This window comes from Spinacia oleracea, chromosome 3 (genome assembly GCF_020520425.1).
Source record: "Spinacia oleracea cultivar Varoflay chromosome 3, BTI_SOV_V1, whole genome shotgun sequence".
Taxonomy (NCBI): Eukaryota; Viridiplantae; Streptophyta; class Magnoliopsida; order Caryophyllales; family Amaranthaceae; genus Spinacia; species Spinacia oleracea.
Window position 1 is genome coordinate 99,169,775 of NC_079489.1, and position 72,089 is coordinate 99,241,863.

General features: G+C 38.7%; 4 protein-coding genes and 1 long non-coding RNA gene across 6 annotated transcripts; 1 reads left to right on the forward strand and 4 right to left on the reverse strand.

Moving 5' to 3' along the window:
* Nucleotides 1–5,880: 5,880 nt before the first annotated feature.
* Nucleotides 5,881–13,675, reverse strand: LOC110783462 (alpha-xylosidase 1). Its single transcript, XM_021987799.2, has 3 exons — nucleotides 13,342–13,675; nucleotides 11,355–12,037; nucleotides 5,881–7,996 (listed from the first exon to the last, which is right to left on the reverse strand). Exons 1-3 carry the CDS (start codon nucleotides 13,611–13,613, stop codon nucleotides 6,123–6,125), a joined length of 2,829 nt encoding a protein of 942 aa, XP_021843491.1. The 5' UTR covers nucleotides 13,614–13,675; the 3' UTR covers nucleotides 5,881–6,122.
* A 1,077-nt stretch (nucleotides 13,676–14,752) lies between these two features.
* LOC110783443 (uncharacterized) lies at nucleotides 14,753–16,228 on the forward strand. The gene is made up of 3 exons (XM_056839437.1): nucleotides 14,753–15,390; nucleotides 15,449–15,824; nucleotides 15,932–16,228. The coding sequence occupies exons 1-3, from the start codon at nucleotides 14,753–14,755 to the stop codon at nucleotides 16,226–16,228; spliced, it is 1,311 nt and encodes a 436-aa protein (XP_056695415.1).
* A 9,356-nt stretch (nucleotides 16,229–25,584) lies between these two features.
* On the reverse strand, nucleotides 25,585–27,099 carry LOC110783444 (uncharacterized). Its single transcript, XM_021987785.1, has one exon. It carries the CDS (start codon nucleotides 27,097–27,099, stop codon nucleotides 25,585–25,587), a length of 1,515 nt encoding a protein of 504 aa, XP_021843477.1.
* Nucleotides 27,100–27,724: 625 nt separating this feature from the next.
* Nucleotides 27,725–30,425, reverse strand: LOC130469206 (uncharacterized). 2 transcript variants are annotated; one of them, XR_008929607.1, is made up of 3 exons: nucleotides 30,142–30,425; nucleotides 29,747–29,924; nucleotides 27,725–28,019 (listed from the first exon to the last, which is right to left on the reverse strand). It is a non-coding gene; the product is annotated as an uncharacterized lncRNA (long non-coding RNA). The 2 variants fall into 2 exon arrangements; XR_008929608.1 differs by having other exon boundaries at nucleotides 29,747–29,929.
* Nucleotides 30,426–30,463: 38 nt separating this feature from the next.
* Nucleotides 30,464–31,560, reverse strand: LOC110783445 (uncharacterized). Its single transcript, XM_021987786.1, has 2 exons — nucleotides 31,272–31,560; nucleotides 30,464–31,182 (listed from the first exon to the last, which is right to left on the reverse strand). The coding sequence occupies exons 1-2, from the start codon at nucleotides 31,558–31,560 to the stop codon at nucleotides 30,464–30,466; spliced, it is 1,008 nt and encodes a 335-aa protein (XP_021843478.1).
* Nucleotides 31,561–72,089: the final 40,529 nt, after the last annotated feature.

Here is a 72,089-nt window from a genome sequence, read left to right on the forward strand (position 1 = left end):
CAATTAATTAACAATTACGAAAATTAATCACCCCTTTTAATTCTTGCAAATTTGTAATATTTAACCATGTTCATGCAATTTAGATTATGAAAATAATAAGAGGCTCGTGATACCACTGTTAGGTTATGATACATATGACAATTCATAAATCATGCGGAAACAACCATTAAGCCAGGAATACATATTATTTACACATAATCATTTAGCATAGTTTAGATGCATACTCTTTGTTGCGTGCCTTCCCTAGCTGCGCCCGAACCGAACAAGAACAAGTCTTTAGGACTCCAAGTGTCGTCCCTCCGTAGATAGTCCACAGCACGTCCGGATCCGCCTTAAGATTGACCAACTAGAATCGCCCCTAAGGTACTATAAATTTTCGGCACTTTTGAGCAAGATGTGTGACTGAATTTTTCTCTCAAAAACTCACTTTGAATACTTGAATAACTCTTTATAAATTGTGAACCCAGGCCACATATTTATAGGGGTATGGAAAGAGAATTGGAATCCTATTAGGATACGAATTAATTAAATTAGAATTATAATAAAACTCTTATTTAATTAATTTATCAAATAGAATTAGGAATTTAATCATTAAACGAATTCTGCACGTTTTAGGTTTCGTATGCGAACACAAACACTTACGCGAGCATGACCCGCAAGCGTGCAGGCCATGCCCGCGCACAGCCCACACGGCCGCACGGCCCACGCGAGCTGCAGCAATGCTCGCAGCCCACTGCTCGCAGCTGCGCGCGCTGTGCGCGCTGCCACAGCCTGCTGGGCTTGGCCTTGCGCTGGGCCTGGCGTGGCCTTGGCTGTTCCTGTGGCGCGCTTGGCTTGCTGGGCGATGGCCTGGCTTCGTGCTGGGCCCTCGTCCGGCAGGCCTCGTCCGATGCTTATTCGTACGATACGCTTCCGATTAAATTCCCGATTCCGGAATTTATTTCCGATACGAACAATATTTAATATTTTCGATTCCGGAATTAATTTTTGTTTCGAACAAATATTTAATATTTCCGTTTCCGGAATTATTTTCTGATTCCGATAATATTTCCGATTCTGACAATATTTCCGTTTCCGGCAATATTTCCGATTCCGGCAATATTTCCATTTCCGATAATATTTCCCGATACGTACCATGTTTCCGTTTCCGGCAACATCTACGACTTGGATAATATTTATATTTCCGATACGATCCATATTTTCGTTTCCGGCAATATCATCGTTTCCGGAGTATTCATTTCTTGCCTGTGACGATCTCAGCTCCCACTGAAACCAAGATCCGTCGATTCCGAATATCCATAGATGGAGTATTTAATGCCATTAAATACTTGATCCGTTTACGTACTATTTGTGTGACCCTACGGGTTCAGTCAAGAGTAAGCTGTGGATTAATATCATTAATTCCACTTGAACTGAAGCGGCCTCTAGCTAGGCATTCAGCTCACTTGATCTCACTGAATTATTAACTTGTTAATTAATACTGAACCGCATTTATTAGACTTAACATAGAATGCATACTTGGACCAAGGGCATTATTTCCTTCAGTAGTTGGGTTCATGACGAACTTTATAAAGGCCTACCCGATAAACGCTGGAGTGGCGCGTATCGAGAATGGGCATATGAGATAAGCGATTTCATTCGGGTGGATGTGCTACGAAGCAGAGTGTCGAGTGGACAACATCCGACGCATGTGCACCATCCGTGGCTAGTAGGTGTCCTTAGTCCCAACTTCCGAGATGAAACATGCCATGGAAGCTAGAATTCGGTGTCGGTCTAGCTGGTTCTTTCCTGTTTAATCGTGTAAATTAAAATTTCAGGTCGTCCCAACTTAATACGGAAATAAACACGGCGTAGTTTTAGATTTTTCCCTTGGGCTAGATCCCCTTACTACTTGCTCGAGTATTTCAATAAACTCTCCAGCGGAGTCGCCACAATTAGGGGGGTCGGAAAAGACGGGTTTAGGATCTTTTCTTACTTCTTCCCTCGCGGATGTCTGGCAAGCAATATTAAGTGAAATCGGACTAACTGTGGGCAATTTGCCTCTTTTTAGTAGTTTATGGAGTCGTCATTCAGTTTTACAAAACTGAAAAAACCCGGTTGTTGTGATATGTGAGTACAAGCTTGTGAGATCCAGGCTTAGTATTTGACCACAACAGCCTTAGATTCCCTTGTGATTCCTAGTGTGGGAACCGCTCAACATACATTCGGCGAAGTAGAGAATTGAGGGTTCGAGGGACATTTACTAATACGGGGAGTGCCACGTATTAGCCCATGAGGCGGTCCTTACTAGTTCAATGTAACGAAGACGGGACATGTGTTAGACTACATTACTAACAACCGTCAAAGGGTGATTTAGATTGATTTAAGGTACCTAATAATAATCTGTATTGTCCAAAGAATATCTTATTAGGCGTGATAAATAATCAAAATAAGTTTGACATATTTATAATGGTGATTAAAGCAATAAATCAGATTGTGGCACTTTACAATATATTTTGGCTATATTGTAGTTCTCATAAACTAACCATTTGGCTTTACTCGCTTTCCTTTTATTCAACGAACGTTCCTCGACTTGACTAGACTCTTGTGCAGGATCCAGGCTTAATTCGGAAGATTATACGGACAGTGTTCCGCTTAACAAGAGTTAAGACAACAGAACTACGGGACGTATAGGGCGACTATAAGGACGTATAGGGACCTTTGACTTAAGCTTATAGCTTGTGGGTAGTATGATAATATGATTTTATGCCTTTACTTTGGCTGATTTAGACTCAATTTATAGTGAATAAGTGTTGTTAAAGATACGGAATCGTGAGAGTTTGAGGTACGCTGAAAAGCATGTAGGCACAAGAAACCTTTCGCACCTATCATCTGGGCGTGAGAAATGTCTCACGCTCAGGTGTCGGCGCCAGATTTACTTGGTGTTTGAGTTTGAGTTCAATTAGTATTGTGGCATGAGAAAGTATGTTACGCATGAATTCTGGCGCGAATCATCAATTGCGTTGGGCCCTTGTGCGCAAGAATTATCTTGCGGACGATTTCCTTTTCATGCGTTTTTCTCTAGTTTCTGAATTTAATTCGGTTTTATACCGTATTAAAACTTTTTGTAATCCTTATTTTTCAATATATTCAATCAAAACTCTATTAAATCTTTTTTCTATTTTCTTATGATTTTAGGAATTCAATCGGAATGCGACTAGAATTCTCAAATGCCTTGCAATCTTTCTTAGGATTTTAATTGGAGTGCAACTAAAAATCCCATAAGTCTTAGATTTTTAATTGGAATGCAATTAAAATTTTGTTCACACAAATCTATCTTTGGACGGTTTATTATTTTTAGCGGATACTTAAAGAGGCAGCTACTATAAATATCAGTTACTATAAATGGAAACTTTAGGCTTGGGTAATGAGTCAATCAGTCTTAGAATATCCGTCGTTTAGGAATGTGTTTGCCAAGTGGTTGTTACGTTTCATCATCGAACTTATCGCTTCTATCCGGAGACCGAATGTAGGCGTATTCGCACCTCTCCTCTTGAAGAAAGAATAATATGCCGCCCCCCAAGACTTGAAAAATTCAAACAGATAAAGATACTCAAAGAATATGAAACGGAGAAAAAACAACAACATTAAAAGATTTACTTATAAGGATTGAAAAGAACAAGTGATTGATTCAGGCCCAGAAAGACAAAGCAATCCCAAGACACAAAAGCTTGATAGACCTCAAGAACACTCAAAGATGATATGAAGAACTCCTCGATATTTGATTAAGGCAGGAACTCGGCTGGTGGGGAAAAGCTCACCGTAAATCACCCTTACTTATGCTCTCAAAGGTTTAAGGCAAATGAAAGAGGGAAATGAAGCAAGAGTCTTCTATTTATAAGAAATCTAGAAGCATGTCAAAGGCACGTGTCACCAATACCACGTGAGGCCCTACAAGTGTAAGAAGAATAAATTTAGATGAGAAATGACATTCAATTCATTCCCACCTAACTTTCCTTATTTTGTTTTTCCTTCTCTCTAAACATTTTCTTCTCTAGTAAATACTTACGTAAGCATCGGAGAGAACATTCCGACGGGAATTTTCTTGTTTTGCAGGTTGTCTTGAAGATCGTGTCAGCGTATACTAGATACCTCGTTGGAAGTGTGTACACGTCAACATCCGGAACCCCACATCAAATATTAAATTATTATTACTATTATTATTATTATTATTATTATTATTATTACTATTATTGTTATTGTTATTATTACTATTATTATTTTTAATTTTTTTTGATAAACAAATTAATTCATTAATAAAAAGTCATACGACATCTACATAAAAATTTATATCTAACAAATACATAACAATCGAATCAAATAAAAACTTCCTTTCACCATAGCTACGATCGTAGTATATCAAACATTTTGTATACCCTCTTTTGTATCGCTGTGATTTACAGCCTTCATTGACGAGGGGGTCTATAGATCTGTTGTAGCCGTGACAAATATGATTTTCGTCTGATTCATTTGATTGTAGTCGAAAGATTGACATCTTCTTCGATCCCGCATAAATCTTTACCAAAGAAACAACCTGAACTAAACTAAACACACAAAACTTAACTAAAAACAAACCCAGGGGTACTTCCTTCACCGAAACAATCAAACCCACCATAGGGGTACTTACTACACTGAAACTATTTAGTTTTATTGAGATCTAACGCAAAAACACAACAGAATTGAAAGAGAGGGGCGGAAATAACCAAATTTCCGAAGAAAATTAGCTATTTCTGCCCTAGAAAACCCTAATTTATATAAACCCTAAAAAGAGAGAGAAAAGAGGCAGAGACCACTGAACGTTTTCTTATTTCTTTATTATTACTATTATTATTATTATTATTATTATTATTATTATTATTATTATTATTATTATTATTGTTGTTGTTGTTGTTGTTATTATCTATACTAATATATTAAAAGGCGTTGAGAAAAATTTCTATGTGGCACGTAGTACTCTTCCTTTTGCGCCACATCATCCACTCACCACTCACCAAATGATATGTCATATCATGGACAACCAAAAATCATTACGTACAATGAGGTTCGAACTCCAGACCTCAAGTGTGAAGGATAACTCTCATTACCATCTTAACCACCAACCATTTGTGGTGTATCTCTTCACATTAATTTATAAATGAATGTTAACATGAAGTTTACAACAACTAAACTTTTATGTGACTTTTTATTTTCAATTGACTATTTTGGTAAGAAATAATAATTAAAATATTAGGACAACCATGAATAAACATGATGTCATAAGTCTCATAAGCATCAACTACAGAAATGCTTTGCATGATTGCATATGTCTAATTTGGTGTTTGTTAATTTTGAATCATTTATTTCCACTAGAAAACAAATTATACAAATTGTAAGATGATGCAATTGAAAAATTATTTCTCATGATAAATGACTTAGTGTGTTTGTGTAGTTGACGAACTTGATGAATGCTTTCACTTAATATTATACATGTATTTTACCAAATATTTTTCTCAAGAAAAATCTTAAATTTTAACTATTCAATGTAGCAATCGGGGCATCGCCCGAGCCACACACTAGTTATACTATTATTATGGGATAGAATATTATAATAGCAAAACAGTCTTTTCACATAAAAAATGAAGGCGATTTTAGCGTCTGCAGACGTCGAATAGTAATATACTTTCTTTGTCCTGGAAACAATTAACGTATAGTGCCATAGATGGGGGAAAATGATCTTAGGACGTGCATACAAAAGGCTGAAGGAGCACCCAGAATTATCAACTACGACTGGAGTAGACTTTGAATTTTCCAACGGATGAAGGGGTCGAACTATCTAATATGGTAAATTTGTTTCTGATGGTATTGGAAGATTTGAAACATGTGAGGTTTTATTCGTATACAGAGAAGAATGCAGCGTAACATGATGCAACTAAATTGCCTCGAGATGTATTACAACTTGTTTCAATGTTAAGTCTATTTTCCAGGATGATCACAAATTCTACTCTTTTCCTTCCCTTTCCTGATATCACAGGGAGTAACAAACAAAAATGTCTCACTGGTCCAAAAATATGAACCTGCTCTACGAATTGAATCAACCACAAAGCCTAAACACCCATTTTCCAGGTCATGGCAAAATTCTTACCAATTGGCATAGACAACCCACTGATCTGTACCATCACACTGGTCATCACACCATCTACATCAGAATTTTCATGGTAACTCTGCTCCGATGATGTAATTGTAGCTACATCTGGTGTACTGGTTATTTCATTTCCGTCAACTTCAATAGCGATGGATCCTGCGCTTCCTCCCAATCCTAACACAGAAATCTTGCCAATAGTCCACCCTTTGTCTAAGGCAAACTTTCCCTCTTGAACTTCCGACCAAACCTTGACCTTACTATGATCCACAGTTGCATAGAAATCGATATAGGTCGAAGACCCACTGCCCATTTTCATTTCAGGTAGCTCATCCTCATCGACAAACAGATTCCCTTTGGCTTGTCCATAACTAGCCCCAGCAGGGAAAGTTACTACTAGATGATATGGTGTCATCCTTGCTTCTTTCGAGGTCATTCCACCTTGTTGCATAGGAAGTATGCTATTTTGATACAGATGTACATTCACCACATTCAATGGTGCATCAAGAGTAACATACTTACCTTGTTTTGATACAATTGCCTGAGTCATATCAAACATACTATACCATGACCCTGGTGGGAAAAGTGCCTTCACACTTGTCACTCCCTTCTCAAGAACTGGTGATACCATCAGACCATTACCCAGCAAGAACTGTGTGCTCAACCCATAACAGTCTGTGTAGTTGGTGAATGTGAAGAATAGCGGTCTAGCAATGGGTGCACCAGTAGTGTGTGCCTCGTAGTTTAGTGTATAAAGATAAGGAAGAAGCTTGTACCTCATACCCAAGGCATTCCTAGCTGACTCAGCAACAGTGTCCCATACATAGAGTTCTTGATTCGGTGAATAGTAATTAGCATGGTCTCTAGAGAATGGATAGAAAGCACCCAATTCGATCCAACGGTTGCAAAGTTCTTCCGTAGGTTGAGGATAGAAACCACATATGTCGGAACCAACCATTGGAACTCCAAATATACCAAAATTCAGCATGGTAGAAATCGAGTACCTCAGATCATTCCAAGTTCCCTGATTATCACCAGTCCAGTGGGCAGCATAATGTCCGGAACCCACATAAGTAGAGCGTGACAAAATGAATGGCCTCTTACCTTCAATAGCTTGAAGGCCCTTGTGAGTTGCAACTGCTTCTGACAAGCCATATAAACTGTGAGCATCATACTCTAAAACCCCATTGTAGTGAACTGCACTGGTAGCTATGGTTTTATAACCAATAGGTGAAGTTATCCCTGAAGCATTTATCTTATAAGGTGGATTATCCCATCTTGTTTTTGTGATGTTCTTGCAATCTAAGCAACAAACCCATCCAGGTCCAATCCCAGAGGGACACTTTTTACCCTCTGGAATTGTGCAAAGCCCAGAGCAGAAATTTGAGGCTTCATTCATGTCAATCCATAAACCATCAACTGGAACTAGTTCATGAAACCGGCGGATTTCATCTACCCACCAATCTACCGTTTTGGGATTGAGGAAGTCAGGGAAGTTAACAGCCCCAGGCCACACTTGGGCTAAATAGGGTTTTCCCTCATACTTAATGAAAACATCGTTAGCCAAGCCTCTTTGGTATGTACCATAACTGGAATTAACAGCAATACCAGGATCATTGATAACAATGTACTTCATGCCTCGAGCATGTATCTTCTCAAGGAAGTTCAAAAGCTTTGGACGCGAATAATTTACAGAATTCAGGGTGAAGTCCTTGTGCCCATCCATATGATCATCATCATTCCATATTACGTCAAGTGGTATTTGTGCCTTTCTGTAGTTCTCAACTACATGTTCAACCACCGACAGGTTATGGTAACCCCATCTGCATTGATGGAAACCTGTCCATCCAAAAGAATGTCATCAATGTTAATTTCTTTGCTCACTAAATAATGCTACAAAGAATTGACAAACATGTGTGCTTCACTACTCAATCCAACTCATCACACCAAATAAAGTCATTTAGGTACTTCCAGTTTCATGCTTCTCCTTACTAAACCAAAACTAAACAAATCAGATATACAATCAATAACATCAAATAGGATAAATGACACTAGCAATTGGATTCAGAGACATTAAAGTGAAGAAAATCAATCCAAGTAGTGAGCAAAGAGGGCAGCAGTTCTGTTTCATCATATGCCGGACATTTCAATAACACGGTCACAAATTCTTTTATTTTTGCAGTAGAGGCAATTCAGACAACTAGATACCTTACTACAGGTAGCAAACGGGTTCTTTACGTTTCAATTCATTTAAACCTGTTTACAAACAGATCGGAATAATTTTCTTTATCATTAGAGTTCAACCAATTTGTTGTTTTTGGATGGGGTCAACTATGGATAGAGCTGAAATCGGGTATCTGATTTTAACTACGGTTTGGGCTAACTTGTCGAGCCTACCCCAACACTAGGCCTAGCCACAAAGATCGGCACTAGGTAAGTAAACCACCTTAGAGACATTTTCCAAAGCTACTATAGGTACCGAACAGCAAGTTGTGACAACTATGAAACATAAATAAAATTAATAACATAGGTTCGTAATCTATAATACTTGGTAAAATAAGCTGATTGCCACGTTACGTTCTTCCTTCATCAACTCTTAAGTAAGGTTATTCATCCAACTTATATTCATGAGAATCAGCAAGAAACAAAACATTGATGTGTTATGTTAAACAGAAGGTCCAAAACATTAATAATACAAGATATCAGTCAACCAAACAGAGCAGAAAATTATGCATATGGAACCACATATTCGCAGAGTTAAGTCAATAAGTCACTATATTACACTAATAGAGGTTATGAATGATAACCAATTGACCATGACATAAATTTAGTTCTGAAAGAGCCACTTTTATTATGAAATGGTCCAAGCACTCTGAACCGACTAAGCCCTAAACAAAAGTTTAATGCATCACCTACTTGTATAGTTGTATCTCTTGCATTAATTGAACCTACCAAACTTAGATATGTCTATAAATAACGTTGCCTAAAATGCATTAACTTCACATGGTATTAGGCATATAGCACAAAGAGCCCAGGAAGAAATATTTTCAATTTTTATTCGGAGAATATACAAATATCTGACCTGGACCTGGATCTGGACCTGGACCTGGACCTGGACCTGGGTACATAACTTCACAAAGCCAACAGTACCCCTGCTAAACACACCATATGAATCCGTCTAAAATAAGGGGAAACCCCGGGATCAAAATGCACAAAAACACCACAAGCACGAGGTAGTATCAGATAATCTATAGTCATTCGATTCGTTTCAGGTCATATTTGATTTTGCTATCCTTGATTCCATATTAAATTAATTTTTATTTTAATAGTTTTAAGTATTTTACGTGGAAACTTTGAATAATGTGCACAATGGATAGAACACTTACCAAAAAGAAATACTCCATAAAAATGAAGAATGTGGGCCAAAAAGAAGGGGAAAAAACAAAGTATCACATGAAAGATTTACTTTTTAAGAAACGTGAATGTTATCTATACTTGTAACTTGTAAGGACCACGTTGCTTGCTGCTTTAGGTGAGAGTATTTGTCCAACTGCAAAAGTCGTTTTCTATCTTCCACGTTCAACAAGAAATGTGTTCAAACTTTCTACTGACATCAATGAAAACTTGAGCAAATACCAAAACAAAAGATGAGGTTGCACTTTTTAAAAAAAAACATTTTGTTACAATAAGTGTTTACCTTAATAAACCAAAAATAATACTAACACCCAAACAAAGCTAATTGTATAAAAAAATTGGAAAATTCGAAGTACAAGTTAGAGCAGGGTTCTTGACTCTTGAACAGTAATATGGCTATTTCTTCAGAGGTTTTCATGAATCATCTCTATTCTCTTCAAATAAATACGTCCTCTATTCTAGGGATGGACCCCAGAAGGATTATTGCGGAGGAAACCTTTACCCATCAAACTAGCTGCAATTTTTTGGGCACATTTTGTGTTTACTTTACATTGATAGTTTAGTGGTCAATTTTATGATCTGATTTTCTAGTACAGTTCGCAACTAACAATCCTCAATAATTTTGTATTTTTCTTTTATATTTTTTTAAGTAAAAGGTGATCTCCAAATGATAAAACTTATGAAAGGTAACTCCCAAAAAGTGTATTTTACTCAAAAACAGAATATATATTATATAATCCGTATTGTTGTAAACTTGTAATCAACTCAAATATTTAAATCAAACTTGTTAAGAAAAAGGGTATGAGTAGGAAAATCAATAAGGAGGAGAAAAAAGGTAATCTAGAAATAAAATGTATTAGCCATTTCCAATATGATTTTCTTTTCCTTAAAAATGGGTATTTTTCTAATCAATCATATGCATAAAGATCAATCTAAGGCCCTACGATAATGACAAAAAATCGAGTTTATAAAATTAATGATTTCAGTAGATGTAGATCACCGGTGCAGCCATGTAAGATTCAATGTGAATCTGTACCCCCCAAATCTGTAAATTCTAATTTCTAAATACATTCAAGTACAACAATATCATGCATGAATCTACAACAAGACTATCTTAATATATCAAACAGATGACTCGACCAAGGTAAAGCAAATTAACATGAAAGTGGATCCCACAAATCTCGGTGTTTCAGTACTCTGTACTTAATTAACTATATATAAATACTGATTAGGAAGATAATGTTAATCAATGCTTACAAATTTGCTATGTCCTTATACCCCAAAATCTGCATTATTCTCTCATGCGAGACAAATTTTATCTGAGAATCTCACCTTCGACCACATTAACACGTCTATTTTGGTCGTCACAAAATAATAGGTTACTTGTAAATTTAATGCGTCAAATTAATGTTAAGGCAAGAGAGGTTATTTCAAATGAAATCTTTACAATCACCGGTAATGAAGGACTCAAGTAGTCTATGATGTACTCCGTATTATTCAGGGACACCATTTTATTTATTAACCAATGAGATCTCGGACTGGTTAAAACTGGGAGTATGTGTAACAATAGGTCTCATGATTGAATCCCTCTCCCTATTTATAATTTGTATTGGTCTTGTAGATCATTTGCACCAAAAATTAAAAAAATATTACTCCGTATTTGTTAACGAAGCGAAAACAACAATACTAAGTTGTGCTCTAACAATATGTGCATTAGCCACAAAAAAATATGTGCATAAAATCCAAAACAAAAGATTAAGGAATAATGAGATGAAAAAATTACCAAAAGCCCAGTAAGGCATAGGAGCAGGTCTTCCAATCAAGCTAGTGTACTGATTCACAACATCAAGAGGTGAAGGACCCGAAAAGAAGTAAAAGTCGAAAACACCCCCAATCACTTTGTATGTCAAGGACCTCCCAGTGTAGAACACATCCATCCCATTGCTATTCAACAACAAAACAGCATGAGCTGAGGGTTGCCCACCCACACTCCTAAGATCCATATAAACCGGGTGCGACCCGTATAAATCTGTATTAAGATTAATGGCAGAAATGTCCATTGTATAAAGTGTGTAAGGCTCATTCGGGTATAACTTAATTCCATGGGGTTGGGTATTTTCACCAAGCCCATAAAGTGAAGCATCAGAGGGTAATTTAGTGGTAATCTCAAGGTATTGGTCTTTAAACACCAAACTGTTAAACGGGTCGGAGTCGGTGGATCTTGTATCGAAAAGGGTTTGCCCGTTTGAAGTTCTTTTGACTGAAAAGGTAAATGGGTTAACTGTGTAGCTGAATATAAGCTCATTTCCTGAGATTTCTGAGTCTGAAAGTGGGATTTTTCTAGATTTTCCTAGGGTTTGTTTCAATGTGGGTGGTTTTTCTCTGGGTAAAAGATTATAGGGTACTTCCCATCTAGGTTTTTCTGCATCTGTTATGTGTACCCTTAAACGCTCCTCTGTTTCATGCCTGAAATTGAAAGGTGTTAAATTCTCGATATTTGCTAGTTACTTATTTTTCAGGGAATTAATAATCAGAAATCTAATTTTATTGGTCTCTGGTCAGACGATCCGAGACCGGTTTTTACAAGAATTTGCAAATCTAAAAATTTAGATCTCAGTACAAGCATTTGGCAGTAGTGTATATTTAAGTTACCAAATGTGGGTGAAATTCAACACTAATACACACCAATTGATGACATACGGGTAATGCTATTTGGAGCAAGAACCAATATCAAATCACCAATTTACATCAAAGGAATATCAAACTATAGAGGAATACGATAGGAAAATTTTCCAATGGTATTTTTAATTGCAAGTAAATTTTTTTTTTTAAAACTACATTTAGAATCATCCCATTGATACTCCCTCTGTATTTTTTAAGAGATACACTTGCCTTTTTCGGCCGTATTTATTTAAAAAATACACTTACTATTTTTGGTAACTTATCAACCCCACCATCTAATTAAATAATCTATTTACACCCCACCGCCACTACCATCTCCTAAAATGACATGGTCCCCACTTATTTTACTTATTAAAATATCTACATAACCCCACTTGTTTTATTACTTTATTTCATTCAATTCTTTTTCTTAATACCCGTGCCCGACCAAGTGTATCTCTTAAATAAATACGGAGGGAGTATAAATTAACAATATTTTATTTGACTATATTTTTTCTAATATAAGGGTGAAACAAATATTGTCAAAATGAATAGATAACTAATGGTAAAATGAAAAACAATGTCCTACGTAGAATTTTAGCAACCGTTCCGTACATCGGTATCTACATTATCCTTTAAAATCGTATCCTTTATCGCGACACACAAAAGTTATTTATAAAATCTTACCCTTTATCGCGACACATACAAAAGTTACCTCAAAGTTGCTTTTAATATGAGTGGTTGGACATTGGAAGTATTATTTTAAGAAAGTTGTAATATCTCTAACTATGTTTGAGCGGGAAGTGATTTTGGCGTTGGATAGAGCACAGTTTATGTGATGTGTTCTCTCGAAAGGTGTGTCAAAAGCAATTTTTATGGATCAGTTAGACATGGGAAATATCACTTTTAAGAAAGTTGCAATAATGTCTTGGAGATGTTAATTTCTTAGGAAGTGCTACAATATGAAGTAAAAAACCAACTTGAAGTAGATGCTAAAACTAAGAAATGTTACATTGACAACAAATAAGTAAGAACCCGCAGTTGGGTAGCAGTTTCAATTCGAAAATGAAGGAAATAAAAGCAGCAAAGCAATAAATAGAAAAACTCACTTGACAAATAGGCGCAATAGGGAGATATCAGAGCCATAGATTTTGTTTTTCTTGTTAACTTGCAAGTAAGCCAAGAAGCCACCATCAGGTGTCTCTTCAACAGAAATTAAACGGTAACCTTTTCCAATCTTAGTAGGGACTTTGGATGAAGTTGAATTAGAAGAATGATTATTTGAAGAATTAGAAACTGTTAAAACTAGATTAAAGTTAAAACAAGTAATTAAGAGGAACAACAGACAAAGAAGCAATGAAGAGTGAGAAAAGACAGACATGTTTAGTGAAGTGAGTGAGGCTTTTCTGTACACTTTGCCTTTGGGACTTGTTTGGTTTTTAAAGCCCGAGACTGAGAAGATACGGAGTAGGAGATAATCTAGTGTGTTGAGGTGTATTCTATGAATGTAAGATTGCAGCATGATTGATGTGTGATTAATGATTAGATTGATCACGATGGTACAAATATCTTGTCATTGCATGTGATTGGTGATGGTCCATAGGGTCCACAAAGTAACGGCAGATTTTGAATTGTTGGGTCCAATGTTATCAAAGAGCTTCTTTTTGTGGGATTGATTTTTTTATTGTGATTTGTGGCCTTGTGGGATAATTGCATTACCCTTGATTTGTGGAAGTGATAGAGATTTTTTTTTGGAAAACGTACAAGGTACGGAGTATTGGGAAGGTATTAACTTGAATTTTGATAATGTATATGAATCTCTATTATATACTCCCTCCAATCTATTTATTCTATTTAGAATCTTGTGTGGTTTTAAGAAAATTAGAATTTTAATTTATATGGTATAAGTGAAATGATTGGGTGTAAGAGTGTGTAAGAGATTCTTTTTTAAAGAATAAAGTAAAGAGAGAGAAAATAATAAAGAAATAAGGGAAAGGGGAAATATTTGATTAAATAACTCAAAAATCTGAAAAAATCTGATTCAAGTGGGGACATGAACACATGAGGTGGATTTTTTTCAACCAATGACAAATCAGCAACAATAAAAAACGGAGGAAGGACTTTCTTTTTTGGGAAAGTCCATTTCCCTCCAAAATTTTCCTTCCAAAAGTTTCCCTCCAAACTTTTCCCTCCAAACTTTTTCCTAAACAAAGCACATACCCTTTATAAATAGGGTTGACTTTCTAACAAAAATCCCTCATAAATAAAAAATCCTCTTAGAGCAGTTTAAGAGAGTAAGAACATAAAATCCAACAGCAATAAATTCACTAAAATCCAACAGCAATAAATTCACTAAAATCCAACAGCAAGGGGACATAAATGACTTCAGATTAAGAGGAGGACGACTTCTTCGATTTTTCCGATGATGATGGAGACGGCACGAACTCTGATTCAGAATCTGATGATGATAAGGCAATTGGTGGTCTGGTGGTGTGGCACAAAATGCTGAAAGTGAAGTAAATGGCTCATGAATATGAGAATTTTGAGCAGTACCAACAAGTGTCGGATCTTAATGAAATGCCACAAGATTATCCACATGAATGTGAAGTGGGACCACATCAAACATCAGGTATATCAGATAACCAATTGGTTCCATTTTTGTTTGATTTGAACATGTCAGCACAACAAGCTAGAGTCCCCCACCATCTCCATTACATCATACGAAAACACAACAACATCATCATAACTAGAATTAACAATGAATTAAGGCTGAAAATCTTGTTGTTCCTGCTCTTAAGAAAACTTAGGTACTCAGATCACCTCATTCATGGGACAATTGAGATGGTTGTTAGAAAGTTTGATTACACAAGGAAGACAATTAGAGGGATATGGCAGAAAGCTAAGGCACAAAAGGCAGCCATGGATTCATATCTTTGTGAGAGCAAATATCACAACTGTGGTAGGAAGAGAATTCAAGTAACATATGAATCTATAGCATCAATAGGCATGGGGCACAGAACAAGTATTAGAGATCTTGCAAAGATGCTGAATTTGGGACCAACAACAATTTGTAGAATGGTGAAAAGAAAACAGATCAAAACACATTCAAGTCCCTTGCATCCAGACATTTCAGAAGAATGCAAGATGGCAAGGATGAGGTGGGTACTTGGTCTCATAATGAACTACTCAATACCAAATGATCCACACATATTACAGCATGTATGATTTCATTCACATCGATGAGAAATGGTTCTATCTAGCGCAAAAATGTCAAAGAGTCTATTTAGCAAACAATGAACCATTTCCACACAGAAAGGGAAAATCAAGAACAAAGATTCCAAAGTTTATGTTCATGGCAGCAGTAGCAAGACCAAGGTGGGGAGAAAATGGGCAGTGTGAGTTTGATGGCAAAATAGGTATATTTCCATTCACAGATGCAGTGGCAGCAAAGAGAAGATCCAAAAATGGAGTGAGGGGGACAATTGAGACAAAATCAATCAAGTCAGTTAATCAGATTGCAACTAGGGTCATGCTAATCAACTACTTAATCCCAGCCATTAAAGAGAAATGGTCACCATATGAGGGGGAAAAGGTGATATACATCATTTAAGACAATGCAAAGACACACATTTTGCAATCTGATCAAGAATGGCAACAACACTATAAGCAAGATGGTTTACACTGATATTGACTCAACAGCCAGCAAACAATCCAGATTGCAAAATCTTGGACTTGGGGTTTTTTAGGTCAATACAATTACTTATGGACAAAAAGATGCCCAAAACAGTGGAAGATTTAAGTGGTGGAGTGATTGACTCATTTAATGAACTGCATGCAAAGACTCTATCTAATGTGTGGATGTCACTTCAATATGTTGGAAATGAAATACTGAAACACAAGGGGGACAACAACTACCAACTCCCACACAACAAGAAAAAGATTTTAGAAGATGACGACAATCTGCCAGAACAAGTGAAGGCACCATTTCATCATTGAACAAGGCAGCAAGAACAAGGCATCAAGAACGAGGCAGCAAGAACAAGGCATCAAGAACAAGGCATCAAGAACAAGGAATCAATGCACAAGGAAGCAATGAACAAGGCAAAGCATGAACAGGGCAGCAATGAAAAAGGCAAGGAATGTGAAAATAGGAATGTAAGGTTCCAATCTCTGTTAAGTTGATTTACATCATTGACCAATTTGTTTCTAAATTATTAACAACCTCATCATCCTTATACCAAAGGGGATACATGATCACTTCGCCTCATGTAAAATGATCTTTATTCCCTTTGGCAAAAGGAGATGAAGGACATGTTTAGAAACAAAAACTCAGGTTATGAACAAATACATCATAGAATATCACTAACACCACATTACTAAAATCACCACGCCATGATCTCAGAATGTCCCCAAGCATCACTAACACAAACCCTATCCGCTAACACTTAGCTCCTGAAAAGCATCATTGATGCTAACGGCGCATGAGTGTTAATGGAAGAATGGGTTTGAATCTCAGCAAATGATGACTCATCATAGATCAAAACAAAGAACAAGGCAGCAATGAACAAGGCAACAATGAACAAGGAACTACAATCTCAGATTATCAACAATTACATAATTGAATAAGAACAAGGCAAGGAAATATAATCAAAAGGGAAAATATGAATAAGAGGTTTCAATCTCAGTTTAGTTGATTTACATCATTGACCAAATTTGTTTCTAAAATTTTTACAACCTCGTCATCCTTTTACAAAAGGGAATACATGATCACTTCGTCTCATGTGAAATGACAGTTATCCCCTTTTGCAAAAGGAGACGAAGGACATTTTTAGAAAAAAAAATCTCAGATTATCAACAATTACATCATAGATCAAACAACAAATGATGACTCGTCATAGATCAAACAAAACAACTTTCAGAAAGGCATGAACAAGGTGGGACATATAGGACTCACACACATGGGATAAGGTTGAGATTAGGGTTTCAATCTCAGAGTTGTTCATTTACATCATTGATGGTTTTGTTTCAATATTTTCACAACTTTAACATCCTTTTGCCGAATGGAATGATTAATATTCACTATTGATCGTGTGAAATAACAATCACTCCGTTCGACAAAAGGAGTTAAAGGACAAATATTCAAATAGAAATCTCAGAATATCAACAATTACATTATTGAATATCACTAACACCACATTCATACATGTGGTTTTAGTGTTTTGGTGGTCCTTCCAAAAGGAATTGACAAATTATTAACTATCGCATTGGATAGTAAACAATCACTCAATCCCCTTTGAAGGACCACCTAAAGACTAAAAGTCATTCATGCAAGACATCAATATTCATCTCAGAATGTCCCCAAGCATCATTGAAACAAATTCAACTTACAAACACTTAGCGCATGAGAAGCATCATCACTGATACTAATGGCAGCACGAGTGTGTTAGGTTATGACAAATATAAATCATATATTTCATGCGGAAAAACCATAAAGCCAGGAATCCAAATTAATTGCCAAATAACAATTAGCATAATTTAGGATGCATACATTTGTAGCGTGCCCTCCCTAGCTGCTCCCGAACCGAACAAGAACAAGTTTAGGACTCCAAGTGTAGTCCCTCCGTAGATAGTCCACAGCACGTTCGGATCCGCCTTAGATTCAATTAACTAGAATTTAGCCTAAGGTATTATGTTATTCGGTTATAATTTTGTGGCAAATTATTAACTTTAGTTTTTAACTTAAAACTATATGAATACTTGAATTGATGTGTTATAAATTGTGATTGCCATCACCTATTTATAAGGTAGGATCATCGGAACTAGAAACCTACTAGGATTCAACTTATCTAATTTTATTAGAATTAGATACTAATTAAATCTATTAATTTAGTGTTTAATGAAGGTAATAGTGCCCTTGGTCCAAGTATGCATATAATATTAAGTCTAATAAATGCGGTTCAGTATTAATTAACAAGTTAATAATCCAGTGAGATCAAGTGAGCTGAATGCCTAGCTAGAGGCTGCTTCAGTTCAAGTGGAATTAATGGTATTAATCCACAACTAACTCTTGACTGAACCCGTAGGGTTACACAAATAGTACGTAAACGGATCAAGTATTTAATGGCATTAAATACTCCATCTATGGATATTCGGAATCGACGGATCTTGGTTCCAGTGGGAGCTGAGATCGTCAAAGGCAAGCAAATGAATACTCCGGAAACGATGATATTGCCGGAAACGGAAATATGGATCGTATCGGAAATATAAATATTATCCAAGTCGTAGATGTTGCCGGAAACGGAAACATGGTACGTATCGGAAAATATTAATGGAAATGGAAATATTGCCGGAATCAGAAATATTGCCGGAAACGGAAATATTGTCTGAATCGGAAATATTATCGGAATCGGAAAATAATTCCGGAAACGGAAATATTAAATATTTGTTCGAAACGGAAATTAATTCCGGAATCGGAAATGTTAAATATTGTTCGTATCGGAAATGAATTCCGAAATCGGGAAATTAATCGAAAGCGCGTCGTACGAATTAGCATCGGACGAGCTTGCTAGACGAAGGCCCAGCGCGAAGCCAGGCCCACGTCCAGCAAGAGAAACGCGCGCCACAACACGCCAGCCCAAGGCTGCGCCAGGCCCACCGCAAGGCAGGCCCGACGCGCGCCCAAGGCTGCGGAAGTCGTGGGCTCCGTGGCAATTGGGCTGCGTTGCTCAGGCTGTGCGCGCGCGCGCATGGTGCCCCTCGTGGGCTGTTGTGCGTGCATGTGTGTTTGTGTTCACATACGAAACCTAAAGCGTATAGGATTCATTTAATGATTAAATTCCTAATCCTAAAAGGTAAATTAATTAAATAAGAGTTCTACTAGGATTCTAATTTAATTAATTCGTATCCTAGTAGGATTCCAATTCTCTTTCCATACCCCTATAAATATGTGGCCTGGGTTCAAAATTTATAACGAGTTTTCAAGTATTCAAAGTGACATTTTGAGAGCAAAAATTCAGTCATATTATTGCCCTATAATAGCCGAAAATACATAGTACCTTAAGGGCGATTCTAGTTGGTTAATCTTAAGGCGGATCCGGACGTGTTGTGGACTATCTACGGAGGGACGACACTTGGAGTCCTAAAGACTTGTTCTTGTTCGGTTCGGGCGCAGCTAGGGAGGGCACGCTTGGGTGCGCCAGCCTGCTGGCCTTGCCTTGCCCGCTGGGCCTGGCTTTGTGTGCTGCTTGGCTGGGCCTTGCTTGCCTTGGCGGGCTGCTGGCTCGCCTTGCTGTGCGCAGGCTTAGCTAGGCGTAGGCTTGGCTTCGTGCTGGGCCTTGCGTCTAGCAAGCTCGTCCGATGTTTATTTCGTACGACGCACTTCCGATTAATTTTCCGATTCCGGAATTCATTTCCGATTCGAACAATATTTAATATTTCCGATTCCGGAATTAATTTACGGAACGAACAAATATTTAATATTTCCGATTCCGGAATTATTTTCCGATTCCGATAATATTTCCGATTCCGACTGTATTTCCGTTTCCGGCAACATTTCCGATTCCGGCAATATTTCCATTTCCGATAATATTTTCCGATACGTACCATGTTTCCGTTTCCGGCAACATCTACGACTTGGATAATATTTATATTTCCGATACGATTCATATTCTCGTTTCCGGCAATATCATCGTTTCCGGTAGTATTCATAATTTTCCTTTTGACGATTTCAGCTCCCACTGGAACCGAGATCCGTCGATTCTGAATATCCATAAATGGTGTATTTAATTCACTTAAATACTTGATCCGTTCACGTACTATTTGTGTGACCCTACATGTTCAGTCAAGAGTAAGCTGTGGATTAATATTATTAATTCCACTTGAACTGAAGCGGCCTCTAGCTAGGCATACAGTTCACTTGATCTTACTGAATTATTAACTTATATAATTAATTAATACTGAACCACATTTATTAGATTTAGCATTGAATGCATACTTGGACCAAGGGCATTATTTCCTTGAGAGTGAGTGTAGGTAACTAGAATTGTTTCTCAACATATAAAAGACTCATCATTGATCTAACACAACAAAGGAACTTAAGGGGACAACTAACAACTAAGTAAACAATATATGAATTGCCTCTACAATCTAATGCGAGTTTAGATGTGAAGCAACCAATCTGATTCCTACCACATTAAAACCTGCAAAAGATTGTAAAGCCAAAACAAACTAAGTTTTAAGGATTTCAGATGTCCCCAAGCTTCATTGAAGAACACCATCTTCACAAACCATTAGCACACAAAAGCCTCAAACAGCCTACGGCTGGATGCTAATGGTGCACTTTGGTTTATAAAACATGGATATTTTCTCAGTAAACTGAAAGATTCATCACACATACCCTAAGCCAATTATACTTAAGGGACACACAGGAAAATCAAGCATTCAATAGAGGCAAACATTAATAGGGTCGGGGACTTTAATGATTCAATTTATTTCACACATATCAATTCAAAGTCAAGCTTTCCTGATTCAAATTATGTGTTTATTCTTTAATTCAGAAACCCATCCGATCCCCATATGCTTTCGCCGCTCTCACAATCATCAAGGCAACATTAGTTAACCAACAAACATACTTGAACACGATGCAAGGGGCATTCAACATGCATACAATACATCAAGTAAATGAAACATAATTCTTTTTTCTACCAATATCACAACATCATCCATAAGACAACATTTTATCAACCAATAAGGCAACATTTTATCAATCAACAAGGCAACATTTATCAATCAACAAGGCAATATTTATCAATCAACAAGGAAAAATAAAAGGACATGCATACACTTCAAGCCCTAAAACATCATCATCAACACAACAACACCCTTGGCCAACAACAGATCACAGTTGTTGGCATCTCCACCTTATATCTCCATAGCTAGCCAGCATTTCAAAGATAAAAAGAGTTAATAGAATACACACTTAACTCTAAGCATCATCAACTGCCTTAGGTGATTTTTCTTTTAGATCATCTTCCTTCAACTTTGGGGACGAAGCTGAACATTTCCCATCAGACACCTCAGGAACACCAACTGTGTTATCACATTCACCCACATAGTATAGGTCGAATGAATCAGATTGATAAGGTTCCTTGGAAGCAACAGGGGACATAAAAGGTGATTAATATATTTCAGATTATGCAAATGAACAAGAAATCAAAAAAGCTCCAAAACATACAAATAATTTCAAATCTGACATGTAAATGAACAACATATCAAAAAAAGATTCACAAAAAATAAGGATCATCTCAAATCAGACATGCAAATGAACAACATATCAAAAAAAGATTCACAATTTTCAGATCATCTCACATCAGACATGCAACTGAACAAGATATCAAGAAAACTCCTAAATTTTCAGATAAACTCAAATCAGACATGCAAATGAACAAGAAATCCAAATACCTCCAAACACTTAAACTCATCTCAAATCAGACATGCAATTTAACAAGAAATCATAAAAACTTCAAAACAAAAAGATCATTAATAATCAGACATGCAAATGAACAAAATATGAAATCAAAAAAAATTCAAAACTTCTAAATAATTCATGGGATCCTCTTCTTCCAAAACATCAAAAATTTCAGATCATCTGAAATTAGACATGCAAATGAACAAGATATCAAAAAAAACTCCAAACATTTCATATAAACACAAGCCAGGCATGCCAATGAACAAGAATGAACAACACATCGACACAGCTGAACAAATCGATGACATGCAAATCGAAAAAATCATAAATTCACAAAAATCTCTTAAACATTCATAAATTCACAAAAATATCGCCCGATCAACTTATTTCAGACATGCAAGTGGACAAAATCCGAAAACAAATAATTCCTAATAAATCGCATTAGGGTCGAATAAATCATAAAATATCACAAAAAACCCTAAAAAATCAGAATAAATCCCAAAAAACAGAGTAAACCCTAATTTCCTTAGAAATCACAAATTTCAACAGAAAGTCACAAGAAATTCCAAAAAATTCTAAGTAAATCCCAAAAAACAAAGTAAACCCTAATTTACTTAGAAATCACAAAAATCGCCTAAAAACTGGAAAATATACCTCATCAGATTCGTCTCCTCCAAAGAATCTTAGATCTGCAGGTGTGGGCATCCGATCGTCATATTTCGACTCCACCTCTTCACTAGGCTCCACTTCATTTTTCTCCAACCAAGCATTGAAATAATTTCGAGTACTCGTATTCTCTTTCTAGGCCAACCTCAAATTATTCAAATACTTGCCATAATACGAGTGCTCGTTGTTGGGACAATTGCATTTCGACCCCCAATCACAGTTTGGGTCAGGAATGCGTTGCCCAGAAGTACCCATCAAATAATTCGACAGAGGTTTGGAAGAAGAAGATCCCATGAAAAAATGAAGAAACCCTAAAAAATCTCCAATTTATTTCCCCAGAAATTTTTCGAGAGAAAATCGAAAACCGACGACGATGTGGGACGAATTAGGGAACAAAAAAGAGGGGATCTGATCGGAATGAAATTCCGATTAAAATTTGAGAAAAAATTTGAGCGAAATAACCAAAGATCTGAGAGATCTCAAGAGAAACAACGAAGAACAGAGGCAGAGATGTTTAGGGTTTCTTGGGAAACGTATTGTTATTTAGGAGAGGGAGAGAGAGAGAGGAATTCGAATAGAATGAGGGAGAGAGAGGGGTGAAAGAGATGGGTTTATAGGGTGGGTGGGAAGTGGGATATATAGGGAGTTGGAAATAATTTAGTATTAGGGGTTGGGAAGATAAATTAATTTAATATTAAGGGTTGAGAAATTTAGGTGGGAATATGAGTAGAATCTTTAGTTATTTTGGTAATTAGATAGAAATGTAAGGGTATTTTGGGAAAAAATATATGGCCAAAAATAGAAAATATTCTAAATGGGTAGAACAAATAGGAAGTAGAACAAATAGGATCAGAGGGAGTAAGTGAAGAGCTGAGGTTATTTTCGTAAAATTATTTTTAGTGTTTCCTGGAATAGTCCATTATACCCTTGGTAACTGAAAAACAAATTATTAAAAAAATAATAAAAAATAAATAAAAAGACTTACCATATAAATATTAAATGCCTTCATTTACGATTATTGGTTAAAATAAAATAAAATAGACGAGACTGTTGTTGATACTTCATTGCACCGTTCATCTTCTTTTATTAACCAACTTCATCATCTTCACTCATTAATCACCACCCACATAAGCACCATGAAACCAACGTAAAATAACAATATTATCATATTATTTCACATTGCTTTTTTCAATATCAAATGTTGTATAAACTATAAATTAATAAATTATCATATTAAAAGCTTACTTAAATTAGCAAAAGGTTAAAAAAAAACCAAAAAAAAAACTTATAGAAAATTAGACGCAAGCCACACAACCTTGAGTTTATGCATTTAAAATTTAATATAGAGTGATTATGTTTTTAAAATACAAAGTCTCAATATCATGAATTTAGTTTTTTCAAAATCACCATTAATGTTTGTTGAAGAGCTATATTCCTCCATTGGTGTTGTTTGAAACACTCAAGAAATTTATAATGAAAAGACGAAATTAACCCTTACATATTTTTTAATTGTATTTTATTTTCATTTTTCTAATTATGAAATTAAAATAAATAAATCTTCTTGTTTTAATTTTTTTTAAAAAGTTTACATTCAAAGAAAATTAAAAAAAAAATATTCCGTTCAAAAAAAAAAATTGCTTAATTTCGGCAATTCAATACAGTTAGTTATGCTTTCCAATTTTTTGAAAAATATGAAATGTGATTAACTTTTGCAATTTATTTGAATTGAAGATTTTTACTGCAAATAAGAAGTAGATCGAAGATATTACCTGTTAATTTTTTTTTAATACTTACCCCCATATATTTTTTTTACTATTTAAAAGTTGTTAGATTTCGGAAATTAAAAGATATTCTAGACTATAAATACTCATTATTCTTTTCTGTTATTTTCTTTCTTTGGATTGTAACCCTCATTTGAATCCAAAAAAAAGGGAAAATTTGGTAATATTAATCCAACATTTGGCCGTTTTTCTTTTATTAAGCCCACCTACGACATATTTTTAAATAATCCCACCTTTACTACCCAACCACTTTTATTGGGCCTATCAGGTCATAAACCTGTTGTAGGCGGTAATATGTTCATACGTGAGAGTACTCTCTCTCGATATATTCAGTCATCATCATATCATCAATTCATCACCATCTCGTTAACTTTTTCATCGGTTATCGGTCACTTAAGCCCAATAAAAGTTGTTGGGTAGTAAAGGTGGGATTATTAAAAAATATGTCGTAGGTGGGATTAATAAAAGAAAATCGGCCAAAGGTTGGATTAATATTACGAAATTTTCCAAAAAAACTCATTATTCTTTTACATAAATACAAGAAAATTACATATCACCATATAAATTGCACAAATTCTTATTTATAAGTAGTGTATAACAAATATTGTACGCCGGAATAAAAAGTTCACTCAAAATACTTAAAAGTTACCTTTATATTTAATAAACCTAAAATATTGATTTATCAATGTTGGTTTTCATGCATTTTAAAATTTACGCATACATCGCGTGCATAAAATACTAGTATTTACATTGTAGTAGACTAATAGCGTATTGTTCATATTGACAATTTATATTTCTATACTTGCGATTAAAACTTATGTTTTGATCAAAAGGCATTCAAATTTTAAAGGTGATCGTCTGATATTACAAGATAGTAGGAGAGAGTTATCATCTGGCTTGGGTAACAATGATAGTGATAGTCTCGCCTTTTAATTGGAAAAAATAGCGTAGAAAAGACCTAGTTATTGAACGTGTCGGTCAAAGTCGGTGTATATATCGGTACTGGGTATTCGCGGTCGGTAGCGGGTTGATAATGGATGAACCAATAAACGAGTAATCAAAAATGAAAAAGAGATAGACAAATGCGAAGAGTGAATACAAAGTTATACTTCATACATACGGAGTACATATATACTCCTTTTATATTATAACTATTTTAATTTCTAAAATTATTGGGTCATTAATTTGACATGTATTGACCTTGTCCAATATAGGCTTTGACTATGATGCCAACTTAAGGTGTTTGTTCCTACACCCCTTGTGAGACTTTACAGTAGTCATGAGGAGGATTCGGGGGTTTTTTTTTTTTGGCAAATAATAATGAGATTTATTTACCAAGTAATCAGAGTGTTAACAAACTCTGAAAACACCAACTGTCCAACAGACACAACAAAGCACCCAGCTAACCAACACAAGCTAGCTAAAGCACACAGAAGCTACTACTGATATCTACACTCAACATTAAACATAATGTTGCTAACAACAGTTTCGATTGGATCAACATGATCCCTAAAAACCTTAGCATTTCTTTGCAACCAAATACAGTAAACAGACTCAATGAAAGCTATACTATACTTGCAGGCTTGCTTCTGTTTGCTTCTGCTTTTCTTCACTGCAATCTGAACCTCCTCCTGCCAAGGCAACACAGTTCTATTCACACCTAAAGAAAGCAAAACCTGATTCCAAATCTCCTGAGAATAAGAGCAAGAGAAGAATAGGTGCTCCAAGCTTTCATTTTCCAACTGACACAGACCACTAGTACCATCAATACTCAGATGCCATCTTATCAATCTGTCTTTTGTAGCTAGTCTGTTCTGCACTGCTAGCCACACAATGAAGGTACTCTTTGGACTAGCATGGCTATTACAAATCAATCTCTTCCATCCCACCTGAGCTCCAACTGGATGAAGAAACTTATACATTTTCTGAAATCTGAATTTACCAGCTTGCACAAACTGATCCACTCCATTTGCCTGCAGAAATACTTCTCTATTATGCCAAATTTTCCTCAATGACCAAGTTAAACCATTAGGAATTGGCATAGTCCAGAAGTCTCTATGCTGAATATAATAAGCATGAATCCACCTCACCCAAAGCCTATCCTGCTTCAAAGCTAAAGCCCAACAATGCTTCAAAACTGCTGCTTTATTCCACACAGTTAGATCTTTAAGATTCCACCCTCCACAACTCTTAGGGAAACACAATTGCTCCCAAGAGATAGAAGCTTTCCTAGAATCTGCATCAGCACCAGACCACAAGAAACATCTACAAATTCTCTGAATCTCCTTCATCACCTTTTTAGGCATAACAAAAATCTGACACCAGTAGAGTTGGATACCAAAGAGTACATATTTCACCAGTTGCAGCCTACCTGCATAGGAAAGAAACTGAGAAGTCCATCTCTTGATTCTAGCAACAGTTCTATCAATGAGAGGCTTGCAGTCTGTGAAGGAGAGCTTCCTAGTTGTAAGAGGGACACCACAATACCTGAATGGGAAAGATCCCTGAGGAACCCCAATTAAGCTAACAATATTGGAAGCAACATGATCAGAAACACCTGCCAAGTAAACTTCACTTTTGTGCAAATTAGCTTCCAAACCAGAAGCCAAAGAAAACTTGGTAAAAGCATCAAAAAGAGCTTTCACAGCACCCTCATCAGCTCTGGAGAACATCAACAAATCATCAGCAAACATCATATGGGTGAGATCCAACTTTTTGCATCTAGGGTGATAAGAGAAGTTAGTATCTTCAGCAAGAGCAGCAAGACACCTTGACAGATATTCCATACTCAAAGCAAACAAATAAGGAGAAATGGGATCACCTTGTCTCAACCCTTTCTTTGCAGGAATTGGTTTAGTGGGACAACCATTTATCAGAATGGAATAAGAAACAGAATAAAGACACTGCATCACCCAATTCACAAACTTCATAGGGAATCCTAGCTCTGACAGCATGGTTTTCAAGAAAGGTCATTCTAAGGAATCATAGGCTTTTTTCAGATCCACCTTAATCATACACCTAGGAGAGACATGTTTTCTAGAATAGCACTTCACCAACTCACAAGCCAGCAAAATATTATCAGAAATGGATCTACCAGGGATGAAACTAGATTGAGAACAATTTACAACTGTACCAATAACACCTTGCATTCTAGCAGTAAGAATTTTGGAGATAATTTTGTAAACAACTGAGCAGCAAGCAATTGGCCTAAAATCCTTCACACAAGAAGCATTCTGAATCTTAGGGACCAAAGTAACTGAAGTGTTGTTCACTTGCTTTAACATCAGTCCAGTTCTGAAAAACTCTCTTACTGCTTCATAAACATCTGCTTTCACAATCTCCCCCAAATTTTTGGCTGCATACCTATGCATGCAATTCTGCATGCATATGAGCTACAAATATTTCGTTTTAGCAGTTTTGTGTGATTTCTCCTTTCTTTTTTTAGTCCATTATTCAGTGTCCTCTTTTTCTTTTTTTTTTTTTTTGAATTTTTCTTTTAAAAAAACTTTTTTATCACACTTGTTTTCCTAAAAAAAAATTTGAACATTTGAGTAAGACACAAGAAGCACACATAAAAAACACACAAATGAACATTCATGTTTAAAAAATGAACATTTCATTTATTTACTTCTACTTCCAATTTTCTCTTTCTATATGCTTCTAATTTTTCTGCTTCCTTCCTTTCGGCTTTCACTTTTTATGTACATCGGTCTCTTTTCTCTTTCTATCTGCGACCTTATTTCCAGATTCTTTTCTTGTTGCTTCTGCCTTCAATTCTTCTTCAATTCTTACAACATCTCTTCATACCATATCTTCCATTTCTAAATCAATTTTTTTTTCTTTCGTTGCCGCATTCTTATTAACATTTACCTTCCTGCAAGAAAATCATAATGTTTTTAGTTGAACATTATTCTGTTTAAGGTGAATATAAGACTTGAGAAACTGAACATCACACAAAAGTGTTTTTTATTTATGAATATATCATAGTTTTATAAGTTGAATTTAGTTGAACATGATTCTTTATAAATTGAACATGAGACTTGAGAAACTGAACATCACACAAAAATGTTCTTATTTGTGAACTATCATCTTCTATAAGTTGAACATGATGAATTATAAACTGAACATGGAAATTTTTAGACAATGCCACTTTTGATCTTTTAGTAAAGAATAATGAAAATCTGCTTATAAAATCTGAACATTATTAAAGAATACTGAGCACCTACATAAAAAATGCTTTTGAAAATATCATACTAGTTTTATAGGTTAAATTTAGTTGTACATAATTCTTTATAAGTTGAACATGAGACTTAAGAAACTGAACATCACACAAAAATATTGAACATATATTAATTTTATAAGTTAAATTTAGTTGAACATGATTTTGTGTAAATAAAACCTGATTCTTTATGAATTGAACACGACAGTTGAAAAACTGAACATCGCACAAAAGTGTTATTATTTGTGAACATCATCTTTTATAAGTTAAAGATGATAAATTATAAATTGAACACAACAAACTCATATTTAATATTCAGCAATAATTACCACAAGTACAACCACCAATAACAACAATCCTAACAAACTCATAATTAATTCTTTATAAGTTGAACATGAGACTTGAGAAACTGAACATCACACAACAGTATAGAAAATATATTAGTAAGTATTGAACATATCGTTTTATTAGTTGAACATGATTCTTTATAGGTTGAACAAGAGAGTTAAAAAATTGAACATCACTCAAAAGTGTTATTATTTATTTCATCGACAATATTAATTTGAACATGAAAATTTTAAATCAAATAAAATCTTAATTTGAAGAGTTAGCGATTAGCAGCATTCAATCGACAGTGTACAGAAAGCTATCCGCTCATTAAGTGCATTTCCCAGGCTATCAATAGATCAATAATATATCTATATGATTGTCACCACAAGCAAGGAGATGAAAGATACTGGAAACTAACAGGAATAGACCAAACCTAACTAAAATTACCCTCGAAAAATCAAATTAGAATTTATAAAAATAAGAGCTTAATTTAATCTTTAAAGGTTAAAATTGGGAGCAAGATAATTACGCAAAAAAACAGCGACGATGACGATCGAAGAACTATTCGGTATCATATTTTGCGTAAAATTGAACATGATTCTTTATAAGTTGAACACGAGAGTTGAAAAACTCAACATCACACAAAAATGTTATTATTTGTGAACATGACTTTTATAAGTTGAATTTAGTCGAACGTGATTCTTTATAAGTTGAACACGAGAGTTGAGAAACTGAACATAACACAAAATATTGAACATATATTAATTTTACAATTTGAATTTATTTGAACATGATTCTTTATAAGTTGAACATAAGTTCTGAGAAATTGAACATCACACAAAAAAGGTTCTTATTCGTGAACATTAACCGAGATATATTATGTTATTGTAACATTTGTTAATATCAAAATTCATAGAGTACATGACAATTACCATTCAACAATTTCTGACAGGCACAAACCATAAAAAAGGACAATCCACATTTTTTTCTTCTATTAGCCACATTACAATAGTAATGAAAAGGAAATGAAAACACAAAGGGATGAAATGTACCATGTGTACTTGAGCACGAACCATAAAGCAACTGAACACAAAATTAGATCATTGCATCCTCTGCATCATCTTTTTTGGCTTCTTTACAAAACTAAAATTGTGCTTCCTGAGGTAATTCACGCATCTATGAGATTTATAAATCGCCGACGATGAATCAGCTCCAGAAGCTCAAGAACATCTGACCTAAATCAATATCAAATCATATTCGTTAGCTCAGCGTCGTCAATCTTGTGTTCCTTGCTCTCTGAAAAGATCGAGAGAGCAACAAATGTTCTAACCGGAACGGAAGAGATCCAGACTTCGACAAATAATTACAAAAACCACTAATTAATTTTAGCAAAAACTCAACAAATTGCAATCGCAGTTTCGGAGAAGGAGAGAGAAATAGAGATTACAGATGAGGAGGATGAGCTAGCTGCGAGTGCGACCACGGTGAAGGAGGCGAGAAGGACGAGGAGCGAAAAAGGAAAGGACGAAGAAACAGAGAAACATAACGCCGACGATGGAGGTAATTGCTTGGAGAAACCACCGAGAAAATCAATGTAGCTGGTGATATTATGATGGAGGTGGTGGTGGCGCCGCCGGTGATTTGCCATATCAGTAAAAAAAATGGAGAGAGAAAATGGAGTTGATGAGAGAGAAGATGGTGAGAGGTTAGAGGAGAGAGAAAATGGGTATATGCTGAATTTATGGGTGATATTATGATGGAGGTGGTCTTTAATCTAGAAACGACGTCGTTTTATCTAGTATGCACGCATAGATGCGTAGATAGGTATCTATATATTTATAATTAACAATCTCCCAAGCTTTAAGAAAGAACAAGCTATTGAAACCATCAAGCCCAGGGGCTTTATTGATATCAATACCTTTGATAGCTGCATCAATTTCTGCATCTGAAACAGGAACCACCAACATTTCTGCATCAGCAGCAGAAAGCTGCTTCCCTTTCCTAACCACTCCAGCATCCACACCCATCAAGGAGCTAGCTGCAGTACCAATCAACTTCTTATAGAAAGAGCTAAGTTCTTCCTGAATTTCCTGAGTAGTGCTAAGTTTCTTCCCAGAATCATCATACAAAATATCAATGCTATTCCTAGCTATCCTCTCCTTCATTGCACTGAAAAAGAACTTAGAATTAGAATCTCCTACTTGCAACCACTGAATTCTTGCTTTCTGTCTATATGCACTCTCCTGAATATGCAAGAACTTCTTAAGAGTCTCACTACAATCCCTCTCACTTTGTTGCACATTGCTATCAGTAGGGCAAGAAGCTAACTGAATCTGAATTTGACCCAAATCAGCCCTTAACCCCTCAATTCTCTCATCAAGCTTAGCAAAATCTTTATGATGTAGCTCCTTCAATCCTTGCTTTACTGCTTTCAGCTTAGTCCAAACTTGAACATGGATCCACCCCTTGGACAGGACACATCCCATCCCTTTTTAACCACATCAAGAAACAGAACATGATCAGCCATATAGTTAAAAAATTTAAAGGGTCTACTCCCTCCTCCCAGTTGAATATTACAAGACATAACCAGAGGTGAGTGATCAGATATTCCTGGAGGTAAATAATCCACCACAGCATCAACAAACTTAGAATGCCACAATGCATTAGCAATGGCCCTATCTATTCTGGAACAGATTCTCAAGTTACCTTGCCCCTTATTGCTCCAAGAATAGTAACTCCCACAACTCTTAAGCTCAGCCAACCCTGCAGCATCCATACAGCTATCAAAATCCTTAGTTTCTCCTTCTGTAACTGCATTGCCATTTACCCTATCAGCAGCTAATAAAACTGCATTGAAATCCCCCATGACAAGTCAAGGACAATTAACAGTACTACTGAAAGTAGTTATCTCTCTCCACATAGGTCTTCTAGCATCAACAGAATGCAAACCATACACAGCTGAAAAGATAGTATCAAACAAGCCATTCTTTGTAGTAACATGACAGTGAACACAAAATTCATTTTTTTGGATAAGCTGAACTGACACCAAGGCATGCTTCCAACCAATCCATATCCTTCCCCTAGAAGAGTGCTCATAATTCATAATCCACTGCCACCCAACCCCTATTTTCTTCTGGTTTTGACAACTATTCTTCTCCTGAAATTTAGTTTCTAACAAAGCTACAACACTAATGTTATTACTAGCTAAAAACTTCTTTATTTCAACTACTTTAATGGGATCATTCAATCCCCTCACATTCCAGGTACTAATGATCATGGTGGATCAGTTGGGAATTCCACTCCCTCACTACCAACAACCAATTCCTCCCCATTCAACTGGACCTCAGCAAGCCCCACAGTCTGAGCTGGAGTTCTAATATCTCTTCTTCTCCTTGAAACAACTCTCCACCCTTCATCAAGCACTGGAGCAATTGGAGTAAAAGGCTTATCATAAACAGATAACTCTCCATTCTCCCCATCATCCTCTTGAACAGCATCATTAGCAGTCAACTCATCAGTAGTTTTTGGTTCAACAGTTGGCTGCACTACTTTAGGTTTCCACACCTTCACAACCTTCTTTCTCTGAACATCAGCTGGCCTAAATCTTGTGGTATTGACTCTTGTCTGAGTACAGTCATGCCCCACAATCTTACACTTCTGGCAATAAGGTGGTAGCCATTCAAACTCAACCACCTGTTTAACAATGTTACCCATAGGGTCCTGAATCTGCACAGATTTAGGCAAGTCACCAGTTACATCCACCTCAATGAGAATTCGAGCAAATGAAATTCTTTGCTGTTTAGAAGTCCATTCATCAGCATATAGAGGATCTCCAAGCAAACTCCCTATTCTGCTCAATGAATCACCCCCCCAACAGCTCAGTGGTAAGTTAGGCAACCTAACCCACACTGGAACTACCCTCAATATTTCCTCCTGGAACTTAAAACTTGCTGTCCAAGGTTTAACAATCATAGGTTTGCCAAAGAACATATGAGGACCAGCCACCAGCACTGATTCCTTATCCTTCTTTGACTGGAATCTGATTACAAAATAGCCCTCACCATGGAGGAAAATCTGAGGTTTACCAACTTGGTGCCATTCTTTTGCAATGAATCTCAAAATAGCACCAATCGAAGGTTTTTCCCCAACTACATACATGACAACTGCATTTCCCCATAGATCATTCATTTTTTGAATCTCATGCTTATCAAGTACATCTATGGGTTTACCATCACAGAATGTGGGAGCAATAAAATTCAACGCAAAACCTTTAGAAGGGAGTGTACTACCTTTGAATAGACTCACCCATGGTTTTGATTCCATATCTAGTCGCCGTTGAGCTGGCTGCGCACCATTCATCTCACACTCTGTTTCTGTACGAACATCCTCGGTTTTCTGGGCTGGATCTACACCTGGGTTCTCCTTCATCACACTTTGTGTTAGGTTATGATACATATGACATTACATAGATCATGCGGAAACAACCATTAACCCAGGACAACATATTATTTACACATAATCATATAGCATAATTTAGACGCATACTCTTTGTTGCGTGCCCTCCCTAGCTGCGCCCGAACCGAACAAGAACAAGTCTTTTAGGACTCCAAGTGTCGTCCCTCCGTAGATAGTCCACAGCACGTCCGGATCCGCCTTAAGATTGACCAACTAGAATCGCCCTTAAGGTACTAGAAAATTTCGGCACTTTTGAGCAAGATGTGTGTTTTAATTTTCTCTCAAAAAACTCACTTTTGAATACTTTTAAACTTGTGTATAAATTATGACCCCTAGGCCTTTATTTATAGAGTTATGGAAAAGGAATCGTAATCCTAGTAGGATGCGAATTAATTGGAATTAGAATCCTACATGAATTCTATTTAATTAATTTATCCAATTAGGAATAGAAATTTAATCATACACTGACTCTTGTAGATTCAGGAATCACGCATGAGCACAAACTCACACACACACGGCAGCCACAAGGGCTGCCCATGCGCGTGCGAGCAGCAGCCCGCGCAGCACGGCCCACGCAGCCGTGGCCCTTGGTGCGCGCTGGGCCTGCCTTGCGGTAGGCCTGGGCGCTGCCTTGGCTGGGCTTGTGGCGCGCATGCTTGCTGGGCGATGGCCCCGGCTTCGTGCTGGGCCTTCGTCCGGCAAGCCTCGTCCGATGCTAATTCGTACGATACGCTTCCGATTAAATTTCCATTTCCGGAATCTATTTCCGATACGAACAATATTTAATATTTCCGATTCCGGAATTAATTTCCGTTTCGAACAAATATTTAACATTTCCGTTTCCGGAATTATTTTCCGATTCCGGCAATATTTCCGATTCTGACAATATTTCCGTTTCCGGTAATATTTCCGATTCTGGTAATATTTCCATTTCCAATAATATTTTCCGATACGTACCATGTTTCCGTTTCCGGCAACATCTACGACTTGGATAATATTCATATTTCCGATACGATCCATATTTCCGTTTCCGGCAATATCATCGTTTCCGGAGTATTCATTTCTTGCCTGTGACGATCTTAGCTCCCACTGAAACCAAGATCCGTCGGTTCCGAATATTCATAGATGGAGTATTTAATGCCATTAAATACTTGATCCGTTTACGTACTATTTGTGTGACCCTACGGGTTCAGTCAAGAGTAAGCTGTGGATTAATATCATTAATTCCACTTGAACTGAAGCGGCCTCTAGCTAGGCATTCAGCTCACTTGATCTCACTGAATTATTAACTTGTTAATTAATACTGAACCGCATTTATTAGACTTAACATAGAATGCATACTTGGACCAAGGGCATTATTTCCTTCAGTCTCCCACTTGTCCTTAGGGACAAGTGTGCATTTCCTAATTCCTTTGTCGCTCGATGCTTGCTCTTGAACATAAGGTAAGAGTTGTCATCCTTATTATGTCCAGAGGTGTTCCTCGGTTTCAGAGTTCAACTGATCAAATAAACAGATAATCATAGCCTATGATTCATCCGAGCACGGCCATGCATTTCACAGTTTCTAGCTCTCCGAGTGGCCTTGTACAACTTTTAAGCATCTCATCCCGATTTATGGGAGGACAATCCCAATCTTGCGATCTTGAGATTAGACTTCGTTTGATAGGTGATTACCTGAGCGTTGCCTTTATAGCCTCCTTTTACGGTGCGACGGTTGGTCAACGTCAAAGCAACCAGTTCTCAAACAAGTAATCTCAAATCACTCAGGTATTGAGGATTTAGTGTCTAATAATTTAATGAAATTTACTTATGACAGACTTTCATCTCTTACAGTAAAGTTTCATAGGTCTTGTCCGATACTAGTCTTCCCAAAGTAAGTATCTATGCAAATGATTATGACATTGCCATGTCCACATAGTTCAAGAAACAGAACTACTAGTCATCTTGCACTCTAATCGTCTAACGTTTTCTATGCGTCCAATTTTATAGAAAACTCCGATTAGGGACCATTTTCAACCTTTGACATTCAAGTTCACTTGATAGACATTTCTTAGTCACAGGACTGGTCCTGACAGTCTATCTTGAATATATTGTCAAGTTGAAGGGACTCATCATTTAATAAACCACAAATTAAATGGAAAAATGAATTTCTTTCATTTATTGTGAATGATTAACCAATAATGTTTTACAAAGATTTAAACTCTAAAACTTTAAAACATTAAACAGAGACATCAAAGCCATTCTCCAATATGCTTGATTCCCATAGCTGCAGTGTGCGAGTTGTGCTTCGCTTGCGGCAGAGGTTTAGTTAATGGATCTGATATGTTGTCATCAGTTCCAATTTTGCTTATCTCGACTTCTTTTCTTTCAACGAACTCTCGTAGAAGGTGAAATCTACGAAGTACATGCTTGACTCTCTGGTGGTGTCTAGGCTCTTTTGCCTGTGCAATAGCTCCGTTATTATCACAATACAGGGCTATTGGTCCTTTAATGGAGGGGACTACACCAAGTTCTCCTATGAACTTCCTTAGCCATATAGCTTCCTTTGCTGCTTCATGTGCAGCAATGTACTCCGCTTCAGTTGTAGAATCCGCAATGGTGCTTTGCTTAGCACTTTTCCAGCTTACTGCTCCTCTGTTGAGGCAGAAGACAAACCCAGACTGTGATCTGAAATCATCTTTGTCGGTTTGGAAACTTGCGTCCGTATAGCCTTTAACAATTAATTCATCATCTCCACCATAGACCAGGAAGTCATCTTTGTGCCTTTTCAGGTACTTCAGAATGTTCTTGGCAGCAGTCCAATGCGCCTCTCCTGGGTCTGACTGGTATCTGCTCGTAGCACTGAGTGCGTACGCAACATCCGGGCGTGTACATATCATAGCATACATTATTGAACCAATCAATGATGCATATGGAATCCCATTCATTCGTCTACGCTCATCAAGTGTTTTTGGGCACTGAGTCTTGCTTAGAGTCATTCCATGAGACATGGGTAGGTAGCCTCGCTTGGAGTCCGCCATCTTGAACCTATCAAGCACCTTATTGATATAAGTGCTTTGACTAAGTCCAATCATCTTTTTAGATCTATCTCTGTAAATCTTGATGCCCAATATGTACTGTGCTTCTCCTAGATCCTTCATCGAAAAACATTTCCCAAGCCAAATCTTGACAGAGTTCAACATAGGAATGTCATTTCCGATAAGCAATATGTCGTCGACATATAATACTAGGAAAGCAATTTTGCTCCCACTGACCTTCTTGTATACACAAGATTCGTCTGCGTTCTTGATGAAACCAAAGTCACTGACTGCTTCATCAAAACGTATATTCCAGCTCCTGGATGCCTGCTTCAATCCGTAGATTGACTTCTTTAGCTTGCATACCTTTTTAGCATTCTTTGGATCCTCAAAACCTTCAGGCCGTGTCATAAACACAGTTTCTGTTAAAACGCCGTTTAAGAAAGCAGTTTTGACATCCATCTGCCATATTTCGTAATCGTAATATGCAGCGATTGCTAACATTATTCGAATAGACTTTAGCATTGCAACTGGTGAAAAGGTTTCATCGTAATCCACACCGTGGACTTGCCTGTAACCTTTTGCAACCAATCTAGCTTTGAAAACTTCAAGTTTCCCATCCTTGTCCTTTTTCAGTTTGAAAACCCATTTGCTTCCAATGGCTTGGTAGCCATCTGGCAAATCGACCAAATCCCATACTTGGTTTTCAGACATGGAGTCTAATTCAGATTGCATGGCTTCTTGCCACTGCTTGGAGCTAGGGCTCGTCATAGCTTGCTTGTAAGTCGCAGGTTCATCACTTTCAAGTAATAGAACGTCATAGCTCTCGTTCGTCAAAATACCTAAGTACCTTTCCGGTTGAGATCTATATCCTTGCGATCTACGCGGGGTAACATTTCTAGATTGACCATGATTCTCACCAGATTCTTCTAAAGATCTCTGAGTTTCATCCTGAATGTCATCTTGAGCATTCTCTAGAGTTTGTTGTTCGACTCGAATTTCTTCGAGGTCTACTTTTCTCCCACTTGTCATTTTGGAAATGTGATCCTTCTCCAAAAAGACACCATCTCGAGCAACAAACACTTTGTTCTCAGATGTATTGTAGAAGTAATACCCCTTTGTTTCCTTTGGATAGCCCACAAGGATACATTTGTCAGATTTTGGATGAAGTTTGTCTGAAATTAATCGTTTGACGTATACTTCACATCCCCAAATCTTAAGAAAAGACACATTTGGAGGCTTTCCAAACCATAATTCGTATGGAGTCTTTTCGACAGCTTTAGACGGAGCTCTATTTATAGTGAGTGCAGCTGTATTTAGTGCATGTCCCCAAAATTCTAATGGAAGTTCGGCCTGACCCATCATTGACCTGACCATGTCTAGCAAGGTTCTGTTCCTCCGTTCTGACACACCGTTCCATTGTGGTGTTCCAGGAGGAGTCAATTCTGATAGAATTCCACATTCTTTCAGATGGTCATCAAATTCATAGCTCAGATATTCACCGCCTCTATCAGACCGCAGTGCCTTAATCTTCTTGCCTAATTGATTCTCTACTTCACTCTGAAATTCCTTGAATTTGTCAAAGGATTCAGACTTATGCTTCATTAGGTAGACATAACCATACCTACTGAAGTCATCAGTGAAAGTGATAAAGTAGCTGAAACCACCTCTAGCATTTGTACTCATTGGTCCACATACATCTGTATGGATTAAACCCAATAGTTCATTTGCTCTTTCTCCAACTTTAGAGAAAGGTTGCTTTGTCATTTTGCCAAGTAAACATGATTCGCATTTACCATAATCCTCTAAGTCAAATGGTTCTAGAATTCCTTCTCTTTGAAGTCTTTCTAAGCGTTTCAAGTTTATATGGCCTAATCGACAATGCCACAGATAGGTGAGATCTGAATCATCCTTTTTGGCCTTTTTGGTATTTATGTTATATACTTGTTTGTCGTGATCTAATAAATAAAGTCCATTGACTAATCTAGCAGATCCATAAAACATCTCTTTAAAATAAAACGAACAACTATTGTCTTTTATTATAAAGGAAAATCCCTTAGCATCTAAGCAAGAAACTGAAATGATGTTTTTAGTAAGACTTGGAACATGGAAACATTCTTCCAGTTCCAAAACTAGCCCGGAGGGCAACGACAAATAGTAAGTTCCTACGGCTAATGCAGCAATCCGTGCTCCATTTCCCACTCGTAGGTCGACTTCTCCCTTGCTTAACTTTCTACTTCTTCTTAGTCCCTGTGGATTGGAACATAAGTGTGAGCCACAACCTGTATCTAATACCCAAGAAGTTGAATTAGCAAGTATACAGTCTATAAAGAAAATACCTGAAGATGGAACGACTGTTCCGTTCTTCTGATCTTCCTTTAGCTTCAAGCAATCTCTCTTCCAATGCCCCTTCTTCTTGCAGTAGAAGCATTCGGATTCAGAAGTGGGTTGACTGACCTTCCTCTTTGCAGATTTGGCGCCAGTTTGCTTAGTTGGGCTGGCCTTGTTGCCACCTTTCTTAGCATTCCTCTTCTTTCCAGATTTCTTGAACTTGCCCCCACGCACCATAAGCACATCCTGCTTATCACTTTTGAGCGTCTTTTCAGCGGTCTTCAGCATACCGTGAAGCTCAGTGAGCGTTTTGTCCAGACTATTCATACTGTAGTTCAGTTTGAACTGATCATACCCGCTATGAAGAGAATGGAGGATGGTGTCTATAGCCATTTCCTGAGAAAATTGCTGATCCAGCCGACTCATATTCTCAATGAGTCCAATCATTTTGAGAACATGTGGACTTACGGGCTCGCCTTTCTTAAGCTTGGTCTCAAGAATTTGCCTATGAGTCTCGAATCTTTCGACTCGAGCCAGATCTTGGAACATGTTCTTCAACTCACTGATGATTGTGAAAGCATCTGAGTTGATGAACGTTTTCTGCAGATCCGCACTCATGGTGGCGAGCATTAGACATTTCACATCCTTGTTGGCATCAATCCAACGATTGAGGGCAGCCTGAGTGACCCCGTCGCCAGGAGCTTCGGGCATCGCCTCATCTAGGACATACTCCTTTTCTTCCTGCATAAGAACTATTTGCAAGTTCCTTTGCCAGTCAAGGAAGTTTTTCCCGTTCAACTTCTCCTTTTCGAGAATTGATCGAATGTTGAATGAATTGTTGTTTGCCATATTAAAAACTACAATTGAAAAGAATAAACAAATAAATAACCATTCACAGTTTCTCTTAATAAACTTAAATTCTAGCATACATGCATAATTCAATGTTTATTAAGCATTTTATTCAAGTTATGTGTTCCGGCAGGTGTGAATAAAATGATTCCAAGATCCTAAAATCATTGAAGAACTAAGCACAGTTTGTCGACTTAATCCTAGAACATCTTAGGTAAGCAAAAGCCTTTTGCTAATAGTCTAGAAACTATTCTTGGTTGATAGGTACGTCTAAGAACTTATTAGGTAAACCTATCGAATTTGCCACGACATAAAAGGACTCCTTACTTATATCGTTGAGTTTCACCAAAACTAACATGTACTCACAATTATTTGTGTACCTTGCCCCTTTAGGACCAATAAGTAACACCTCGCTGAGCGAAAACTATTACTAGATTGATGTAAAGGATATCCAAGCAAGTGTATATTTTGGCATGGCACCTTTTAACTCAATTTTTTTTAAGTTTGGAACTTAAGGCTCTTACTATGTTGGTTAGATTTTAAGTGAACTAAAATCCTTAATCATGCAACATAATCAAGCTTTTGATCTCATGCATTTTAAGACATATTTAAAGCAATAAATAACTTAAAACATGCATAAGATATTTGTGATCTAGTATGACCCGACTTCATCTTGAAGCTTTGACTTCAAAGTCCGTCTTGAAAATCTCCGTGGGAGGCACCATTTTCTTCAAATAGGATAAGCTATAACTAATTACAACTATTTGATGGTTCGCAGACCATATTTGAATTGAAAAATAACTTTGGTACTTTAGACCAATTACATTCAAATTAATGGTACGCAGACCATATTTTCTATCCTATTTGGGCCATACTAGTCACTTCATAACCTGCAAAACAGTACATATACAATATATACCATTCACCCATTCATTATCATGAATGGCCCACATAGCTGGTTAGTAAAACACATTATGCATCACGTAAACATTTGCAGCAATTAATCAAGGGCACCAATAATCTACCAATTATTCAGTCCTTATTAATTCTAATCGAGTTGTTTTAACCTTAAGGATTTGTAGACCTAATCAAGAGTTTATGACTAAAAAGCGCTCCCACTCAAACCAATAAATTCATATGCTTTACTAATTTTAAACATAAAATTGTATTTCTAGTCTAACCGGAAACATACAAATTTAATTAAAATTTAAAGCTCATATAAATTTATAATTGAATCCAAAAGGTTTAATTTAATTTCAGTCGCATTTAAATTAATTCATGATTTTAATTTTAGTAAAATAATTAGAATAAATTCCATTTATTATAATTATAATATTCAAAATTAAAATCCAAGAAATTAATTCAAATTATTAATTTTAAAAATTAATTAAAATTACGTGAACTGAAATTTTCAAATTAAACATTCAAAACGATCTAATCGTAACGCAAACACCCTACGCGTTGCACGCCCATGGGCCGCACGCACACAGCCATTGCTGGCCATGTGCGCGCAGCCCATGCGCTCGTCGCATAGCTGCTGCTGTCCTATCGCAAGCCTCCGCACAGCGCCCCATCGCACGCGAGCTATCGCTCGTAGTGCGCGCGCGCGAGATCGCTCGCTGGGCGCGCTGGCTCGCTCGCTGTGCGCGCGAGCCATCGCTCGCTGGGGCGCGACATCGCTCGCTGGGCGAGCGACATCGCGCGCTGCGCGCGCGAGCCATCGCTCGCTGGGGCGCGACATCGCTCGCTGGGCGAGCGACATCGCGCGCTGCGCGCGCGAGCAGTGCTGGGCGCAGCGCTCGTGGCACGCGAGCTTGCGCTCGCTGCGCGCGAGGCTGCGCGCACTTGTGCGAGGCAGCGCGCGTTGTGGCGCAGCTCGCTTGCTGCCCACACGCGACTGCCTTGGCTCGCCCTTCGCCCACGCCCATTCGTTCATTGCTCGTGGCACACGACACAAGGCAGGGCTGCTGCCTTGTGCTCGTGCACTACGCCCTTGCTCATTGCATTCTAGCCGCACGGGCGACGAGCTCCCTTGCTCGTCGTCGCATGCCCGCATTATACAACACCCCTTAAGGGTAACACGAAGCGTCCATTGCTTCGTGCGTGCAAGTTATTTGAACGAATTGCATAAAAATTTAAAATTTATATTTAAAATTAATGACAAATTAATAAATATTATTAATTTCATAATTTTAGGGCGAAAAAATCGAAAATTTATTATCCAATTGATTTCCGATTGATATGGATTCAAGTCTAGGTCATAAAAATTTAAAATTTATCGTAAATTTACAATTTTTATGGTGGTTTTTAATCATAGGTTTCTAATTAAATTACAATTAATTATGAAAATCAAATTAATTCTAAATTATTCTAATTTTCACCAAATTAATCATAATTACAAATTAGATTGCATAATTAACAAGACTAGGCATTCAAACTTGTTAAACATATGCAGTAGGTCAATCAAAAATTCAAGATTTATCAACAGGAATAGCAAATATTTAATTTAACATCTTAAATTTACGAAATTTTGCATTCGAAAAACTAAAACCTTCGAAAAGTCATAGTTAGGCTTCGAATTTGAGAATTCTGGGTTCGGCAGAAAAATACTATTTTTGTCAAAATTTTAGAATGCCTTTTACATGCGGAATTGACACAAAAATCACTCAATTCGGATGAGTAATGAAGAAACTGCCGAAAAACTGCGTACATATAATTAAATAAACGCAATTTGCAATTAATTAACAATTACGAAAATTAATCACCCCTTTTAATTCTTGCAAATTTGTAATATTTAACCATGTTCATGCAATTTAGATTATGAAAATAATAAGGGGCTCGTGATACCACTGTTAGGTTATGATACATATGACATTACATAGATCATGCGGAAACAACCATTAACCCAGGACAACATATTATTTACACATAATCATATAGCATAATTTAGACGCATACTCTTTGTTGCGTGCCCTCCCTAGCTGCGCCCGAACCGAACAAGAACAAGTCTTTTAGGACTCCAAGTGTCGTCCCTCCGTAGATAGTCCACAGCACGTCCGGATCCGCCTTAAGATTGACCAACTAGAATCGCCCTTAAGGTACTAGAAAATTTCGGCACTTTTGAGCAAGATGTGTGTTTTAATTTTCTCTCAAAAAACTCACTTTTGAATACTTTTAAACTTGTGTATAAATTATGACCCCTAGGCTTTTATTTATAGAGTTATGGAAAAGGAATCGTAATCCTAGTAGGATGCGAATTAATTGGAATTAGAATCCTACATGAATTCTATTTAATTAATTTATCCAATTAGGAATAGAAATTTAATCATACACTGACTCTTGTAGATTCAGGAATCACGCATGAGCACAAACTCACACACACACGGCAGCCACAAGGGCTGCCCATGCGCGTGCGAGCAGCAGCCCGCGCAGCACGGCCCACGCAGCCGTGGCCCTTGGCGCGCGCTGGGCCTGCCTTGCGGTAGGCCTGGGCGCTGCCTTGGCTGGGCTTGTGGCGCGCATGCTTGCTGGGCGATGGCCCCGGCTTCGTGCTGGGCCTTCGTCCGGCAAGCCTCGTCCGATGCTAATTCGTACGATACGCTTCCGATTAAATTTCCATTTCCGGAATCTATTTCCGATACGAACAATATTTAATATTTCCGATTCCGGAATTAATTTCCGTTTCGAACAAATATTTAACATTTCCGTTTCCGGAATTATTTTCCGATTCCGGCAATATTTCCGATTCTGACAATATTTCCGTTTCCGGTAATATTTCCGATTCTGGTAATATTTCCATTTCCAATAATATTTTCCGATACGTACCATGTTTCCGTTTCCGGCAACATCTACGACTTGGATAATATTCATATTTCCGATACGATCCATATTTCCGTTTCCGGCAATATCATCGTTTCCGGAGTATTCATTTCTTGCCTGTGACGATCTTAGCTCCCACTGAAACCAAGATCCGTCGGTTCCGAATATTCATAGATGGAGTATTTAATGCCATTAAATACTTGATCCGTTTACGTACTATTTGTGTGACCCTACGGGTTCAGTCAAGAGTAAGCTGTGGATTAATATCATTAATTCCACTTGAACTGAAGCGGCCTCTAGCTAGGCATTCAGCTCACTTGATCTCACTGAATTATTAACTTGTTAATTAATACTGAACCGCATTTATTAGACTTAACATAGAATGCATACTTGGACCAAGGGCATTATTTCCTTCACTTTGATGGCGCATCTCCTGGAGTGCAGCATTAACACTTCTCACCAGGAGGTCCACCCTATCCTTTCCCACCACCATTCGATGGATATCTTCGTAAAACTCTTCCAGAGCTTCAACCAGCGATGGCGGTCGATTTACATTAGTGCGCATTGATTGCGACCAACCAGCCGAGTCCTGGTAAGCTTGAAAGTTGTCTAGACGTTCCATCGACGGCAGCACATGGTCGGAATGAGGCAGCGTAACTGGTGTCACCAGACCCGCACTAACCCGAGGTTCATCAGGAATGGGTGTTTGTTTTCTGAGTTGGTTCTGGTTCTTAGGCCTCGAAACTTCTTGATGAAGAAGAGAAGAGGCTTCCTCATTAACTTGAGCAATCTCAAGCTTCTGCGTTTTCTTCTTCCTTGCCATTTTCAAGATTGGCGCACGTTAGTAAGTTAACCTTAACGTACACCACACCATGAGAGAGAAGAGAGCTCAACAAATGTTTTTGTTTACTTTGAATGTGAGTCTTTCCGTTGATTCGGGGGTCTTGATTGCTCTTCCCGACGAGATGTTGCTAAGTAGATTCCATCGGTGAAAGTTCAAACTAGATAGGATTTTGTTGTTCATACATGTTCATAAACACTCACATGGAGTGGATTGAAGTTGCTCAATTTCTATGCTCAGTGTCTTAGAAATATTCCTGACTTCTGGTCGGGAACGCTCACTTATAGAAAGCGATTTCACTAATGAAGTTAGGGAGTTGTATTATTAAGGTCTAGGGGTGTGCAAAAACCGATCCGGACTGGAAAAATGGAAATAAGGAGGATTATTTTTGTCTCCGGTCTGGTCTTCTAGTTGAGAAATACTGAGTATTATATTCCTGTCTCCGGTCCGGCCCGGCCAAAAACCCATTAAAACTTGATTTTGGACCAGAAGAGTTTTTTCTTGAAAAAAATATAATATAAACTATTTAAAAAGTTAAATTCCTCCTTTAATATGTTGGAAATATAACTATATAATGTGATATTTTATTTTATCGACCTATTAAAAAAACGATAAATAATTACTTAACTTGTTTACTTTTTATCGTATTTTGTAGAAAAAATAAAATAGAGTTAGGCGTAAGTTCGGTCTAAAGCGGTCCGGTTTGCACAGTCCATTTTTTTTGCTAGCTATCATCCATTTTTTTTACAAGCATATATGCGGACGAACTTCATATTTGCACAGTCCCTCGTTTTTTGTTTTTAGTGTATGCAATGTGCAATGTGATTTGTGAGCTTGTAAATATTATCTTGGAGTTTCTGTTGATTCTATGGTTAGGATTTCACCTTTGTTGGTTGGAAAATTGAGGTTTGTAAATGAAGTAATGAACAATGTAGGGTAGTGGTTTGACAAGAGATTTAGTTTGGTTCAGATATTGTTGGATGAGTTTTTAGGTAGCTACTTGGGGTCTTAATTTGTACAAAATATCTGTATCATTTCCTCAAACAACTAATTACTTAAGGAGCAAGACTTGGGTGAGATCAACTGCTGAATATTTGTGCATAGACCAGATTTGTAATTGTGATCAACCGCTTCGTTGGAGATATTCTTGACTGGCCATATTTGTGCATAGACCAGATTTTTAATTGAGTATGAAACTAATGGAAGTATACATGCAGTGCATTGCTCAATGGTCTTTTTAGATTCTCTGATGTGGAACTTAAGTTGACCTTTGTTCCAGTCAATCTGGAATCTTGGAACTAAATTCATCTTTACTGCTCAGGGTTCTCCAGATCTCACAGCTACAAGAGAAGTTGTTGATTATCTTGGAACTCGTCATCATGAGCTTACTTTCACTGTTCAGGTAGTTTCCTCACACAAAATCACTTGATTCAGAGAGGATATCATATTGAAACCTACAATGTTACAACTATCAGAGCAAGCACCCCTATGTTTCTGATGTCTCGCAAAATCAAGTCTCTTGGAGTTAAGATGGTTCTCTCTGGTGAAGGAACTGATAAATTTTTTGGTGGTTACTTGTATATCCACAAGGCACCTAATAAGAAGGAACTTCATGAGGAAACATGCAAAAAGGTATTCGGTCGGTGTGAATCATTTTTGTAAGGACCTTGTTATGTTTTGTTTAAGTCAACATTTTGATTTTGTCCTTGACCTAGTGTTGGTGTTCTTCAGATCAAAGCTCTTCATATGTATGATGACCTGAGGGCCAATAACTCAACATCGGCTTGGGGTGTTGAAGCACGTGTTCCCTTTCTGGACAAAGATTTTATTAATGTTGCAATGAGTATTGATCCAGAGTGGAAAATGGTAATTGAAATTTTCATTATAAATACCCCTTACGGTTTTGAACTAATATGAAGCTCACGATGTTGTACAGGAAGTCTTGAGCATATTCTCTCACCTAATAATTTATTCTAAATAATACTATGTACAACATGAAACTATAAATCTCTTGATGTCACAAGTAGTTTTCTACTTGCAGGTCTTCCACGACTTCTACTCATGATCAGTTTTTTTATGTTAGAGGAGAGAGAATAACTCCAACTTAGTTACTAGAGTCCCAGGTGTCCCCACGTGTTATGGAGCATGATCTTGGGCCTGCAGTATCCTTGATTTGGATATTTTGGACCATCTACGTACTAGATATTAGTAATTTCACTCTTGGACAACAACAACAGAAGGTACCCCATCTACCATAGCCCCATAACAAACACCTTCGAGCTTCTGCTGGCTCTGTTCTAGTCATATAGTTTGTGCAAATTGATTAATAATTGTTTGTTTTATGTGCTTGATAATAAAATGGTATTTAAATTGTTGTATGGATGCCTTAGATATTAGTAACACTAATATATCTTAAGTACCTTTCTACGGATCTCGTTTCCTCTTGTTTACTTTGGAAGAGTGGATTAACTCTAGTTTCTATGGCTTTTGATGCAAACTGGTTACCTCTAATTTGGATGGTAACATGTTTCATGTTGGTTTGAATTTTTGTTAGTTCTTTTAAATTCAAATACTACTACACACTTGCACATTGCCCTTCCCTCTGTTGTACACTGCTCTGTTCCTCTCCTGTACACTGCCCTGCATTCTGCTATTTCTGCCTCTTTGTTGTTGTGAATACCTGAATCAATATTTCATAACCAGCTGCTTCTGTATAAGCTGAATGAGCTGCTAATGTATAAGGTGTCGTTGTATACGCAGCTGCTGAATGAACTGCTGAAAAAGTCTGAATAAGCTGTTGTTCTATTCGATGCAGATCTGTTATGTTTTGTGTAGTTGCTGTTTTGTACAGTTATGTTCTGTTCATATCAGGCCAGTTCTGTTCTGTTCATATCAGGCCAATTCTGTTCTATGCTGATTAGTTTTGTGAGATCCGTTTTGTGCAGATCAATTCTGTTTTATGCAGATCTATTCTGTTCTGTTATGTACAGTTATTTTTCTCACTACTTAGTGTACTTTCAATTCCCGTTGTATTCATTTGTTGTTCCATCTGTTTTAGTGGATTAAAGTGAAGGAATGCTAGCACCTTTTCTCCTCAACAACTACCCTATACACACTACCTAGATGAGGAGACTACCTCATCTGGTGCTCTAGCAATAGGAGTTTACTTGGCAAAGCTCGGGGTAAGATATCCATTGCATACTTAAGCACGAAATATGTTGACGTGTATATCTACTTTATTATTTTAAGGACTTGTAATCAGGCAAAAAATACAGAACAAACTACAATAAACTGCCAGTAATATTTACCATACATTTCCTCTATCTAATCTGCTTTAGTTATAAAGCTTGAACTATTGTACCTTAACTAGCTATTTTTTTCTTCTTATTACGGAGTATTATGCTAATAACTGAATTATCAAGCTAGTTGCACATACTCATTAGCTCCAACAGGTTCTGTTTCTGAATAGTTACAATTTCACTGTATTAGAAATAGATTTTCACCCAAACAAGTAAAAACTTAGTATTCTGACTAAAATAGCCGTTTTCGCTCCCAACTCTCAACTAATGAACCAAAATAGGAATTCTAAACCCTTTCCATGTTTAATACACTTAGTATTAGGTTGTCAATTCTTATTCTCATCCACGTTGGTCAATTTTATTCACATTTAAGGCTAGTTTGATCATATATGTCATATTTTGGCTAAAATAGTTGTTTTCGCTCCCAACTCTCAACTAATGAACCAAAATAGGAATTCTAAACCCTTTTAATGTTTAATACACTAAGTATTAGGTTGCTAATCCTCATTCTCATTTACTTTGGTCAATTTATGCACATCTAAGGCTCGTTTTGGGCGTTATAGGAAATATGTACCTATATCGAGCAAAATGAGCCTTAGATGTGCATAAAGAAATTGAAATGAATCTTAGTAACCTCTAACTAAGCATATGAAACATAAAAAAGGTTTAGAAAGTGTCCTTAGATTCATTTGTTAATATTTGGGATCAAAAATGCCATTTTTGGCTTAATATGACCTATATCGGGCCAAATGAGTTTTAGATGTGCATAAAGAACTTTAAATGAATCTTAGTAACCTCTAACTTATCATATCAAACATAAAAGAGATTTAGAAAGTTTCCTTAGGTTCATTTGTTGATATTTGGAATCGAAAATGCCATTTTGGGACAAATATGACCTATATCGTCCCAAATGAGCCTTTTGTGTGCATAAAGAACTTGAAATGAATCTTAGTAACCTCTAACTAAGCATATGAAACATAAAAAAGATTTAGAAAGTGTCCTTAGGTTCATTTGTTTGTAGTTGGGATCGAAAATGCCATTTTTGTCCATAAATGACCTATATCGACCCAAATGACCCATAGGTGTGCATAACTGTAGACACCTAATTTGTGTCTCCCCTTTGGGATGATGACGATACCATTATCCTTGTTAGGTGATTGGAGTAACTCCAGGAGGAAATCCCAATTGCTAAGAACACTTCCAAAATCCAAGGTCCAAAATCCAACCCCCGTGACCGTTCCCCTCCCGGAACTCGGTACAAAATACAACTTTCCAAATCCAATTTCAAAATGCAAGTACAATCTCAACTAGTAGACCATCCCATTGGTTTTAGTAGGCCTTTTCCACTCAAAATCATATAAGGCATGTCAAATTCGGGCGCCGACCCACAAAACCGAGAATGCCCGGGCCCGGCCCTGTCCCGTACAACCGGAATTCAAAAACCCGAGAAAGGCTTGTTTTTAGATGCTAAACAATGCCTTAACCTCCAAGAAAATACAAAACACCAAACCTATTACTATTCGTACAACGGGTACAACGCTACAAGACAAAACAAGGACGATTCCCCATCCTTGTTTTGGCGGCATTCAGGCCACGTCAACAGCGTGCAGCGGTGGCCTGGCGCCAGGCGCTGGCGTGTGCTGGCGTTTTGCACCATTCCCTCCTATAAATACCCCTCATTTCCAGCGAAAAAAGGGGGAGCACAACAATACAACGTCGTAATTTCGACATTACGTCTCAAAATTCAACACAAAACTCCTCAAAAACACATACAAAATTCCTAAAATCAAAAAAGCGATTGGGAGCTCTTGCCTAAATATAACTAGGTAAATCCGAATCCCATTCTAATCTACTATGTTGCTTTGATTTCCAAATGATTAGCAAGTTGGTGTTTTTTAATCAATAAAAAACACCACTTGCAACAATCACACATGTTTTCCAAAAATACAAACTTTTTCAAAATACAAAATACAATCTTCAAGATTCAAGGATGTCCAAGTTGTTTACAATTATCTCTTGGGCTAGAATCATCATCAAACATGCGGGGTAATCAAAGATAAACACCTTTTATCATTTGAAGGTTTAGTCTTTGAGATTCAAAACTCCATTTTCAATATACAAATTCAAGTCTTCAATTTTCAAAGATCTTGTTTAGGGTTATTCATAGTCATTTCCCTGAACTAGGATCATTTCAAGTTCAAATTTCAATAATTTCAAGTTCAAATTTCAATCATTTCAATTTCAAACATTTCAATATTCAAGCTTTCAATTTCAAGTTTAATATGCAAAATCTAGGATATTTGGGTTGAGCAACCTCTCCCAAGTTGAGATTTTTGGCTTTGAATTCGTGTTGGGCGCACTTATTTTTAAGGAGCCGCTTGGCGTTCGAATCTCATGTGCCCAAGTACAAATTTCAATTATGCATCTTTCAATATTGCAATTTCAATATCGCACCTTTCAATATCGCACTTTCAATATTGCACTTCAATATCGCAATTTCAATACCGCAATTTCAATTCCGCACTTTCAATTCCGCACCTTTACTTGCCTAGTCTATTTCTAGGCAATATGGACCTACTCCCTAGTCCTTTTCTAGGGGGTCTTGTATTTACTAATTCCGCACTTTATTTAATATTGTGATGTTGCTTTATGTGCTTTATCGCTTTCATCACCAACATGCTAAATACAACAAAATACAAAGGTTACATCACGCTTAACGAAGATATTTTTGGAAAAACCGGCCTTAGGTTCCTTAAATCAATCATTAAAGAAAAGTGACCACCGTACAATTAGAAATTCTATTTTGCTCTAAATCTCAAACCCACATAGTCTAATCTTAGGGTTTATTTTCGAACTAATGTTGTGCCAACGTACTTGAATATTTCTAAAGCTCGCCGAATAAGAATTTTCGTTCCCGAGCCCGGATCTCACACATCCGTTTCAAGAATTCAAGGGCTTATACAAAAACAGAGTCATTTGCGGTCTTTCCAAACAAGACCTAAAATAAAGTTTGGTGGCGACTCCTTCGAGGTGCAAAAATTCAAACGGTTCTCTAAACGAGCCGGCCAACACCCCCCCCCCCCTTGTAGGAAACGGGATGAACAAAAAAAACCCCTACAATTCTGGCGACTCTGCTGGGGAATTTCTAGTTTCAAATTCAAAAATCCGAGCACATTTCGAGCAACCAGCCATTGATCTGCCGAATACTGGATGCCAGCATTGGCGCCAGGCGCAGCCCCTGCGCCCAACGCCACTGCCTGCATCCAGGACAGTGGCTCACAGTGGCTAGTCGCCCACTTTTGCTCAACTTTTCGTGTTGGGAGTTAGTCTATTTTTGCATCTGGAAGGACGCTCCCAAGCCTCGTGAACGAGTGCCGAAAACCGGCTTTACAAATACAAATTCAAGTACGATTTCAATTTCAATTTCAATTTCTAGGGATTTCATGCATTTTTCGAAAACCATATTGTGCAAAATGAATTTCTACCTTTGCCCAAACGGATGTGTTCTACATTCGGGCTAGCCCCGGGGTCAATGAAATGGTGACTCTCCATACGGTTCCCCACCAAAGTGTGTGACCATTTCGGCGCCTACCGAAACTTGGCATTTGCTTGACATTCCCTATGTCAAGTATGGAGGCCGTCTGCCGACACACACTTCCCTTAGGCGGATGTGAAAGCTTGTCGCCGGATCCGTCTCTTAGCCAAGTACCTTTTGACACCCAAAGCCGACCACTTGCATCATACAAAAACTTAGACCGACCATACGTTGAGAACTTTGCATGTCGCATTCATATTCATGATTAGTGTGACAACGTGCTACTTGTGCATTGTGTGGGCGTCTTTGCACGCGTGAATGGCTAACCTCGAGTTATAGCTTGCCAAAACCAATTAGCCTCCAACTAGGAAACCAAACCCCTAGGAGCATCATTCAAACCTCATGCATCTAAATCTCCGATTTTAGGGTCTTTAGGAGTGTCACTCCATTTGATTCAAAACCCTTAAACACGCCTCACGCACAAATGCCAAATTCAAGTTCAATCCAACGGCGTCATAATGCCGGATTTTCGAGTCCAAATTCCAAGTTCCAAATTCAAAATTCAATCCAACGGCGTCATAATGCCGGATTTTCGAGTCTAAATTCCAAGTTCCAAATTCAAAATTCAATCCAACGGTGTCATAATGCCGGATTTTCGAATCCAAATTCCAAGTTCCAAATTCAAAGTTCAATCCAACGGCGTCATAATGCCGGATTTTCGAGTCCAAAATTCCAATTTTCAAGTTCAAAATGCAATCCAACGGCGCCATAATTCCGGATTTCCTACTTCAAAACCTACTTCTTCCAAGTCAAAGTTCAAATCCAACGGCGTCATAATGCCGGATTTCCCAGTCCAAAATTCAAGTTTCGAGTTCAAGTTCAAATCTTCTAATCCAAAACCTCAATTTTCAAGTCCAAATCCAACGGCGCCATAATGCCGGATTTTACAAACTCAAGTTTTGATTTTCGAGTCAAATTCAACCCAACGGCGTCATAATGCCGGATTTCCTAGCCTTCAAGCTTCAAGTTCAAATTCAAACTTTCTAGTCCAAAACTTCAATTTTAAAATGCAACCCAACGACGCCTTAATGCCGAATTTTCTAGTCCAAATTTCAAACTTCAAAGTCAAAAACCACAAATCCAACGGCGTCATGCCGGATTTTCCATTTCAAACATTCAAGTCAAGTCGCCAATTTCAAGTCTCAAAACCTCAAAGTTCAAATGCCAAAGTCCATACCGGCATAATGCCAACTTTTCAACTCCAACTTTAAAACCTCAAATTCTATGTCAATCTTTCGAATTTCAAGTCCTATGCTCAAAACTTCAAGTTCCAAATCCATGCCGTCGTAATGCCGATTTTCCATTCCATATTTCAAACCTCAAGATCAAAGTTCAAAATTCCAAACCTTCAAATCTCAAATCCTACACTCCAAGTCCATGGCGGCATAATGCTGAACTTTCAAGTTCCCAAATTCAATGTCTCAAATCCACGGCGACATAATGCCGGATTTTCCAAATACGAAGCTTCATGTTCTACATACAAAATGCGTCCTTTTCCATTTCAAAATTCAAACTTCGAGTCAAGTTCAAATTCCAACGGGTTGAAAATCCCCTGAAATAATACAAGTTCAAATCCACGGGTTGAAACTCCCCAGAAATAATACAAGTTCAAGATTCCATCTACGGGTTGAAAATCCCCTGAAATAATACAAATTCCAATGGGTTGAAATTCCCTTCAAATACTCCAATTTCAAATGGGTTGAGATTCCCCTAAGATATTGACGGGTTAAAAATCCCCTAAAATAATACAAACCCCATTCCAAATATTTCCAACGGGTTGAAAATCCCCTGAAATAATACAAGTTCAAATTTTACGGGTTGAAACTCCGCTAAAATAATACAAGTCCAATCTTCCAACGGGTTGAAACTCCCCTGAAATAATACAAATTCCAATTCTCAAGCGGGTTGAAATTCCCTTCAAATACTCCAAGTCCAATGGGTTGAAATCCCCCTGAAATATTGACGGGTTGAAATTCCCTTTAAATAATACAAAATTCGATTTCCTAGTACAAGTCCAATTTCCAAATTCTCGAGCGGGTTGAAATCCCCTTCAAATAAATCCAATTTCCAATAGGTCGGAATATTCCTTTTCCAAGTTCTAGTACAAGAGCCAAATTTCACAAAATAATGAACGCTCCTCTCAAACATTTCCAACGGGTTGAAAATCCCGAATACAAGTACAAAATCCAAAATCCCGAATCTTCGGAGTGACGCTTAGAGTCAAGTCTAGGTCTCATTCATTGCATGCATATCATGTCATGTGTCGGGAAGTTCAAGTTCTAAAGTTCAAAATCATGTCCTAACTAGGTGCTCAGACACCTCCTCTCAAAATCCTATTCAAGATGACTTCACTAGCCGCAGCTGTAGCAGAGCTCTATGAACGTGTTGAGGAAGCGGAGGCTCGCATAAGGGCTCTCGAGGACAATCAAGAAACTCTTTTCCATGTTGTGGGCCCATTCGAGGTAGAGGTAATATTTTACAACCAAAGGCCTGTGCCACACCTTGTGCAGCCAAGTGAAAACTCGGAATCTGGGTTACCTCAAGGAGACATTTGCGGGATCTGGGCCAGCGATGATGAAGACACATATCAGGACCCTCCTATTGAAAACATCTCTGATGATGAATGCCGAGAAATCATGAGCGCCGACTGGTACTTGGACCCCAAGGCAGAAAACAGTGTTCAGGTCATGACTAGGTCTGGTCGAATTCAAGAGCCAGCCAACAGAACGGTACCGGCAGCTAATGTTCCTCTACCCACCGAGGAGAACCCTCTAATCAAGCAATTGAAGCGCACTAAGGCAGAGGTTAATATTTGGCAACTCATGGCCTCCTCTGTGGAGCACCGCACTGCTCTTATCAATGCTCTGGTCAAACTGACTGTCACCCCAGAAGTCACTCCTGACGAATTAATCGGGTTGCTTAGAAATCTGGAAGAAGGAATTACCTTTACTAACGCAGACCTCCCACCTGAGGGGGCAGGCCATCACAAGGCTCTCTATCTGACTGTTGAATACAAAGACAAGATCATCCCCATGACTCTAGTGGACAATGGATCGGCCATCAATGTGTGTCCTCTCCGCACTGCCAAAAATCTGGGTTTCACCCCTAGTGACTTTTCTAGTTCCTCCCAAGGTGTTCGTGCCTATGACAACACTCGTCGAGAAGCAATGGGAACCCTCCCTCTGCTACTCCGCACAGGGCCAATCGAGCGGAAAGTGAGCTTTCAAGTGCTCAACATCAAAGCAAGTTTCAATCGCCTATTGGGAAGACCTTGGATCCATGACCTCAAAGCAGTGCCATCCTCACTCCACCAGAAAGTTCGAATGGAGGTCCAAGGAAATGTCGTTACCCTGCATGCGTCCCATCCAAGGACCAAAATAGCCGACAAGGCTCTGATATTGATCGAACATGATGACAACGACGAAGACCTTTTGGGATTCAGTGATGAAGTTGGAGCTATCGAATCCAGAATGAATCCCATGGCAAGGCGCATGATGATCAAGCGTGGGCGCTTCTTGGGCACTACTCTGCCACCGCCCACCGAATCTCCTTTCAAGGCCCAAGGTCAGACTAACTGTTGCGGACTGGGATACAAGCCGACTAAGTTCGATGACAAGCAGCAAAAGGCTAAGCTAAGGGCCCGTCGAGCTGGCAATGATCAATTCAAGATACCTCCTCATCAACTCACACTCAATGGGCAATTCGTGAAAGAAGGAGAGGATGAATTATACTTTGACTTCCCAGAACCTTTCTATGACTTTTCAAAGGGGGTCCTTTACCCCGGATTCGAGATCTTTCAAGACTGTCATTTTCTAGAGGATGCTCCTCCAATACAAGACAAGGCCTCCCCTAAATGCCTTGACTCATCAGCTTTCAGTCTATTGTTTGGCCAGGAGATAACCCCAATCATTTCCGAAGACGCCATGGTTCAAATGATCACTCAAATCGAAGATTTCGACCCATCTAAACTAATTACTCCAAGCGAGGAGATGGTCAATGGCTGAAGAAAGTATCTCAAGATAACTGCTCCAAATGGCAAAATGTTCAAGATTACTGTGGGCGAAGGATCTATGATGAGCGAGTCCGAGTCAGAGGATGAGTCTGGATCTGAGTCTAGCAATGAGTCTAAGTGTCTAGAACTAGAGTCTTGCATCAATCAAGAGCCTCTAAAGGCCGAGCGTCAAGTCAAAACAGTCGATGTAATGATTGCTGATTTCAATAACACTTCAATTTCTACTTACTCTTCTAGTCCTAATTCAAAATCAAATCCTAATCCACACAACTTTGCTTCACAAGAAACTGACTTTGAATTTCTAAAAGCTATCAAAAATCATGAAAACAGGACGCCCATAATTGAGGAAACAGAAAAAATCAACCTTTCTAATAACGGTGATTCAAAACTAGTTCAGATTGGTTTAACTCTTTCTTAAGCAGAGCGGGACGATCTTATCAAGCTACTTTCAGAGTATGTAGACTTCTTCGCATGGTCCTATCATGATATGCCAGGGGTTGATCCAAGCATCGGTCAGCATACAATTCCCCTTATTCCAGGTTCAAAGCCCATCAAGCAGAAACTCCGTCGCATGAAACCGGATGTTTCCCTCAAAATTCAAGAAGAGGTCTCCAAGCAGTTAGAGGCCGAGTTTATTCGAGAAGCAAAATATCCAGAATGGATCGCAAATGTCGTCCCAGTTCCAAAGAAAGACGACAAAGTACGAATGTGTGTGGACTACAGAGATCTTAACAGGGCCAGCCCTAAAGACGGTTTTCCATTGCCTCACATCGACATCTTGGTCGACAACACCGCAAATCATGCCTTACTCTCTTTTATGGACGGGTATGCAGGCTACAATCAGATTCCCATGGCAGAGGAAGACATGGATAAAACAACCTTCATCACTCAGTGGGGCACATATTGCTATACAGTTATGCCGTTCGGACTAAAGAACGCAGGAGCAACTTATCAAAGAACAACCACAGCTATCATGAGCGATATGATTCACAGGGAAATTGAGGTATATGTTGACGACATGATTGTCAAATCCAAAGAACGGCACGAGCATACCTCAGTACTTCGAAAGTTTTTCAACAGGCTCAGACAATACAACATGAGGCTCAATCCTCAAAAGTGCGCATTCGGGGTAACGTCAGGCAAGTTACTCAGATATGTTATCAGCTCTCGAGGCATAGAGGCTGATCCTTCGAAAATCAAAGCAATTCTCGAGATGCAAACACCAACGAATTAAAAAGAAATTCGGGGTTTTCTCGGCAGACTACAATATATCAGCAGGTTCATTTCAAGACTCACAATGATCTGTGAACCAGTATTCCGAAAACTCCGAAAAAGCGAGCCCAAGGTGTGGGATGACGACTGTCAGCATGCATTCGAAACAATCAAGAGCTACCTTTCCAACCCACCAGTACTAAAACCAGCAATGTCAGGGATTCCCCTCAGGCTCTACCTCGCAACAACAGATTCAGCAGTGGGGGCTATGCTCGCCCAGGAAATTGAAGGCAAGGAGAACGTCGTATAAAACATAAGCAAAAAGTTGATCGAGTACGAAACCAAATACACTCAGCTCTAGAAACTCAGCATCGCCTTGGTTTGGGCCACAAAGAAACTACGGCACTACATGCTCTCCCATACAATACATGTGATCAGCAAAGCGGATCCTCTCAAGTATCTATTCGAGAAACCAGCACTCAACGGACGGTTGTCCAGATGGTTGGTCATGCTAGCAGAATTCGAACTCGAATACATTCCACAGAAGTCTATCAAGGGTTCAGCAGTCTCAGATTTCCTAGCCGACTGTCCTGTCGAGGCAGAAGAGGAAGATTACGACTTACCCGACGAGAAAATCTTAATGACCAGTGATGACAGTTGGTCAATGCATTTTGACGGTGCTTCCAATCAGAACGGATGTGGTGTTGGAGTAATTCTAGTAGCCCCAGACGGCACGCACATTCCGATATCAGCAAAACTACAATTCAACGTCACAAACAATGCGGCAGAATATGAAGCATGCATCATGGGCCTGGAAGCCGCCTTAGCACTGGGAGTCCAGAAACTTCGAGTGTACGGGGATTTCTTCCTAATCATCAATCAAATTTCCGGCAAATGGAAAGTAAGAAGCGAGAGCTTAGCTCCATACCAGTCCTATCTCGAACAGCTGTCTGAACAAATAGAAGAGCTTCGCTATACATACCTCCCAAGAGAGGAGAATCAATTCGCCGATGCACTGGAAAAACTGGCCTCAATGATCAACAGTCCAAGCAGCATGGCTGAAATGCCACTTACAATTGAAACCCGTCAAGAAGCAGCATATGTCCATGCTATTGACAACGTCGAGCAAGACGAAGATGAGCCTTGGTTTACAGACATCCAAAGGTATCTACAAAATTCAGAGTATTCCCCACACTTTTCAAGCAAGAATCAAAGGGCTCTGCGACTATAATCAACCAATTTCGTCGTAGAAGGCGGCATTCTATACAAAAGGTCCCTTAGCGGTCCTAACCTCTGATGTGTTGACAAGCACGAAGCTCAAAGAGTCATGGAAAACATACATGCAGGAGTTTGTGTCACCCACATGAATGGGAAGATGCTAGCCCTCAAGATCATTAGGGCACGATGCTATTGGACTACCCTCGAACGGGACTGCTACTTCTTTGTCAAGAAGTGTCCTACATGTCAGAAGTGTGCGAATCTGAAGCACATTCCTCCATCATTACTATACTCTCAATCATCACCGTGGCCATTCTCAGCCTGGGGTATCGACGTCATCGGCAAAGTCACTCGAACAGGCACCGGGGGTCATGAGTTCATACTGGTCGCCATCGACTATTTCACCAAATGGTACGAGGCCAGATCATTCAAAATATTGGGTTCCAAGCAAGTGGCCCACTTCATACAAGAAAACATCATATGCAGATATGGCGTTCCTCACGAGTTCATCAGTGACCAGGGAACCCATTTTCAAGGAGAGTGTGAAGATCTATTCATCGAGTACAAGATTCAACATCATCGCTCTTCACCTTATCGCCCACAAACTTATGGGACAGTCGAAGCAGCCAACAAGAATGTCAAGACCATCATCATGAAAATGACTCCCAATTATAAGGACTGGCCCCAAAAGCTGCATTTCGCATTGTGGGGATATCGAACTTCAATTCGCACTTCAACTGGTGCAACTATGTTCTCATTGGTCTATGGAATGGAAGCAGTACAACCTATCGAGCTAGAAATACCTTCTCTAAGGATAGTACTCGAAAGAAAAATCCCAGAAGCTGCGTGGGTACAAGCAAGATATGACGAGCTAGTCATGCTGAATGAGCGACGGCTTCAAGCCGCTCACCATGTACAAGTCTATCAGCGCCGAGTGGCCAGACATTTCAACAAAACGGTCAGAACCCGAAACATCAAGGAAGGCGAGCTTGTCCTGAAAGCCCTTCGCAAAAGCACCATGTACCCAAGGGGAAAATTCAAACCGAACTGGGCAGGCCCATACATTGTCAAGAAGATCCTCTCAGGGGGAGCAGTCGAACTAACAGACATCGATGGAACAGAATTCAGATCTCTTACCAACCTCGATCAACTCAAGAAGTTCTATGTCTAAGTTCCATTTTCAAGTTCAAAAATCCAAATTCAGGTCTTGTAAGGTAGTCAGAACTACGTCCGGCCTGATTCCCTAACGGGACACGTAGGTGTAGACACCTACTTTTGTCCCCATTCCCGAAAGGGAAGGTTCGATGATGAGAACATAAATCTCCACTTGGCAACGCATCTCCTATAAAATAACGAATCTCAATCACCCTTTTCATTTCAGCCAAAACTGGTATTTATGGAAACTTGCTAAAGATAGTAACTGCCGTAAAAGGTAGTTGTTAAAAGTGGCAAAGTCATAAAAAATAGAAACCTGTCAGAATTAGGTGTTGCACTCCAACATAAATCCTAAAAGAGATAGAATTTGCAAAAGGAATTCTATTCCTGGTATAGTTCGAAAGTAAGAGTTACGTATTAATTAAAATCCTAACGAACCTAGAGTTCGTAACGGGCCCAGACGCATTCCGTCATAAAGTTAATACGCACTAAAAGACTCGGATAAGTCTCAAAAGCTCCGCGTTCTAAGAGTCCAAATCTGACAAAGAACTCGGCCCAGATCCCATTTTCAACGCCTGGATCTGGGCGCCGAAATCTTCGGCGCCCAGCCCTGGGCGCTGAAAATTCCTGGGGCCGTGTCGTCTCCGAATTCTTTTTGGATTCGTATTCTAAAAATCTATCTTTTCACAAACTCTTTCCCTATAAATACAGTCTCAAAACCGACGTGAAAAGGACACACAACACACAATTCCATAACCTGAGTATTGACTCTAGCCTTAAGCCTAGCCTCACGCTGCGAAATTGATCTGGCGTTCTGTCGCAATCGACCCAAAAGTCGAACAGAACGCATCCTGCCCCTTGTAGCTGATGAATTAAGCCTAAATACAGGAACACTGCTTAGAAACCCGAGATTCGTTAAATAAAAGGAGAAATAGCAAAGCCAAGTGGTTAGTTTTCTGAGAACCGTAACGCACCTCTCAAGGGTGCGTTGTAATGTGTCCCTCATATGATTTAATCGCTTTCGTCACCCTTTTATAAAATTGTCAAACTATTAACTTGATTGATCTATCACGCCTAATAAGATAATACCTTGGACAATTGAATTATCATGCTAGGTACCTTAAATCAATCTAAATAAGATAATCACGATGGATTTAGTGCTATGTGTTGCATATTGCTAAAATCAATTCAGAATAGTTTAATAGTTTAACGCATGTCCCTTCAATTATTTATGCTGAGCTAGTAAGGATAACCTGCCTCTGGAGTTATCGATGAGCACTCCTCTCGGTAGTTACATGTTAGGTTATGATACATATGACAATTCATAAATCATGTGGAAACAACCATTAAGCCAGGAATACATATTATTTACACATAATCATATAGCATAATTTAGATGCATACTCTTTGTTGCGTGCCTTCCCTAGCTGCGCCCGAACCGAACAAGAACAAGTCTTTAGGACTCCAAGTGTCGTCCCTCCGTAGATAGTCCATAGCACGTCCGGATCCGCCTTAAGATTGACCAACTAGAATCGCCCCTAAGGTACTATAAATTTTCGGCACTTTTGAGCAAGATGTGTGACTGGATTTTTCTCTCAAAAACTCACTTTGAATACTTGAATAACTCGTTCTAAATTGTGAACCCATGCCACATATTTATAGGGGTATGGAAAGAGAATTGGAATCCTATTAGGATACGAATTAATTAAATTAGAATTATAATAAAACTCTTATTTAATTAATTTATCAAATAGAATTAGGAATTTAATCATTAAACGAACTCTGCACGTTTTAGGTTTCGTATGCGAACACAAACACTTACGCAAGCATGACCCGCAAGCGTGCAGGCCATGCCCGCGCACAGCCCACACGGCCGCACGGCCCACGCGAGCAACAAGCCCACGCGAGCTGCAGCAATGCTCGCAGCCCACTGCTCGCAGCTGCACGCGCTGCGCGCGCTGTGCGCGCTGCCACGGCCTGCTGGGCCTGGCCTTGCGCTGGGCCTGGCGTGGCCTTGGCTGTTCGTGTGGCGCGCTTGGCTTGCTGGGCGATGGCCTGGCTTCGTGCTGGGCCCTCGTCCGGCAGGCCTCGTCCGATGCTTATTCGTACGATACGCTTCCGATTAAATTTCCGATTCCGGAATTCATTTCCGATACGAACAATATTTAACATTTCCGATTCCGGAATTAATTTCCGTTTCGAACAAATATTTAATATTTCCGTTTCTGGAATTATTTTCCGATTCCGATAATATTTTCGATTCAGACAATATTTCCGTTTCCGGCAATATTTCCGATTCCGGCAATATTTCTATTTCCGATAATATTTTCCGATACGTACCATGTTTCCGTTTCCGGCAACATCTACGACTTGGATAATATTTATATTTCCGATACGATCCATATTTCCGTTTCCGGCAATATCATCGTTTTCGGAGTATTCATTTCTTGCCTGTGACGATCTCAGCTCCCACTGAAACCAAGATCCGTCGATTCCGAATATCCATAGTTTGGAGTATTTAATGCCATTAAATACTTGATCCGTTTACGTACTATTTGTGTGACCCTACGGGTTCAGTCAAGAGTAAGCTGTGGATTAATATCATTAATTCCACTTGAACTGAAGCGGCCTCTAGCTAGGCATTCAGCTCACTTGATCTCACTGAATTATTAACTTGTTAATTAATACTGAACCGCATTTATTAGACTTAACATAGAATGCATACTTGGACCAAGGGCATTATTTCCTTCATTACAGTCCCCCGAACTCTCAATCTCTGCCCTGCGGGTGTACGTTGAGCGATCCCCACACCAGGGATCACAAGGGAACCTATGGCCGTCGTGGTCAAAAATAATTGCACTCCCTTTATGTCACGATAACCGGTTTTGTCAGTTTTTCTCATTGTCGTAAAAACTAAATGGCGACTCCTATATTACTAGTCGATTGGGTGTAAACTCACAGGAAATCTAACTACACTTGATCTGACGATGTCACGCCCACGAGGGACGAGGTCATGTATTAGCCTTGTGCTTTTTCGACCCCCTCACAGTGGCGACTCCACTGGGGACGTTAATGAAATACTCGTGCTCGTAGGTAATCAAAATAGCCGAAGGGTGAAACCGTCCTACTCCGCGTTTATTTCCTTATCAAGTTGGGACGACCTGAAAATCAGCATATTAATGTGAACGGACTGAATCGCATAACGAATCTTGGCTCCCCTTGTGTATTTCATCTCGGGGGTTGGGACTAAGGATACCCATCGCCACTCGGGGGGTGCATACGCTTCGAATGTTGTCCACTCGGCACTTTCGCTAGTAGTACACCTGTCCCAAACCCAATCGCTCGCCCACTAGGTCCCTCTCATTGGTGCATGCCCCCTTGGCTTACATCGTGATTGGCCTCTTGGGACGAAATTCTTCTGTTGAATGCACTACCTCGACCGGGGCATGTGTTGGATCTACGATAGAAGAGGTACCAAGCCGGCGCAAATATTACCCATAGAAGCCTATCATAAACTACGTGACATATTATTCTTGCTTCATGTTGTAATGCTAGTTATGTGTAGCGAATTATGTGATTGTGTTGAAATTGTGTGTGACAAATAATACCAGAAAACCAACGACCCTAAAAGTTGCCCAAACATTCATAAACACCGATTGGCCAAAGAGTTATACCAAAATACGTGTTCCGCAACCCCGGGCGATCGCCACAAAAATAAGCGACGCCTAGGACGGCCTGTAACGGATCCCACAACGCTGCACAACGCGTAAAGGACGTTATTAGGCAAGCACGCAAAATTAAGTCGTACAAAAAAAGGATAGACGAACAGAATACGAGTACCAGTCAGGGACGCATTTTCAACGCCCCTGGCTGGGCGCCAATTATTTTCTACGCCCCTGCTGGGCGCTGAAGTTGCTGCCTGGCCTTTTGGTCAGGCACAGTAGCCTCGGTGCCCGCGCATAAAATATACGAAGCAATAAAAAATTCGTAACAAATTTGCTACGAGGACGTATGAAAAAGGCACTCGATTCTAAGAATGACTTATAAAATAAACAACTCCTTGTGTCGTTATTAGGCCTCCTATGACGACAATGTTCGGCACCAAAACCGAGCATGCTAATTAAAATAACTTTGAATGTCACACGGGCAAATGTTTCGAAAATCCAAAGAATGACTAAAAGAAGAGCCAAAGTGTACCAACATAAGTGAGAATAGAAAACCAATAGAAAGAGTCGGAAGTATAGACTGAGTAATGCTTAACTTTGGGCCTAAACTTTAGCTTGTCTTATGCATAGGGCTGGTTCTGCCACTTGGTGTCGATATGAAAATCAAAGGTTAGTACGTCTCGAAGCTACATCACCAACACAAGGTCTAGTAACTCCAAGCTCCATCCGCCATCCCACCTTTCAAGGATATCCACTTCTCCAACCTCGATTTGCACCCTCAAACACGTCCATGGAAGAATTACGAGACCAAATGGTCCAAATGACCCAACTTATGAACCAACTAAGAATGGAAAACGAATCCTTAGCAGCCGCGCAAGCCAAAAATGACCTCGATAACGAGAAGAAGATCAAAAAAATGGTTCTGCAGCAAACCATGGGGAGCAAGTATTTCTCCCTCGATCCTAAACCTTTTCCCGGCAAACTACCGAAAAAGTTCAGTTCATCTGACTTACCAAAGTTCAAAGCCACGGAAAATCCCCGTGATCATCTCTTGAGCTTCGTGAATGCCATGAACTTGAAAGGCGTGGACAAGTCCATGTATTTGCCTGCCTTTCCTTTATCCTTGGAACCTGTGCCACTCAAATGGTATTACCACCAGGACCCTAAGCTCTTCCCCACTTGGGAGGACTTTGTCAATGTCTTCGTCAAGCAATACTCGTCGAACATGGATTTGCAAGTCACCATGCGCGAGCTGGAAGTACTCTTCCAAAAGAAAAATGAAGGTTTCACGACCTATTTTGCTAGATGGAGAGACCAAGCGGCCCAACTAATCAATAGGCCTCCTGAAACAGAATTGGTCCAAAAGTTCATTGACAACCTAGACCCAGCTTACAAACAACACCTTAGGTACTTGGGCCTTGATACCTTCAAAAGGGTTTATGATGTAGGAATAAAGATTGAGGATGACCTTGCAAAAACAGTACAAAGCAAGCCTGCATACAAAAGTAACACCTACAACAGGGGCCACACGCCTCAAGCCCAAGTGGTCCACGCCCTAGAGGAAACCCCAACCCGAAGGAGCCCTGGAAGGTGGACCCGAGATCGAAAGTTTGCCCCACTCGGGTCAACTCTGGTACAAGCCTTCCAAAGACTAACCAATCAAGGAAAGCTAAGGCCCATAGGCCCCACACCTGACCCTTCATTCACAAGTAAATATTGGGTCGAGGGCACCTATTGCAAATTCCATCAAGGAAATGGGCATGACACTGAAAACTGCTGGAATCTAAAAAACACAATCCAGGATATGATAGAGGATGAAATAATACCTCTCCCTAACGTTGGCAAACCCAACAACAATAAGAGCCCACTCGGTTCTTGTCACATCTCTCTCGACCAACCAGAAAATAAGGACTTTGACCCTACGGTGTATATCACGCCTCAAGGTGCACCACTCACCGTGGTCCCTATGGATCAAATCGAGAGAGAAGTGTGCGGCGTGTGGGATGATGATGCTGAAGATGTATACCTGTCTCAAGTGGCGGGCCCGGACCTCTTTACTGAAACTTGGCCCGGGCATGCTCCCACTGACACCACCCCTCAAGAGTCCGAAGTTGACAATCTCACTCGGTCCGGAAGGGTATACCAACAGGATATTCGCCCACCCCCTATGGACAACATCCCAGTCAGATAGACTCCTGAAAACGTGCGGCACACCAGCGTCGCAGAAGTCATCGAAAATCCTCTCATGGAGCAACTAAAAAGAAATAAAGCCGAGATTACCATCTGGGATCTCATGTGCACTTCAAAGGAACATCGTGAAAAACGCATTCGCTCACTTGACCTCATCTCAGTCCCTACGGACATCACACCTGACTCGTTGGTTAACCACGTCACAAGAGATGTTGAGGAAAAAGCAATAGTTTTTACTGACAAAGACTTACCTAAAGAAGGAGGCGCCCACAACAAGGCCCTCTACCTAGTGGTTGGATGCAAAGGACAAAAAATCCTCCTAGCACTCGTAGATAACGGTTCAGCGGTAAATGTTTGCCCATTGCGAACCGCCCATTGCTTGGGACTAGGAAGCGATGACTTCCAAACCTCCACGCAAGGAGTACGAGCTTATGATAACTCTCGAAGGCCTGTGTTGGGAAAAATCAACCTCACAATACAAACCGGGCCCGTGGCACGTACCACTGAGTTTCAAATAATCGACATCAAGCCCACTTTCAACCTCCTCTTAGGACGCCCTTGGCTCCATGACTTAAGAGGTGTGGCTTCCACCCTGCATCAAATGGTTAAATTTAACCATAACGGGGTAATTCTGGAAATACGCGCCCCTCCTCTCGACCTCAGCTGTACTATGGTTGGAACGGCCGACACTGCGGAAGACCTTTACGGTTTTCAAGTGGATGAAGCCATCCAATTCATTGAGGAGTATAATTTAGCATTTCTAGACCGGGTCATCCCTAAAATATTGCTAGCTCAGGGCTATTTCACAGGAACTCCATTAGGCATAAGGAAGAAGAACTACGTGTTCCATCCCCCACCCAACAAATCTACTCCCTTTGGCCTAGGCTATGAACCAACGGAGGAAGATATTGCTGATCACTTGTCTAGGCTACGCCTTAAGCCAGCCAAGACAAAACGAGCCACCCTCCTTTCCCCATATTAAAGAACCCTTAACGGTATGTTTGTCCGGGAAGGAGAAGAACACCCATGCTGTGACTTCCCTGAACCCTTCGTTCAGAATGGCCTGCTAAAGCCCGGATTCGAAATTTTCCATGACTGTCATACTTTGGATGAGGCACCCCACCTCAAGACTGAAACCGCTGAAATATTGGACAACCAAGCTCTATGGACATTGGTTAACGAATCGAAGCCTATGGAGGACGAGACTGTGATGACTACCCTAGCTCTACAAGATGAAAGTTTCGATCCAACTCGGTTAATCACTCCTACATCAACACTAGAAGAGGCCGAGAACGGATGGGTGAAGACATGTCAGTGGGTCAACGCAAAGGGAATAGAGTTTAAAATGAGTACAGGCGAAGGACCAAAGTTCTATGAGACTAAACCCAAGGCTTGAACCGTAGAGAGCACTTTAGCAAAACGCCTATTAGTTCTTTAGATGATAGTAAGAATAAGGCCCCAGATATGGTCCTAAGAACCCCCTAGAATGTTGATTAATTTATTTTCAGTGTGTTTTCCTTACTTTCCAAATTAATAAAGGCGTAAGATTTCTCCTAAAATATTATTCCAACACTAAACAAACACTAATCATATTCACAAATATAAAATCAAAAAAAATATAAGGAAGCGGCCCACTTTAGGCCCAATAGCAAGGCCCACTCGGTCTTGAATCGTGACATCAAAACCAATTCTCGAAATCCACAAAATAAACCGTACCATCCCCTTCATATCTCCAAGACATAAAGGTCAACCCGTGTAATCATAAAAGTCAACCCATGCAACCCAAAGAAATCAAAGGAAATCAAAGCCAAAACAAATGCAAATGTTGCTTAAAAAGAAAATTAATAAAACGTAACCCCACCATACCCTTCATTAACAACACGCACCTCAACCCACCCAAAAAGCCTACGCAAAGATCTTCATATCTTCCGCACCCTAACTCCATTTTCAAAGCCGTTTCGAGTCACGAATATAAAAAATTAATCCGGACGAAAATGCGTCCAACGCTAACAGTCCAAAAAGCTTCCAAAATAGCGTCAAAATTGATTCCTGACGAACAAAGAGTAAAACAAAACAAAGAAAAAGAAATAAATGCAAGAACATGTCAAGGAAAAGAAGCAACGCGACAAGAAACTCGCCCCGGAATCATTCTCAGCGCCCAGGGCTGGGCGCCGAAATCTTTAGCGCCCCAGCCTGAGCGCTGAATCTCTTTGCTTGCCGACTTTTGCCCAGAAGTGCTCATCATTTTATCCGCACAGACACGGAAAAATAACGAACGCTTGGGGGGTATAGCACGTATACGCACCACAAAAAAAACACATGAAAAAATGATGCGCAAAATACGTGTACTCAAAAAATAGAATGCACTCAAAAAATAAAAACAATTTTTTGCAATTCGGCAAAGCAACAGATTAATAATAAATAATAAACTTCACTTATTCTACCGTTTCAAATAATATGTTTCCTTCTCAGAACATACTTATCGAATTCGACATCCTAGAATCTATTTTAGCTAGAACTACACGCGACCTGATTCTAAGTTAAAGTAATTTAACAAGGATACGTAGGCAATCCTGTTTAGGGATTCGGTCCAATCAAATTAAAAAAACATAACGTGCATATTAATATTTAAAAATAAAAAAAGAGAAACAAAAGGAAAACAAGAAAGATAAAATCACGCCTTTATTAATATTTAAAAATAAATAAGAAGGAAAACAAAAGTGCTAAGGAATGAAAAACAAACACAACTGAAATAAATAAAGGGCACCTACACCCTAACAAGAACTACACTACTCGAGTTCTTCCGGATCATCAAACAAAGTCTTGTAGAGGGCAATGTTCGCAGGGTCCACCTCCACAGGCTTCTGCGCTACCCCTATATCAATCTCCATAAGAACAGGCTCCTTGACACTAACTTCCAAGGATGCCAAGGCCTCAAAAACATTTTCGGTTTGAACAACTATAGCCCGCTCAGCCTCAAGGGCACAAACAATGGGAGGGGAAGGATTATCAACATCAATTGGATTAGCCACTAGTTCTACTAGGGGCTGAACTTTCCTAACGCATACATTATTCCGGCAACGATCTCCGCGAGAGCTTGCACTTCTTTTGTGAACAGGAGGCCCCTTCATGTTAGGCACCTTTTTAGGCCTAGAACTGGAACGGGGAGGAACTTCCTTTCGCTTTCGATCAGGACGAGCTTTTACAGTCTTAATACCATGGTCACGAGGATTAGCAGCATCACGGATCTCATACTTAGCCCTACCTCGAGGTGTCAAAAGCTCAACCGGCTCTTCATTTCGAGCCTTAGTTCTCACAGCCTTATCATCGGAACTCATCCACAACTTGTAGTTTTCAGAAAGACCCACAAAGCCATCGGCAGCCACGGTCCAACGCGGGAGGCCACCATAATACTTAGCCCACGCTTGAATCCTCGCTTCGGAAAAGACCGCTACTTTAGGTGGTACCGTATCGGAAAACGGGATAGTCTGCCTTAAGCCGTACTGTCGCATGACTCGGTAAGGAAAGATGTAAATGGGCCGAGATAACCCCAACAAAGAAACATAAACTAATGCCTCGGAACCCCCCTTCATATTAGTCAAACCCCACCACGGTACCACCCACTTAATAGAGCATATGCCATGAGTAAAATAGGAGGCCTACTCGGGCTCATTCTGGCCTTGGTGCAAATACTTTCGGTTACCCAAGGCTATAGGGCGATAACGCTTATGATCGGTGGGAGTTTCTAAAAGCCTGAGTCGTTCCATGAGCCAAATCTGCAAAAAACGGGTACGATCAGAAAAATAATAATGCCTGGGACGCACTTTCAACGCCCAGGACCAAGCGCCAGAATATTCGACGCCCAGCCCTGGGCGCTGAAAATCAGCTCCAGGCAGGGGCAAACAAAAAATATATGTGCGCAAATAAACGATCAATTACCTGCAGCAATAGGGGGCTCCCCTTAAAAATTTCAGACTTGACATCCTTCTTTAACTCATCCGCACTCAGCAAGGTCTCGGCAACAACCAACGGCATAATGGAATAACAACTCTCCATCTGGCTGATCAAGGGGAACAACCTTATGTCACCAAACTCGCCATTATTATTCGACAGTAAATAGTGGTTCAACAAGCAGAATACAAATGCTCGAATATTCAATTTCTGTTCGGTCATATTCTTACTAGGTCTAAAATGGTGTTTTACAAGCTTTGCCAAATTAACCTTATCACCCACAACGATCTCAGCAAGCATGTTAGCATCTAGTCCTAGGAAAGCCCCTATGGTTGTTTTACCCTCTTCAACAGTGCCAGGGGTAGCAGGAGTAGCATTGGTAGGATAACCAAGGATCGCGGCAAACTCATCTGGCAGAGGGCATACTTCATTGCCCCGAAAAACAAAAACATGGTGATCAGAATCCCAAAAACCTAGGGCCTCATACAGAAAGTTATAATCAATATTAATTTGTTGTAAGCCTAAGAATGCCTCTAAGTGGTATCCTTTCAACAAAGCCTTTTCTGTGGGATTAAGGGCTCTTAGCCAACGCCTAACAACTCGTTGGAGGGAGAAAGGAGGAATCGACATGGCAAGAATAGGAAAGAGTAAAAGCTAGGCAATTGTGAGAGACAGGAAGATGGAGAGTGGTGAAAAAGAAAGACGTACTTGACCCCTATATATACACGAAAGCATCAAGTGACATCCTGATCCCATTCAGAAACGTGTTAAGAAATCCGGAATTAAGAAAAGAAAACTGTCGAAATAGCATTTCCAGCGCCCAAGGCTGGGCGCCGAAATTATTAACGCCTTGCCAGGGGCGCCAGAAATCTAATCCAAGACCAGGACCCTCCAAAACGCGGACCAGGAAAGGACTTAAAATCGTGGGAGGCCCTGTTGTAATCAAGATCAAGCCCAAAGCACCGTTAGAGCCCGGATAGTGAAAACAAATGTTGAAGCTTGTCGAAACTTAGACTCATCTCAAGAAAAAATATATCTACATTTTGATAAGGCGATACAGAAAAAAATAAACAAAGTGATTCTTCGAAACACAAAAAAAATCAAATCGTTGGTTTCTTAAATTAAAAAATGTTTATTTGTCAAAAGATCAAATCGGGCCAAAGTGAGCTTGATGTATTAATTGTCGAAAACTGAAGCACTTTGTCGCCCGGAAAGTGAAAATCGCACTCCACAACTTCATCAAAGTAGCATACCACTACAAAGATCGCTCGCACTTACGAGCACAGTCCCAAACACGATCAAGAACATTACAAAACGCGTATCCCCACGGAACCTCTTTGACAAGAAATGAATGTCAAGCACAAATGCTTGGGGGCTCGAAAGAAAATAAACATTTCAAAGGAGAGTATGCAAAGTAAAAACAACATTCCCACACTACGCTGTACGAAGTCCCGTGTTTGGATAATCTCAAAAGATAAAACCGGATTACGACCTCAAGACAAAGGTCGCAGTTGATACTTATACGTAGTCCCCTAATCAAGGACCCAAGTAGCGGCAAAATTGAACCGTAAAGACTAGCTCAAAACCATGAAAGATGATGACCGCAAGACAATTGTAATACCCTAAAATTTTCTAAAATTTTCCAAATTTAAGTTTCGGGACGAAACTTCTTTTAAGGGGAATAGATTGTAATACCCAATATTTTATAATTTTATAAAATATATTTTATTGTCAAAAATGTATTTATTTCCGTTTTTAGTTAGTGTCTTTTAATATTTTCAGAAAGTTTAAAAACGTTATTTTAAAATTAGTCCACTTCTATCGAGCACCTATATATATTCCGTTAACCCTAATTATTTTTAGAAAAACCTTAGTGAAGCCGTTTTACATTGTAATCGTATGGAGTTGCGTATAAATTAAGAACCCATAATCATCTTTTTTTTTTGTTCGGTAATTTGTGGAAAGTCAAACTCCAAATTTAGTGACCACATATTGAATCTCATAGGAAGATCATCATGTACGTACCTTCGTCAAAGATCAAAACAATATGTTGCGTGAATCCCTATCACCATATACCAACCATGATCTTTTAGCTTATGGATTTAAATTGATACGTTGTCGTCGAGATGTAGTGGGTAGGTGAGTCTTTATTGTTCTAATGCACGGTCTCGAATTCTCGGAAGGTAATCACGCACACTTAGTCTCTTTAAATTATTCGTAATTAAGTATTGATTATTATATATAATCATGTATAGGTCTTTGGAGTTGTTTGTTATATATAGTATAAATTTTATGTCTAATTATAAGTGAATAATGTGATAACGTGTATTAGATAAATGCTCAACTCATGGATAATATTGTTGAGTTAGATTTCTTATTATATTAATCACTATTATTTTGTATATGTGTAGATATCTAAGGGTCTAGTTTATTTGTGGATTGATATTGGAAATTTGGATTGGGTCAATCTATATATTCTAGAGTTTTAGATCGTTATAGAGTTTCTTGGCTTTATTAATTAATAGTTAGTAATCACACTTAGTCCCTTCTAATTGTTCGTGTATATTATTAGTTGTAATCACACGCACCTAGTCTATTTAGTTATTTATATATATTAATTACTGAGTTATTTATATATATTAATTATTATGTGTACTCTCGTAATGTTAGAAGTTGTTACATATATTATATGTGAAGTTTGCTTAATTGATTTATCAATGAGATCTTTGTACATGACTTAGATTATTTTGCCTTTGATATATGCTTATATGGGTTACAGCTGCATTGTTTATATGTTTACTTCTAATACTTGATAAAGTGAATTAGCATAGTAGCCGTATAAGATTGAGACTGTAATGCTACAAGTGTTTTATATTGTACCATACGTCTAATTCTATTAGTCTCCGAGCTTAACGCTATACAACATTATTTTTATGGAAGTTTAGATTAATCATTTTGGGATGATAATTGATCATCTTGTAGTACAATTTCTCTTAAGAAAATATATGAACCGGTTGGAAAGCACATTGTACTTTATTATTTGGTCGGAGCCATAAGCACGACCCTAGGCTTAATCTACTCTATTGAGTCAAAAACACTCAATGGGGGGTGTGCACACTTAAAGACTAAGACCTGTTTGGTGGTTACATCCAATAGTCCAGTACTATTGGGTGGTGGACTAAATTCACATTTTTCTGGTGGTTACATCCAATAGTTTAATATATACTAATGGGTGGTGGACGCGATCCACATCTCTCTGGTGGTTACATTGTTCAATATATACTATTGGGTGGTGGACTCGATCCACATTACTCAAATGGTGAACTTATAAGAAATTAAAAATAAACCCTTATTACTTATGGTTATATGTACTAGTTTTATAAGAATTGTTTATCAATTTGTACTTATGTGTTTGTTAAATTATTATTATTATTATTATTTATTATTATTATTATTATTATTATTATTATTATTATTATTATTATTATTATTATTATTATTATTATTATTATTATTATTATTATTATTATTACTCAGCTTTTGCTGACGTGTGTGTTTATTTGTTATGTGTGTTTGCGGCCATGTCTTTTTCTTATGGTGGCCCTGCGACGATCCTTTTGGAATTTGTCCACTATGGTGAGCTGTCAAGATTGACTGGAGCAGATCGATCGTGAAAGATGCAATTACAAGTTGAAGGAGTTCAATATTATCGTTTAGTCTTGTATGACCGTTTAATACTTTCAGTTTAAATAGACCACCTAGTAATCGAGTTGTAATAGTTTGAGT

Coding starts and splice junctions, on each gene's coding strand:
- LOC110783462 (XM_021987799.2), bottom strand. CDS start 13,613: ATGTCTGTCTTTTCTCACTCTTCATTGCTTCTTTGTCTGTTGTTCCTC. Junction 12,038..13,341: donor CTATTGCGCCTATTTGTCAA/GTGAGTTTTTCT, acceptor TTTCAATTTCAG/GCATGAAACAGAGGAGCGTT. Junction 7,997..11,354: donor TATGCCTTACTGGGCTTTTG/GTAATTTTTTCA, acceptor TTGGATGGACAG/GTTTCCATCAATGCAGATGG.
- LOC110783443 (XM_056839437.1), top strand. CDS start 14,753: ATGGCTCATGAATATGAGAATTTTGAGCAGTACCAACAAGTGTCGGAT. Junction 15,391..15,448: donor TGCAAGATGGCAAGGATGAG/GTGGGTACTTGG, acceptor CACATATTACAG/CATGTATGATTTCATTCACA. Junction 15,825..15,931: donor CACCATATGAGGGGGAAAAG/GTGATATACATC, acceptor TTGACTCAACAG/CCAGCAAACAATCCAGATTG.
- LOC110783444 (XM_021987785.1), bottom strand. CDS start 27,099: ATGCTGTCAGAGCTAGGATTCCCTATGAAGTTTGTGAATTGGGTGATG.
- LOC110783445 (XM_021987786.1), bottom strand. CDS start 31,560: ATGGGGGATTTCAATGCAGTTTTATTAGCTGCTGATAGGGTAAATGGC. Junction 31,183..31,271: donor CTCACCTCTGGTTATGTCTT/GTAATATTCAAC, acceptor GTGGTTAAAAAG/GGATGGGATGTGTCCTGTCC.